This window comes from Lichtheimia ornata, assembly GCF_029851405.1.
Source record: "Lichtheimia ornata isolate CBS 291.66 chromosome Unknown scaffold00007, whole genome shotgun sequence".
NCBI classification, from domain to species: Eukaryota; Fungi; Mucoromycota; class Mucoromycetes; order Mucorales; family Lichtheimiaceae; genus Lichtheimia; species Lichtheimia ornata.
Window position 1 is genome coordinate 245,937 of NW_026695327.1, and position 69,648 is coordinate 315,584.

The window sequence follows — 69,648 nt, forward strand, 5'->3', positions numbered from 1 at the left end:
TTTAAGTAAGCATATGGAATCAATTACAAGAGAAGGGTGTATTGACATGCTTGTTATCTATCAAATAGCTATCACGGAGACGCAAAAGGAGCTCTTTGCACAGATCAAATCATTCATTATGGAACACAGCCCTGCAAATCCTGGTCAGCTCCATTTCAAGCCTTCCCTTAAGGCTCGTGATCGCAAGTTTATCGAGAATGTCGCCGATGATTTTGGTCTTCATTATGCTATCGAATATTCGAACGAGGACAATTCCAAGCACGTGTATATTGAATTTGAGGAGAACGAAGAGGGCGAGGAAGACGTTTCAAGTGTCGAAGAGCTTGATGAAGAGGCGCTTGCTGCACGTGATCGCGTTCTGGCAAAGTATGAGAATGCCACAGTCGTCAAGGATATGATGACGGAGGAAGAGCTGAATAAGCGAGAGAAGGAACGATTTGATGCGGATTTTGCTGAATGGAAACGTGAATACTATAAGGTGAGTGAAGGAATGGGGCTGTATGTTTTGCTTTGACGCATCAAGCTCATACTTGCATTTGATTAGGAAAAAATGAATATCGATTTCGACAATGAAAAGGAAATGGAGGGTATCTGTCGTTCGTACATTGAAGGCATTCAATGGGTGTTGCGCTACTACTACAGCGGTGTTGCGTCCTGGGGATGGTTTTATCCTTATCACTATGCGCCCAAGATGTCGGATTTGGTCAATATTACAAAGTTCCAGGATGCCAAATTTGAGCTTGGCAAACCTTTCCGCCCCTACGAGCAGTTGATGGGCGTGTTGCCAACATTGAGCAAGAAACTTTTGCCGCGTGCATACCAGGTTAGTAATCAGAGTGGATACCAGAGCTCGGCTAATGTTGCTTAATAGGAACTCATGACGAGCACGACTTCGCCTATTCTTGATTTCTACCCAAGTGACTTTGATATGGATTTGAACGGCAAGCGTCAAGATTGGGAAGCGGTTGTCAAAATTCCCTTTATTGATGAAAAGCGATTGCTGGATGCGATGAAGACCTATGAGCATCGACTTTCAAAGGAGGAAAAGAAACGTGCCAAGTTTGGAGACTCTTTCAAGTTTGTTTTCGATGAATCACTTGCCACCAAGGAATCAGTTTACCCAAGCTCTTTGCCTGGCATTTTCCCTGATATCCATCATTGCATGTCACGTGAAGAAGTTTTCCATCTTCCAACATTGGATGGCGGTCTCTCTTTCAGAAACCATTTGCTGGACGGCGTTCAACTTGGCAAGGATGCATTGGCTGGTTTCCCTTCGCTGGACACAGTCCCTCATAAAGGCGAGTTGCGTTTCCACAATGTGAATGTCTTCCAACAAGAGAGCAAGTATGTCATAAGGATATTGATGGGTGTGTGTATTTTGGATGGCAAACACTTATATGCTTAATGGATAGGAATGAAACCATGGTTGTGACTCTTGAAAACCAATATGAAGATGTCAATATTGAGGAGATTGCCAAGAAGCTTTTATACAAGCGTATCTTTGTTCGTAAGTTGGCTTTGCGTATACTTAAGAAAGATTTGTTTGCTTACCACTTGCTATTTGTAGATTATCCCTATCTCCAGGAAGCTGTTGTCATTGGTGTGTCTGATTTGCGTGCCAAGTATTATATCAAGATCAGTGGCCGAAAGAAGCAGATCCGTGAACACGTGTTGGATGATGCTGAAAAGGAGGATTGGCGAAAGCGTATTGGCCGTGTCGAGTATATGTCAAGCAAACGATTTGGAATGGAAATCGGCAAAACTGAGATTGGTGTGCATGTGTGTACCTTGCGTGGCATGAAAAAGACCGAGGATGGTGCTCTTGTTAAGGAGTATATCAATCCAGCTCAGGAAGATCTCGTACCTTTGCAGACGATCGTGACAGATGTGGCACACCCTGATCCCCGATACATGGAGAAGCCTCCTCCTCCAGTGACTCAAGAATACCCACTTCAAAGCAAGGTCTTCTTCTTGGGTAGTGCCATGTATGGTACACTCGCCACTGTGATGGGTCATGGCAAGCGTGATGTAGTGGATGTGCAATTGATTGTACCTGTCGATCATCGTCAGCGTAACGAGCCCAACTTTGGTCGTGCAGTTGCCATGAAACAGCGTGAAACGATCCAATACACGCCCTCTTACGTTGTCAGCAGCACGCTCGGCATTGATGGATTGGTGCTTTCCAAGATTACATCATCATTGACGATTCAGGACAAGGGATTACAGCGCATTAATCTCGGCTTGAATCTCAAATTCGAAGCAAGACAGCTCAAGGTGGTTGGATACACACGCAAGAACAACAATGGTCAATGGGAGTTCTCGAATAAGGCCATCGATTTGATTTGTCAGTACTTGAGAGCCTTCCCCAAATTTATTGAGTTGTTGCATTCAAAGAAGGGTTCCGGTAAGTAAATGTGCCGTGTATATGAGATCATGCTATTTAACCATTGTGCGATTAGGTATGCTGACCGTGGCTGATTTGGTGTGGTCTGAAAGCGGCTCCAAGGAAGTGCAGCGTATGAAACAATGGTTGAAGGAAAAGAATGTGGATGATCTTCCCAGAGCACCATTGGACACCCAAGAATTGGAAGAGGTAAATATAGTGGGGGTTATGGAAGTTGTCAATGCCAACAACAGTGATTGATGTATGTTTTTTATCCAGCCCTTTGTCAAGCTTGTGGAAGAGTTGGCTACACAGTACAATAACGAGTATGAGGATCTCCAATTCAAAAAGGTGGTGATTCGTCACGTGCCACGCAATGTCCTTTTGAAGCCTGCAGATGCAGAGGCCAAATTGCATACACAAACTTTCAAGCTTGGTGATCGTGTGGTTTATGCACTTGATGCTGGTGCTGTTCCCTTGGCAACCCGTGGTACAGTGGTTGGTGTGCAAGAAAAGGTTGTCGACGTTGTCTTTGATACGACATTTATGGGTGGTAAAAACTTGGAAGGCCGTTGCTCTGATTTCCGAGGATTGGCTTTGCCGTATGCCAGTGTGATCAATCTCTCGTATCCAGCTTTTGCTGTTCATCCTGAAAGTGGTGACCACCATCCTCCTCCTCCCAACAAAGGACGCAATTTCAACAAAGACCATCACAACAATCACCGTGATGGTGGTGGTGGCCATCGTCCTCGAGCTCCCAATGGACCCAATAATCATCATCAAGGCAACAATGCAAATGGCCATCATCACAATGGTCCCAAACGCAATCCTAAGCAGCAGCAGCAGCAGCAGCAAAATCGTTAGTACTACTCTCAGCTCCTGGTCATTATTTTGCCACAGTCGTAGACAAAAGTAAAATGTTATGCGATAGCTGGATCATGCATTAAACTCTAGTATGAGCAATTTCATGCTAGTTACAACTTACTTTCCATGACTTGTACGTAAGAGTGACGTTCTTCTCATTTGATTCTTGCATCCTTGGCTGGGGGATCATAGCCACCTGTGGGTGTGTATGCTAAAGTGCGCCATGTCAGGCTTATTTCGCTTGTTCCCTGCCTCTCTCTCTCTTTTTTAGCACGTGTGAAATGTGATCTCCTTATGTCATCCATGCGAGGTGCCACATTGCATATGACATAAAGTTGCTTACACAAACATTTCGTACATCGACCACAAGCCCAGCAGCATTTTAAGGTGTGTTCTTCCGAATAAACATAGCAGCAACCCATATTTTGTCATTGAGTAGATTTCTGTATGTAAACAAAGATCCCTTCATTATCAGCGCATCAAGGTCTTTTGCTTTTATTTGGAAAAAGTAGTAGATTGGGTAATATTGATTGACCACATGGACTCAATGATAGGCAGCAACATCAGCCAACATCACGCGGAGATGACATTCTGACAGCTCGTCATCACTTGGTTTCACATCCTATCAATCGTCTGGTGGATAGCAATTGGTTGTACCAGCAAACCACAAGATCACACCCTCACCCTCATCCATCGATTGGGCGTAAAAAAAAAAGAGAAGCTGCATCCCACAACGGCTAGGTTAACTTGACCATTGGTGAATTCTGATCCGAAACATCCTTTTTACTTTTTTGGGTCTAGTCAACTGCATTCGGTTTCTTGTGCCGGTTTCAGTTTAATTTGTGTTGATCTGTGCTTTTTTTCTCTGTGCGTTCGCCAATGACGATTGCATAGAGCACAACAAATACCCATGCCGTATCCCAAAGGTCAAACGGTGGGAACATTTTCTTTCGTTTCAGTCACAGCAATGGTTTTTCCTTTTGAAAATGAATCATGATTTTATATATATATACGTTTTTCCAATTGGGTGCTCTAGAAAGAGAAAAAGTGGGATATCTTACAAACGACAAACGATGTCTAATGGAAACATGCAGGGATTGGAGAATGCGTGTGAATGTTTGGAGGATCAAAGATGTAAATGACATGATAAAAATGATGATGGCTAATGACGACGTTGAGTGTGAGTGAGTGTGTGTGTGTGTGTGTATGTTGATGCATTCGACTGCGTATAAAAAGTTGGCAAAAAGCATTATGAAACAGTGGAGGAAGGTGAACAAGCCTTATCAGAAACGAGTAATGATGGAGGCATATGGGCTCGAAGGGAGCTGTTGGTATAGCAAGATGGCACTCTTTGCTTAAGTTGTGCTTCAGTGAACTTGCATAGTTGACGTGCATATTCGTTTCTTGCCATAGCAAGTAGGTTTTCCCGGGTCATAGCAGTGCGGTGAGCGCCCATCGATGGGGAAGCTGAAGGTGATTGACGTCGAATATGGTTGTTTGCACTTGCTGCAGTGTTCTTGGCTTGTTGCATGTGTGCCTTTGCGTAGTAGTATGCCATTTCTTGAAAGTGATAAAATAAATGTGTGCGTGTGTGTATGTGTGAATGTGTGTATGTAAAAAAAGTCTGTGTAGGCCAAGCCCTGTCCTTTTATATACGAAATCAAATTTATTTGTGACCCATGATGTCATGGCCAGCAGCGCGGAACGTGGAGTGTGGTTGAGCAAAGCGATGTTATCCCCTCCCCCCCCCTCATTTTCTGCACCCCCAATCTAACCCAAGCTCCTTGACTGCTGCAGTGAAAGCGCTTGCCCTCCGACACAGCTGAAATCCCCTTAAGGCTAAACATGTCGTCATGCCATTTCTTTGACACCACCGCTTTTCTAAGGCAAGCTCATGTTTCGATTTACTTCTACTACATGACATAGGGTAATACATAGCACCACGCTAGATCGTTTCTCAACAAGCTGTTGCAAAAAGGTATTAAGCGGCATGGTGTATTGTGTAACACGATGCTATGTACCACCATTTCGTATATGAAAGAAATAGGCTCGTTTATGAGTGTAGCCTAAATGACTGCCCTTTATGGGTGGGTCCGCGGCACATGACATTAAATGACCAGCATTTCCGATAAGTGATGCACGCTTTTCGCTTCCACACCACCTGCATTAAGCAACCGCATTTACAGAAAGAAGTGGTCCAGACGCCATCATCACAATGAGAGGAGTTTAAGACCAAAGATCGCATTATTCTTGTATAACAACAAACATAGCACGCTCGAATCATTATTACAACATCCGTTCTTTTGTGTGCATAACATCACGCTCCAGCGCTGTCGTTGAAATGGATGGTCTGACAGTTTTTTTTTTTTTGCTCATCATGTGGAGGGTTGCTATAAGGTGAATACTCATACATACATATAATTGGATCACATCGCATACATCCACAACATCATACCATGACAACAAGCACTGCCACTTGGAAGATTATACCTCTTATCACCGCGCCGTGTCGTGCTGCGTAATGGATTTGACGTCTGCTTCTCCTACTTGCCCCTATTTTTTATCATCATCAACATCATCACCTTTCAACAAGGTCCCCTGAATAAAAAGCACCGACAAGATCTTTCATCCGCTTACTGCGCTGCTCCATCTATTATAAGTGAATGCATATAGCAGTAGCAGCAGCAGTGACTTTTTTATCACATGCAACAATGCATGCATCCCTCAGCAGCAGTAGTAGCGGGCGGCAGCAAAAGTGGCATTGCAAAATGGGTGCGGTGATGCATTCAACTTGCCTTTACAGGCAAGGTTGACCAATGTGTGCTTGTTGCTGGTCATTACACTTGCAAACTTTCTCGATGCTACAATATCCATATCATATTAGGTCTTCTGAGATTAGACAAATGAAGAGCATCATACATCACACGCATCCACAAAGGGAGAACGTGGTATGTAGCGGTAACCCCATTCATGTTGTCGTCATCATGGTGGTCGCTTTTTCAGTTGTTGGTTGTTAAGCTCAATCGAGTAAAGTGAATTGCATCGAAATAAAATGGACTTTGCCACTTTTGATTCAATTATCCCAAAAACCAACTTTGTGGAGCATTATGTTAACGTAAACAAGGCGTGGAATGGTGGATCTGATGACCTGTGCATCATTGAACGTGCACAAAGTGATGGTTGTAAGCACGTCGACGTGGCACATTGTTCAGCATCGTCATGCTTGCATCCTTTTTCAAAGATCAAAAAAGAACATGGGCCAATACAACGCATCCTGTACTGCTGCTGCTGCTGCTGCTGCAAGGGGAATGATTCACAGGGCAGCCATTGCATACATACAATGAACATGACAATCCACTTTTTCTCAATAATGATATATAAAGAGCCACGCCAAAAATGGACGCAAACATCCGAGAACAAAGAGACGCGTGTGCACAAACAGCCATCAAAGGAGAAGAGAACACCGATTTGGCATGTTAAGGTGACACCAACGTGTCAACAATAAAACAACCTACCTTGCATCTTGCAACCTGTTGAAATGATTCCTTCCTCCTTCCTTCCTCCACGTCAGCACATGGCACACACGCATTGCTATATATCTATCGTGCACATAAAAACATGCACACCCATAGTAGAATAGAGCAAAGGGATGACTTTTAAAAGTAAATCAATATATGGATCATTACAACGCAAATGCAACATTTGCCATTTCATTGTATAATTTGTTCAAGCGCTTGTGTTCAAACGAGGCAATAGGCAAATGTATCAAACGCGCACCGACATCTTTTTATTATGTATCGCATCAATCAACCGGTCTCCTTGTGCCGTTTTTTCAGCCCCTTTTCTATGCTTAGCCCCTCTTTTGCTCTTTCCACTTTACATGTCACTGCTTTTTTGGTAACCTGGACTATGTAACGTATGTAACACTAATACCCATTCCTTTTCTTTCTTGTTGTCGATCCTTTTATCGTGTTGCTTTTTTTTCTTTCTTTTCGTCTATCGTAGTCGGTATCAGCATCATCCATACTTGTGGTTCGGCAAGATCATATACTATCCATTCCTTGTATGTAAGCAAACCATTCATTTTCGGAACCAAGTCTATGGGCCACATTAGTGTTCCTGGCATGTATGCTTTGGCGTTCATATACGGGGAGTTGATTTATAGAAGAAAAAAAGGAGAATCATCGATAGGGCATCTACGTGTGTGCGTGTGCGTGTGTATGCGTGTGTGTGTGTTTTATGCTTTGCGTGACAAGAGAGTGAGAACGAGAAGAACAGGGGTAAAAGAACATAGGGGTGTTGTATATATGTTGATGGCGTGTAGGAGGAGGAGGTGGTGATTAGGTTGGCGAGCGAGGATAATCGAGAAAGCCAAGCTATGAGAACGCACATCCCATATTAACCAATCTTCTTTTCCCTTTTCTTTCTACCCATACAGTAAAGCAAATCACACATTATCACCACCAACAACATGGGCTGCTGTCAATCCAACGAGGTGTCCGATGGCAAGGCACGTAACGAAGAAATCGAGAACCAGCTCAAACGAGATAAGCTTACCATGCAAAACGAAGTCAAGTTGCTCCTGCTGGGTAATACATTTATTTTGAAAATGATGGTACAATGGGCTCATCATTCAAAAATGCAGGTGCTGGTGAATCTGGCAAATCCACCATTCTCAAACAAATGAAATTGATCCATGATGGTGGATACTCTCACGATGAGCGGGAGGCGTTCAAGGAAATCATCTTTTCCAACACCGTGCAATCAATGAGAGTGATCCTGGATGCCATGGACAACATGGGCTTGGCCCTTGCTCAATCATCGAATCGTCATCATGCCACTATTGTTATGGATCTACCCTCTCAAATCGAGCGTGATTCGCTCCCCATGGAGGTGACCCAAGCTGTAAAGACATTGTGGAAAGATCCCAATGTACAAAGCACGTACGAGAGAAGCCGTGAATACCAGCTCAATGATTCTGCCAAATAGCAAGTATATCCCAACATCCACCCTACTCAACGTGCCATACGCTAACGTTTGGTTGCAGCTATTTTGATTCGATTGATCGCATTGGTGATGTCAACTATGTCCCCACCGACCAAGATGTGCTACGCTCACGTGTCAAAACGACCGGTATTACAGAAACCACATTTAACATTGGTGATTTGACGTATCGCATGTTTGACGTGGGAGGACAACGATCCGAACGAAAGAAATGGATCCATTGCTTTGAAAATGTTACGGCTATTATTTTTCTCGTTGCTATTTCTGAATACGATCAAGTTCTTATTGAGGATGAGACGGTGGTAAGTTGATGATGATGATCATGATCATGATGCAATGAGCCGATGTCTCACGTGCTCCCTCCCACCTATGTTGTAGAATCGTATGCAAGAAGCATTGACGTTGTTTGATTCGATTTGTAATTCACGCTGGTTTGTCAAGACATCCATCATTTTGTTCTTGAATAAGATTGATATCTTCAAGGAAAAGTTACCAAAGCGAGCACTCTCCGAGACATTCCCCGACTTTAATGGTCCCGAGACCTATGAAGCAGCAGGCGATTACATTCTCAACCGCTTCGTGTCGCTCAATCAATCGGATTCCAAGCAAATCTATACTCATTTTACATGTGCCACGGATACACAGCAAATACGTTTTGTCATGGCTGCTGTCAACGATATCATTATCCAAAACAACTTGCGAGAGGGAGGTCTCTTATAAAGTAGTGACAACAACACTAGATGATAACCTCCTATATTTGTTCTTAATGCTGTATTCTTGTTTGTCTGATCACATCCCATATTGCCTCATTTTATCACAAACATAATTTTATAAAGATGCTTTTTTGGATCGCCCTTTTTGTCTTTGTTTACTGTTTCACTCAATGACGACTGCTGGCTTATGCAATGTGGTGGTGGGATCAACACAACCACGCTACCCCGATTCTTTTTCTCTTTCCTCACGCACATGGAAAATAGCCCAGCTCAACAACAACAGCCTCCACCAAAGAAGCAGCAACACTCTCACAATAGCAATGACGACAATGATCATCCTCCACCATCCTATGCTGAAGTTGCTGGTATGAAAACCCCGTTTCCATATACATGCAAACTTTAGCTTACCTTGGTTACATACACGCATAGCGGCAGCAGCATCATCAAGAGGTAGACCGATAGGAGGAGGAGGAGGAGGAGGAGGTGATAATCGATCATCAACGCCGCATTCGCATTATCGTACGATTGTGATTGAACAAGAGGAAGTGGCACCCTTATTATCATCCATGGACATTGAACGTCAATTCCCTGTTGCTGCCTTGTTTTTCATTTTTGGCTGGTATGTGAATAGCCTTCTTGTTCATCATCCACACAAACAATTGTCAGCTGCTACTAAACAATGATCACTCTGTTAGGCTCTGTCCACCTTTGTGGATTGTGGGTGCATGTTGCTGTATCGGTAGTCAACACCGGTATGAGGCCTTTTGGGGTAACGCTTGCCTTGTCATGGCGTTGGTTGCTTCATTAACTTCAATCATATACTCATCGGTCGTCATTGCTAATAAAAATGCCAGCGGATGATGTTGTTGTATTAGCTTTTATTGATCAACTTGTTTTACAGTCTAAGCGTGGTGAACATTATGGTATAGGAGAGGGATGTATAATATAGATCCAAGCTTTCTTCTTCTACCGTGGTGCGTTTTTACAGTAATACAAAAGTGTGTCTAGGAGCTTCTGCTGATTCACAGGCTTGGTCATATACGCATCCATGCCGGCTTTCATACATGTTTGACGTGCGGAATCTTGGATATCAGCCGTTACTGCAATAATTGGAAGACGTGGAATAGGAGGGTCTGCTGTGGATTCCATATCTCGTATAATTTTGGTCGCTTGCACACCATCACACTATAAGCAGTGATTAATAAGTGGGGGGGCCATCATTGTATAATAAGTATCATGTTCTTCTTACCTTGGGCATGTGATGATCAAAGAACGCCAATGTGAAATAAGCCGGTGGGTGCTGTTTCCATGTCTCAATGGCTTCCATACCATTATTGGCACACTCCACATTGAGAGAGAGTCGCGTCAGCTGCTTGTATAATAGCTTTTGAGCTACGGCGTTATCTAATAAAGAAAATGATGATCATGTCAGCTCTCATCATTCATGCAACATAAACCATCGACATAGTACCTTCTGCTATAAGGATATGCTTGGTGCTAAAGATCTCACGTTGCTCCTCAGATATTGTTGGAAGGTTGCCTGATGTTGTTTTTCGAAGGGGGAGAGCTGGACGAGTGCTGTGAGGTTTGTTAGGTTGTTTCACTGGAAAAGATGATGATGATGATGATGCATGTGCTGATGGGGTTTCTTCATAGGTTGCAAGTGAAGCCGCCTCTCTATTGCCGCACTGCTGTAGAGTGTCAACAAGGTTCTGTAATAGCCGTTGTCGACGGAATGGTAAGGAGATGCGTGACACTGTGTTACGACATTGTAGCTCTGGTTGATTGAGGTGATTGGTGACAATGGTTGATGTAGTTGCTGTTGCTTCCATAAGTTCTTTATCCTTGTCGAGTGATTGTTGTAGTTGCCTGGGATTATCGGTAGCAAAAGTGGATGCCATAGAAGGCACCAGCATAGTGGATCGATCAAATGTCGTGTTGCTTCCTAATCGGGTCCAAATTCCGCTTGGATAGTGTACCACCATCACGCATTCAACATGCTTGAAGAATTCATCATGCATATTCATCCATAATTCAAAGTCAGGCACTTGTACAAAGAATACGCCAACAATGATGATCGAATAGTAGGTTGGATCAAGAGCTCGCAACTCCTCCAAATTGTTGACGCAATCGACATTGACATCACGAAGCATAGCCCGAATCATATCGCTCGTAGATTTGTGCCTACTCGTCACTAGCACTCGTTTGTTCCTCAGCTCTTTTGTAAGATTGGAAAGCGTTGCATCGTGCATTCTTGATGTTTCAGGGCTCGTCGACGTGGGGATCGTAAAATGAAAATTGGATCCTTGATCAGGCACACTGTCCAGCTCAATCTTTCCAGACATCAAATCAACAAGCTGAAGACAAATCGATAATCCTAATCCAGTGCCACCGTATTTTCGCCTATTGCAGATGAGGCTGATTGTCAGTGATTGCCTCTTTATCTATCACAATTGTACTCACGTTGTACTTCCATCCACTTGTGAGAATGGCACAAATAACGCTTTTTGTTGTTCGTTGGTGATGCCGATACCCGTGTCAATGACTTCGAAACGCAATAGTAGCTTGCCATCATTGCTGTTGCTGTTAGCGTTCTCCACCGAGCATCGGATCACGACTTCACCCTCGTGCGTAAACTACATGGGGAAGCTCATGGTTATTTCATTGTGCTAAAGTATCAGCTACTACTATGAACTTACTTTGATTGCATTGCCAAGGAGGTTGATAAGGATCCTTCAAGTCACAAGAATAAAGTGCTCGTTAGCAAAAAGTAAAATGCACATATTAATGATACCAAACTCACTGTCGTAGTCGATTAGAATCTGAGATAATCACTGATGGGACGTCATGGGCGATAATATGGGTCAAGTTCAACCTCTTTTGCATAGCCATGCCGGTAAGCATTTCAATCACATCAGCAATAACGTCTTCCACCACCATAGGAGCAAGTTCCAAGGTCACTTTGCCTGCTTGTAGCTTGGAAAAGTTGAGGAGATCATCGATCAAACGTAGCAATGTTTCACATGATTCCTTTGCCACCATCACCATGTCGTATTGCTGTTCATCCAGTCTGAAATTATAAAATAAGCTATGAGCTGATGGCCTTCTCTGTCTGAAGCAACAACCCTTACCTTGTCTCTGAAAGCAATGTAATCATGCCATAAAAACTGGCAAATGGTGTTCGTATTTCATGGCTCATGTTTGCCAAAAACATTTCACGGAGACGAGTTGCCTTGTCAGCTGCTTCCTTGCTACGAATGATTTCCTTCATTGACTGCTTTTGCATTTCAACCATCCTAAGCAACAACAAAGTCAGCTTTTTGTGTTACATTTATGCAAGACATATGTATACATCATACGTACTTTGCATTTGCCGTGGAAAACCTTTGTAATGATTTGAAGAGATTTGCATTGGCAATCGAGATACCCATTTGTTGACACAGGAGGGCAAGAACGGAGATATGGCGTTGAGTGAAAATACCCACGGGACCTTCCATGAACAAACAGCCCATAAGATCCCCCTTATGAACAATGGGCATACAAATAATGGAGCAAGGGCCAACACGATCAAACCAAGGACCAATAGCAAAACGTGGATCTTGGGCCACATCATAGATAAAGATGCTTCCTTTGGTATGCCGAGTGTGATGGATCACACGTGCCGAGATCTGGTCATCCTCTTCCATAATAGGTCGTGGCGATTCATAGGTACTCGTTCCCTTTTCTTGTGAGGCATAAGCGCTGACGCCAAATTCCTTGTCGGCTTCAGTAATGACGGCACAGCATTCGGCACCCGTGCTGTCAAGGAGAATGTTCATCATGGATGTCAACAATCCTTCAAACTTGACTTCAGAGGACATGACATGGGAGCTCTTGAGGATGGAAGTCATATCAATCTAATCCACAATTATGAGTGTTTTTTGTCCCAAATACTTCATGTAATACATACGATATCCAATGTCATCAACGTTTGATCCGACATGACAGGTGGAATGGTTGTCCCGGTATAAGGTTGGTTGGCAACATTGGGTGTATCATGCGATGAAGTGCTCCACGCTTGTTCACCGATAAATGGGATTGCATCTGTTTGAACGCCGGCTTCATGACTGGTGTCCCGCTTGTCTCCATAACGACCCAACAATTTGCGATGCTTCGCTTTGAGGTGCTTAACCTTGCCATGGTATCCTCGTTCTTGATACAAATCAACAGCCTAAATCAAAGATGGGTATGAGACAATGTCAACAATAGAGCAAAAGTGCCTCTTTTTTACCTTATTGATAAAACCAAAAGCCATATTGCGAAGGCCTTTCCGCTCATACGCCGCACCAGCAAATTCATTGATGACGGTGATCTCCAGAAGCCAATCGCCTTCACGTGCCTGTTCCAATGCTTCTTCGTATAATTCGATGGTGCGAGTGAGGTCGTTCTTATCATCCATAGCAGCAAGCTCTGCTTCCACAAATGTCCAATACATTCGGTAGTTGATATGACTATGAATCGCCCAGTCATCAATGAGTTGTTGGTTGATCTCGATCTGCTTTCGGTATGTTGCACGCTGCTCGGGCGATAAATCATCAGGATCGTCACGTAACTTTGCAACCAAGGCCAACGAGAAATAGCAGAGCATGACGCGTAGATGCTTGTGACAAGGATGCGAGTCGATATTCTCAAAGCAAAAGTAGCCGGTTTCAATAGCTGCATCGATATGGCCGTACAATACTAGCGCAATGAGCTTGAACGATGCGTACCAACTGTGGGGCACCTTTGGATGGGTACTCTCTTTGTAGCACTCGCCGACAAAATGCTCATCGTTGAATCCATCGTCGCCATCAAAGACATGAGGGGTATCGGTATAGGTGCGTCCTTGCAATGCCTTCACCACGCGTACCATACCCGATGCCATAAGATTGGTGTTGGATGCCGATGACCAGCTGCGTGCTTCATTGTAACATTCGTCGGCAACAGGAGCAACCTCGTCGGCGTTGTATCCGCACAAGAATTTTGTAACGGCGATATGGAGCTGACTGTAAGCTGCATAAATGCGATCACCGGCTGATACGCATGTCGGATAGGATTTGTTGTACCAGTCAAGCTGTTCACGGCAATGCGTCTTCCATTGAAGAAGAAATAGCGTATATAAAAAGTAGATCCGCCCCTTCTCGTAAATAGTGCTGTATTTATCCGCAACTTCAATGCCCACATAGCCTATCCTCTACACACATTAAATGTTGTCAATGATCATCATCATCATCATCATGAACCATCCCAATCGCTTGTCATCATTACCTCTGCATAGCTATGCCGACGATACACTTCCACGTATCCGAGACCAATAAATGTGAATGCGGCACCCGATACATTGGACATTCCATGCTCCATGGATAATTTGAGGAGTTGACACGCCCAATAATACATTGTAATCTTGTCCCCAATCCAATAAGCCACGGTACATCTATGTATTCGTGTGAGAAAATAAAAATGCCCCTCAAAGATTCCATTCTACTTACACTTCCTCTAATATCCACATGATACCTCTTACAAGTGGATCCTCACATGCTCCCACATTCGATATATTGTCGATGCCAATCTTTTTGACAAGGGCGTCCACTTGATCATAGGCTTCATCCACCTCTTCCCGGGACGCTTTAAACTGAACCTCTTTGCCAGTAAGATCGTACAAACATCTTATCAATGCATCCAGGCCCTTGTCGAATTGCTGTATGCTGAAGAGATACTTGGACTTGATCCGATAGCCTGTCATACGATCCAAAGGATGGCGAGCCTTTAAAAAGATCTCATGTAATAATTCCTCGGTCTTGTCATATTCTCCAACCACCCAACTGAGCGAGACCGCATTGGTGTAAAGGTTCAATGTTGCCGTATAATGCTCATCATCCCAATCGATTTGTGGTTTGCTTAGTCGAATGGCTCCCATAAAGTAGCTGAAGGACATGGTATGTGCTCCCGAAGCACGACCTCTGTTGCCTGCCGTCACCAAGATACTCTTATAGCGCTCGTTGTCGTCCATTGTTTTGAGAATGTCCATGCATTTCAATAAATGGTCAGCGATAAGGAATGGATTGGGTGTCGACTCTGCATAAAAAGAAGAAGATTAGATGTTACTATTGTTGTTTATGATATATACCGCATACCTTTCATCAATCGTTGAGCCACTCGAAAATGAATTTTACTACGTGTGGCAGGATCAGCAAGTTCCATGGCAGCTTGTGATAATCGATCATGGCACCACTTGAACTCATCGCTTTGAATAGGAATGATGTAACCTTCTTGAAGAACAGCATGTAAACCATTGAGAGGGTCTTTTGATGATGATGAACGAGAAGAGCTGGAGGAAGGATATTCGCCTGTCAAGGCACGTAATTTTTGCTTGCTACCAGTGGCGCTGCTGCTGCTGCTGTAGTAGGTCATTGTACCACTTTCGTCATTATCAGTGAGCGAAGGCAATGTACTACTGGTATCCGATCGCATGCCACCACTTTTAGTTGCCGTTGTTGTTGCCGTTGTTGTTGGTTGTTCAGCGGGTTGATAAGTCACCGTAATGCCTTCTTGTCGTGATGATGTATCCGATTCTTCTGAAATAATGCTCAACGATCCTTCACTGCTTCCAGTATCATCTTCCACATCACTGCCCAACATGAGATCTCGCACCGTACTCCATGAGAAGGTGTCACCAACAAAGGATGCATACTTTAGCAGCTGTTGCCCATTACGTGGTAGCTCTTTCAATCGTGCCACCAAAAATGAAACATCCAAGAGCGAATCTGGTTCCATCATACCACCCTGCAATCCAGTGCCTTTTTGAATTTCTTCAAGTTGAAAATCCCACTCGTTCTTGTCATGATCAAAGTAAATCAACTTTTTTCGTTCCAATGCGCGTATCAATTGTGCTGCGTAAAAAGCATTGCCCATGGTCCTCTTATACACGATCTCTGCAAGTGGCTCGATCGCTTGTCGATTCACATCACGTGGTCGATGTAAAGTGTCACACAGGAAATCGATCACCGAGTCCATATCGAGTGCATCCACTTGGATCAGGTGCGTGTCAGCTGCGTCATTGGCAAGGAGCTCGGCGAGTGGTTGTGTTACCTCCTTGTCACGATAGGAGACACACAAAAGTAATGGCACGCGTGCAGCAACCAATGATTGAATCAATTCAATAGACGAAATATCTATATACAAAAGTGAGTTATTAGTTATACTATCCAGCTGATGAGGCGCCGCCCACACAAATTTACCTGCAAGATGCAAGTCATCGAAAAACTATACGTATCGAATCGATCATACAGCCGCGTCAGATGGATGATGTACATTACTTGACATTGATAATCGCACAAAAGAAAACTTACCAGTGTCAGGAGGTGCCAATTGCTAATGGAACGAATGACCTCCACAAACAAGTTTTGGAACCGTACTCGTGTTTCAACGCTATCCGCTTGTCCATCATCATCAACACCTTCTTTAACATTGGATTTCTTGACGTCGTCGGGATACAACAAGGATCGAAGCTCAGGTATAAGGTTGATCAAAAGGTGAATGTTGCAAGATTGGGCACCAAGGGATGATATGAAATATTCTGAGAACAGCTTGGTCTCTTCCTCAGGTTCAGACAATATCTGCTGAAGGATCTGTGACACGGAGCGAATGAACCCCCCATAAGGTGTATTTGTCCTGGAGTCAAACTTGATCGATGACACATAGCTTTTGTTCACAAAAGAAAAGAGAGGAGGAGGTTACATAAAAGTGTCGTCACCAAACGCCGATGATAACAATAATGACATTACCCATATTGCCTTGCAGTAGCCTGAACCGATAAAAAGACCGTGGATTTGCCTAGGAGAGATGAAATCAAGATATGAGAAACGCCATGTGTAACATGAAAACCAGGAGAGAACAATGAGATGAGGAAAAACAATGAATCTTCTTCTTCTTACCTATACCACCAGGGCCATAGATACCAACAATGGTTGTTGCTTGCCTTACATTGCCAGTACCAAAAGCCTTTTCTTTCATTTCAGCTGTTGTTTGCCATGTTGTCGATTTAGCTGCTGCTGCTGTTGTTGTTGCAACGTTATTATTGCCATCATGTCCTCCTCCAGAAAAATCACTCATGGAATCTGTGGTGGTGCCACCTGTCGTTGTCGGAGTGGAATTGGATGCAGGGGCCAGCATAGCTTGAACCGATTTGTGGGTTCCCATGAAACGTTGTACAAAGTAAGTCATTTGGGATAGCACTTTTTGTCGCCCGTAGATGGATTTTGGCAGCGTGAAAACAGATGCAATGTCGCGTTGTCCCAAAGGAAAAGAGGGTATAAGCTACATGAACACATAGTATGAGTGATAGGCATAACAATGATGATGGTAAATGAAACTTGCTTGATCGGATGATGAAGATGCTGTTGTGCTAAGACGTTTGAGGCATTCTGCAAGGTCGGCTCGGACACCATGTGCACTGACGTAACGATCATCAGGTGCCTATATATCGTCAATGGATACAAAAAAGATCACCCAAAAGAGAGAGAGTGTGTGTATGTGTGCATATACATGTGTGAGAATACGTGATGAATGTGGGGGGGATGTGTGCATTATTTGCCTTGTTTGTCATCTTTTCAATGATTCTTGAGAGCACTTCGGGAACATCGGGTCGTAAATCGTGTATCAGAGTGATCTTGCGGCTGACAATGCTGTTGATGATTTCGATGGGCCCGCCATCGAAAGGATTACGACCTGTGAGCAGGACATAGAACAAGATGCCAAGGGAATAAATATCGGAGCGATGGCTGGCGGAATACGTGGTGCGTCCTGTTTGCTCGGGGCTGATGCATACAAGTAAATCTTGTAGAATCTTCATCGTCTCCTTGCTGGTGGCCGCCCTACGCCATCCTTCCATTGTCAAATACGTGTCGAGTGGTTTCGAGGCTGAACCAAAATTCCATAATTTCAACCGTGTTTTGTTGTTGCCATCATCCACCCATTGAAAAGCGGTGGGTCGTATTTCACCATGAATAACACCATGACGATGGATGAATTCAAGGCAATCGGTGCATTGGATAGCAAGTCGAAGAAATTCTCCAATGTCATCAATATAGGATGCAAAAGGACATGGTTGTTTGTTGTCGTCATGGTGAGATGTCGTTGTTGTTGTCGTCGTTGTTGTTGTTGTACACGTGTCATTTTCAGAAACAAGATGTTGACCTAATGCATCACCTTCGTTTGCATAGATGGCTACTCTAAGCCCACTTGGTAAACTGACAAATTGAATCGGGCGTACTAAGAAGATGTGACATTTAATGATCCACCAGCATCATGATGACAGGTGATGCGTCGTAATTCGTACCTAGATATAAAGGTGCTTCATCCTTTTGATACAATTTCTTGATGACATAGAATTCACGTTCCAATTGAAACGCATTGGTGGAAACTTTGGCAACCACAGGTGATTTGTTGGACAATCTGGCGGACATTATGCATGTGATTAGCTTACTTTTGCATATACGGGTGATGATGGGAGCTTACTTGTAGCCATAGAAGTAGTCGACAGTGCCAGCGTGCCCTAGGTTGGAAAGAGTTGCTGATTTGAAGCGATAGCCGTTAATGGTGAGCGCGCCATTGACAATGGGAGGCATTGCAGTGGTGGATTCTGCTTTGGAGCTGGCTGATCCAACAGAGGACATGGCGGCGGAGTGAGATCAAGCAATACTCAAGAGACGTAAAGGAAAGCAAAGAGAGAGAGAGAGAGAGAAAGAGGAGTAAGTTGCTGCAGGGTAAATACGTGATGGATGTGGTGATGGTGTGCGTGTGTTTGTGTGTGTGGAAAAGTGTGGAAAAGAATAAAAGGAGAGGAGGAAGATGCACGATTACCAAAAGGCTTTTTCTATTTGTGGGCAGGAAAGAAAGTGTACACCTAACACAGGTGTCAGAGCGGCGCGTGCATGGTTTATATATCAGAATAAACGGCAATGTATCCCACAGATCTACTATTGCATATGTGCGACCCTATCGTGATATCATTTTGACTCTGATTGGATGTATTATCCCGCTTGCTCTTTCATTTACCATCAACTGTAATACACTTTTTTCTACGTAGAACACATCACCCACCGAAAGACATGTCATAAACTAATACTGTTTCATACTTTGACTCTAATGATCAATGGATGGGAGGAAGCTGCTGCTGTGTCTATCTGATATTATCGGCATTGCCTGTTTTCCTGCATAATAATTCTTGTCCTCCTTTTTTGGGATGATCATCAGGGACACGAGGGAGTGAGATTTTACTTACCGAACATTCGTTACGGCACATCCTTATTCCAAGTATCACTCACAACGACCACCCGTTCAATAACGCATCCTACACAGACGAAAAAGCAACATCACACGGAGACATTGATCCAGAGACATTTGAGTGTGGGACAAATGGTGTTTTAATTTGGTGACGGAGCTGCTGACGTGTGGAGCGCAAAGATCAGCAACTTTGTTTCATTCCCAGGTATTCATATAAATGCATATACATGATGATGTTCTTGCATCATGGGATGATGTTATATAGCCGTTCTCTTAAAGATTCCTCGATGACTTTTATTACTCTTTTGACAGGATATACACTTTGTTTATCAACATGATGATTGTATAAATCAGGACACGCATCACACTCGGTACAACATCCACATTTTAGAATAGGTTACTGCATGTGTCGCACCAGACGCTCCACCTTCCTTAAAAAGCATCGTTTTTGAACCCAGGAAAAGCTTCTTGGTTGTTTGCTACCCACGTGATCCCGCAAGCTATACAAGAAATGTCTTAAAAGCAACATCATCTCCATGGATGGATGATCTTATAACTCGTAGGTCAATCCTCTTATCTGATGGATGAATGTTGTATATCAGGAGAAGCATTTGATCGGAATACATTTGTAGTCTACTAACAAGGGACCCCCAGGGTGCTCGAATTACCATTCGTAATGTTGGGGATCATAGGTTCTTCACTCCTTCAAATCGATCAGCGCAAGCCGATGGATCATCATCCTCTGCTCGAATTGAAGTATGCACGAGGTTGATAAGTGATGAGAGAAATGCCATCTTTATGTCTTCATTGTAAGGATTGGGAACAAGGCAAGTCAAATTAAGGAGAGGCATGTGTGCTGCTGCGTGTGAGATCGAAGGGAAGGGGAGAGGGGAATACACAATGTCGGGTTGAAGCCTAATTCAATTCTCCATAAACCACATCTCTCTCTCTCTCTCAAGAAAATCCACCGACGAGAGCACGTGAACGTGTATGTTTGTTACTTGTCAAATTACTTGCCCACCTTGCCAACACCACTAAAATGTAATAATCGATGAATACATTGCCCCATCCACCATCTTTGTGAAGAATGCTTACCATTTGAAAGGATAAATATCCCAATCCTTCCACACCTTTCCTTCGACATAGGGGTCATTTTCTAGAAGGTGTTGCACTTGCTCCTTTGAATCAGCTTCAATGATCAAGCAGCTGCCAACCATCTTGCCGCTCTGTTGTTTACATACATAGATGATGTTAATTGAGATGAGGCAACTTCCCCCCCCCACCTCCTGTTTCAATTGCCTATGCATCATCCTACCTCATGCGAATCCAAGATACCGCCACCACAAAGAACGCGACCTTCATCCACCTTGGGCTTGATCCGGTTCAAATGTTTCTCACGCACAGCAAGTCGTCGCTCAAGCGCATTCGCATCGTCAAAATCACGAGCAATGACAACAAACTGCTTGGAGACTAGAGAGACGACAATCAACATTAGCACACCCTCGCGTTGATTACACACCCACCCACCCACACATACCACGAGAGGAAGAGAATAAGGTACGTCGTTGCTGGGTGATTGCTCGAAGCATTGGGGAACGTGGGAAAGAGTAACAAGGCGACGAGAAGATAAGGCTGTTGGAGATCCATTGGGGAGTTATGTGTAACATGACCATGCTCATATTGCATTATAGGCTGACAGGCATCAAACAAAGCAGTGGGCGTTTATCTTTCCTGATTTGCTTCCTAGCAATGCGGCTCGTTTCTCTTTTACACTTTTTTTCCTTTTCTTTGCATACATCATGACCAATTCACCACTGCTGACCGCCAAAGAAGAAGAAGACCATCATCATCAGCACCAGCTCTTTTCATACAAGCTCATATCATCCGATGTCCAAGATGCACTTCCTGATGGTTATATCATTCGACCTCTTCAACGAGATGATTACGACAAAGGTAATTATCCAAACGACCCATCCAAGTAGTCATGGACATTGATCATGGATACTATATACATCCATCCATTAGGTTTCGTCAAGGTGCTTGCACAACTATCGACTACAGGCGAGATCTCTAATGAAGCGTTTCAAGGTAATCAATGACATGGTTGGGATTGATACAAACATCTTATCTATGTTTGCTTTTATATAGCGCGATTTGATCTCATGAAACGTGCTGGGACGTATTACATTGTCTGTATTGAAGCCGAAGGTATCATCGTTGCATGCGCTACATTGATCGTTGAGCATAAATTTCTCCATGAATGCGGCCAGGTATGGATACTCGCACACACGGATGTTGCCATGACTACTAATATGATGCTGTTAGTCAGGGCATATTGAGGACGTTGTTGTCGATGGCACACAAAGAGGGAAGCGATTAGGAATACGGTAAGATTTGGGGTGGTGCATGTGTGTGCGATATTTCAATATCCATCAAGGGGGGGATGTTTCTTGCAGCAACATGCATCCTTCGTTTGGTATTAATTCACCATCACCACGTGTGTATGTATATGCATATATAGGCTTATCGATCAACTCAAACACATGGCGCAAGCTGTTGGCTGCTACAAGATTATCCTTGATTGCTTACAACACAACGTGTCATTTTATGAACGATGCGGCTTGGAGGTGTCTCAAGTCCAAATGACCCATTACTTTCATACACAGCATTGATCGTTCTGGATTTACCAATGACTGCACTGGAGCAAGATTCAAGAATAAGGGGGTTGATTGATTATTTCGAAAACAGCAGTGATGGATCGCACATTGTCATTATCAACAACAACGAACAGCATCATCTCCTTATATCCAAAAGTGTGGAGCCGTTATATAGCGGTATTGTAGCTTGCACTAATTATAAACGTAACATTAGAATAAACAAAAGCGCATTGTCCTTTCCAGATTCATTGATAAGCGAGATAACAAAGAAGCTTCCACCCCCTTTTTTTATCGATTTTGATTGTTCTCTTGGAAGAGGATTATTTGATTCATGTAGCTGCTCCATTTACTCCTCAACTGTTTTCGACTCGTCAGCATCCACCAATTAATGGATCCAAGAAGATGAGCACGTGACATGCTCCAACACCTGACCATGCAATTGCACTTTCGGCAACGACCATCAAAATCATTGTTGACCACCTTACATCTGATGTCATTAACGCGATGCAACATTTGCCCGGTATCATATTGCTAACGTTCGCTTTCAGTGAAACTGCAACGTAGAAAAGGTCTTTTTTCGCTTTGCACTACCCTCCATTTATGATCACTGGCACTATCAGGATGGTTTCCTGGTTACAAAAACTACGTTGCTATGCTGTTTATTTAAGTTGGATCCTATCAAAGAAGTGCTTGTGTATATGTATTGTGCTACTACGGTGATGATGAAAGGCTTTGGTTCAAATGCTTAACGAGAATGCCATTTGAGGAAAAGATCAATAGATATCCAATTCCCAACCTGCTGGCGACTTTTTGTGGCAGATGACTAAGCTGTACTGCCAAACAAGATAGCCATTGGTGAATTCTTGGTATAGTACTACTTACGACGATGTCTCCGATCCTGTTTTCTCTCTCGCGCCCGACATCGCAAGGTGCTCCACGGCCCATTTTTTTTCGACGAATCATAGAATTACAACGGCAAGTGTAACATGTTGGAAGGGGGGGCTAAGTATGACGTTTATGACGGCATGCGAATTGCATAAGGAACGCAAGATCAAGGAATGCAAGAAGACCACATGATTTACCTCTCCGGCTATTTGGATGCATGAATCAAGATAACCCTATATATGTCTATTTGACAGAGCTGTCAAAAAGTTAAGGATTGGACTTCCTTAAGTGGGATCAAGCGAAAAAATGACACATCGTTAGCGGTGGAGCTTAAACGTTAAAGGGGGTTGCGCACAGGTATCTTCTTGAACCTTAAAGATGTATGTTGTTTCCCGTGAGACTTTTGGTCAAAATTTTCCATATGAGCCAATCGTATTGGTGCAACCAAAATCTGGCAACATCCGGTATCGCACTTTAGCTTCGTATACATACGTCAATCTTGGGAGTTCCAATTGCTTTTTTCCTTTTGACTTTGTGCTTTACATGCATCATGCATGACGTGATGATTGGTTGCAAGCGTACCAAATAGGTTAAAGATGTATGTGAGTGGTCTGACTCCAATTCGTTTCATGGTTGGAGTGGAGTGAGTGTCGTGCTTTGGGTGGTAGCAGTAAAGTTAGCGGGCTGGGCCATTTTTTTTTCTCTCCGAGAGAGGTAGTGCTACTGAGATTTTGTGTGTGTGTGCATATGCTTGGCCGAATTTCTTATTTCCATGTTTCAAGGAATCGTCTCGAATATCTCCATCTCGATTGGCCATTGTATAGAGACCCTTTCGGAATGCCCGCCGATGAATGAAAAATGGCCGCTCGCTTTGTTCAAGCAGCCATGTCAAAGGGTGATCCTATGGATAGGGTGGTGGGGGCAATAGGTAGGTGCCCAATGCACTATTTCTGTAACGTGCAGCAATGTGTTCCCAGTTCCATGACTCGGCGCCCTCTCGATGCAAAGGATGTCAAATGCCGTGTGTTGTACATGCCGATAAGTCACAACTCAGAAACAGCAATCAAGAAAAAGATAGAAAAGTTATTATACCTTGCACCCCAACTCAGCTCAATCCCCTTCTCCGAGGGTGTATTCTCCTCTACACGTCCATTCAAAAGCATACAATGTTAAAAGGTGTATGATAGCCAACACTGATACATGGAATGCCATTATGCATTATGGTACCACAAACATGCTCCTTCTGTAATATTATAGACCAGACATAGGGGCCAAATTCTTATTGTATTCTCTGCTGCTCTTTGTGTTAGGTTACAATCTGGTTTAACAAAAGAGCAGAAAACTCAGTGGCACAAACGAGATCTTGTTCCCCGCCTTTCAGATTTGACTTGCACGTAAATGCCATTAGCGTCATATGCAAGCCGACGACAAGCTTACTTTACGAATTGCCCAAAGCCATCCCTTGCATTGCGTTCAAAGAGCAATCAATGTTATGGATGGGGGATGATGGTTAAAGAGAAATTTTAAGAAAGGGGGATGGAAATGGGCAAGTTGAAAGAACAACAACATCCTAGTATTCGGTAAAGCGAAACACACCACGACGACGCATCAAGATTAGTATGCCAGACTCGGGATTCATTTTGTATATCGGCTTTCGGGCGTGACATGCTTCACATTCTGGATTTTTTTTTTGGATGTGCAGTCATTACAAAAAAGCAAACCCGGTTCCTTTTTTTCTTGTTTTTTCTCCTCCTCACTCTTCATTCCCAATGATGGCAGGATCTAGTGGTTCAAGGCTTGCTAGATATCTCTGCTTTCTCGCCATTGGTATATCATTACCATTAGGTGTATTGGCGACACCTGCTTGGAATACAGGTAATGGGTCGCTCATTAAAACCTTATCCCTATATGCTACTTCTTGGATATATACAGAAGAGAGAATCGCTAATCGTGTCACCTCACAGTCAATGGCGTTTATCCTAATGGAACCAGCTGCCCACTCCCAACCTATCACGCGTACACTTGCGCACCTCTTTGTGTCCGAGACATCGCTAGCTGCCCTGAATCCATTCGTCCCACCTGCCCTGAAGGTCAAACCTATTGTGTGGATGGCTCTTGCCGATCCTCTTGTCCCTCAGATTTGCAATCCAAATGTTCTTGCCCTGGTGCACCTGTAATCACTGTTCCCATTTATGCTTGTGAAGAAGGCTCTCGTGCTGATATCCATAACTTTGTTGCAAGCAACAAGAGTGCTCAACGTGCTGAGGCATGTGCCATTGAGATTGGTGTACCCACTTCTGTTAGTGCATGGGATGGTGCCAATCCTCCTGATATGATGTGGGGTGAATGCCCTACCCCTGACTATGGTCCATTGAACTTTCACGAACCTGCCTTCATTGCCTTATACGTCTTTTACGGTTCTTGTGTTGCCATGTTTATTCTTTGGACGTTGTATAAGCGTCTTCGTGAAAAGGTACTTCCTTATAGGCTATTCTTGTGTCACACAAAAAGTGCCCTGATTTTAACGTTTTGACTGGCATAGGTCAACATGGTTGCACTTTCAAAGAAAGCTAGGAGAAATGATGGCTTGAATGAGAAAATCGATGACAAAGATTCCGACAGCTCGGTGGTTGCAAACAAAAAATCGGATGGCGTGGTGAGTGCTACTAGTTCGTTTATGGAAAATGATACTCATTTAAGACTTTGATTATAGAAAAACAAAGACACTGCCTCTGATACCTCGGGTGAACATAACGATGGCATGGTCATCAAGGCTTACAAGCGTGACTACATTGGCATGTTTTGCTTCGTGCTTTACATTTTGCAAACCTTGGGCATGGTTGCTTACATGATCATGATTGTGAATGATTACTATGACGACTATATCCTCTTCCGTGGCTTCCAAGTGGTCCAAAGCTCCACCTTCATTGGCATGTGGTACATTTTCTTTTTCTGGTTTGCCTGCCTTGCCATCTTCAAGAACAGGTTGATGAATTTTTTCAGAATCCGATGCTCCTACACCGAAGCCGATTACGTTCAGATCGAAAAGCATCAAGATCGTAAGTAGAATTTTGCTTGAATGGGATGGCCCCGTGACTTAATGTTTGTTTCATTTCATTAGCCATTATCTTTTCGCAAGATCAATCTGATAGGCTTATGGATACGGTGCGATGGGCCGAGAATCTTATCTCGCATGCTATTGGCCTGGATGTTGTGGTAACCACTTCCCAGATGAAATCGACCAACACTGGGGTACGCTACTTTGTGTACCAATGCACCCGCTATGTTTATGATCCCCATTCCGAAACATTCAATCCCCATGATTTTGACTTGGGTGACACCAATGCAAGCTTGGCAGCATTGAATGGTGGCCTCTCTACAGAAGAAGCCTCTCGTCGTGAAGAACTCATTGGTCTCAACTTTATCAATGTTTACGTTCCCAACATTCCTATGGCCGTATTGAGAGAATTCTCTGCCTTCTTTTACATTTACCAATTCTCGGTGCTTTGGATCTTTTATTACTTTGCTTTCTGTAAGTTGACATCATTATGCATGCTATATACATCGCTTCTTGGAATAGGATCATTCATCATCTTCTACAACTCCATTAGGGACCGTCGGTGTTTCCGATACCGCCGTTATTTTGCTTTCCGCCGTCATCAATGTGTTCGTCAAGCTGAGATCTGAACGCCGTATCAAAAAGATGGCCGAGTTCACTGACAATGTCAATATCTTGCGTGATGGCCAATGGAAGGAAATGTCCACTGCTGATTTGGTTCCTGGTGACGTATTCGAAGTTGCTGAAAACAAGACCACTCCTTGCGATGCCGTCATCCTCAGTGGCAACATTGTCGTTGATGAAAGCTCCTTGACGGGTGAGCCTTTACCTATTCGCAAGTTCCCTATTCGAAGCGATGATGATTCGTTCTATAGCCGTGTTGGCTCTGGCAAGATCCATACTATCTTTTGTGGTACTACCATTTCTCAAGCACAACCCACTTTCGATGGTGAAAAGGTTACTGCTCTTGCTACCAACACTGGCACTGGTACCGACAAGGGTCAATTGGTCAAGAAGATTCTTTTCCCTGCACCTGTGTCCTTTATTTTCAATGAACAAATCAAGATCACTATCATCATCTTGCTCTGCTATGGTCTTATTGCTCTTGGTCTTGCCATTTGGTTGTATGCTACCGGCACCAGTAAGTATTGTTGCTATGCAATGTTCATGTTGTAAAGTAACCCAGCAACTGACCTTGGATACGAATCATATAGGTGCATGGATGTATAGTATGCTTGCCATTGCTCAATTGCTCTCTCCTTTGCTCCCAGCAGCTCTTGTTGTGGGTCAATCGGTTGCTTCAGGTCGTCTTCGTGATAAGAAGATTTACTGTGTGGATCTCCCTCGTATCTTGATGGCTGGCAAAGGTATGTAAGCTCGTGTCGCTCTTTTCTCTTTCTTCTTCTTGTCACGTGCACCCACCCACATTCATGCTCACCACCACGGCTGCATTTCAATAACAGTACAACTCTTTTGCTTCGACAAGACCGGTACATTGACCAAGGAAGGCTTGGAATTCTTTGGTGCTCAACCCATCAACGACTTTGACAAGAAGCCTGAGAAGCCGCAATTCGGTGAAAAGTTGGACAACGTTGCCGATGTGCCTCGCTTGCTGCAAATCGGTCTTGCTACTTGCCATGCTGTCACCACCTTGAATGGCCAATTCATTGGTAACCCTGTCGACATTGAAATGTTCCGTTCTTCTGGTTGGACTCTTGAGGACAAGAAGGGTATCGAAGATGCCGTTGATACCTTGACGCCACCATCCACATCCAATATCAAGGAACCCATTCATGTGCTCAAGCGTTTCGAGTTCGTTCACGCCCGCATGTCCATGTCCGTTGCCATTCTTGATACTCTCACCAACAAGGTCCATATCTTCGTGAAGGGTGCTTATGAAAAGATCAAGGATTTGTGTGAGCCTGATTCCATCCCTGCTGATTATGATTCGATGACTTCCAACTTGGCTCGTCAAGGTTGTTATGTAAGTATCCATGGTGATGGTAGTGGTAATATAGGGATGCTCATTGTGTTGTATAGGTATTGTCCCTTGCTCATCGTGAAATCGATTTGGAAGAAATTGGTGGCATGAAGGCTTTCCGCAACTGGACTCGTGATCAAATGGAGGAGCAAATCCGCTTTGCAGGTCTCATCATCTTCAAGAATCAACTCAAGGAGGATACGACTGAAAACATTGCTGAACTCAAGTCTGGTGATACACGTACGATTATGATTACTGGTGACACGGCATTGACTGGTGTCTTTATTGCTCGTCAATGTGGCATGGCTCTTCCCAACTCGCGTATTTTGCTTGGTGATCTTGACAAAAAGACGAACCGTGTCGTTTGGACCGATGTGGATGAACCGGAGACATTCCCCGATGTCAACCCCGATGAGTATTTGCACAACAAGGAACATACCCCTGTCGAATTAGCTGTCACTGGCAAGGCGTTCCAATGGCTCGTTGACAATGATTTGATCCGCAAGTACCTTTTGGATATTCGTGTATTCGCTCGTATGACCCCTACCGGCAAGGTGCTTTGTGTTCAGCTTCATATGGAACGTGGTATCACTGCTATGACGGGTGATGGTGGTAATGATTGTGGTGCTTTGCGTACAGCCCATGTTGGTATTGCCATGTCCGATGCCGAAGCCTCTATTGTATCGCCCTTCAGCACCAGCATTCGTAGCGTCAAGTCTTGCGTTGAATTGATTCGACAAGGTCGTGCTGCTCTTACTACTTCGCTCACTGGTTACAAGTATCTCATTTGTAAGTTGTCGGAAAATGTGCTGTGGGATCGGAAAAACAAGAGGAACAGAAAGCTAATAGGCTGTTGTTTATTGTATAGTGTATGGTCAAGTCATGGTGATGATGAAGATTATTACTTTTTACTTTTCGATTACCATGTCTCAATATGTTTGGATTGCTATTGATGTCTTCATCACTGTATTCTTGAGTTGGGCTGTTTCGCAATCTAAGGCCGCCGACCGGCTGGAACCTTGTCGTCCTACAGCTCGATTACTCGGACCTCAAACTTTGGCGTCTTGTCTCGGTTTGGTTTCGATCAACTGGATCTATATGAGTTGTGCATTCTACATGCTGTACAAGCAAGGTAAGATTGTGTGTCAGTGAAACATGAAACTTTTTTGTATACTAAATATTTTGGCTTCTAGAATGGTTCCGATGCAATGAGTTTGACAGTAATGCCGTGGACATTTCAAAGTGGTGGTTGCTTGCCGACAACTATGAAGCCGAGGTGTTGACGGTGGTGGGCATGTTCATGTTTATCAACAACGCCGCTGTATTCAGCTTTGGCTACAAGTTCAGACGTCCGATTTATCGCAACTACCCATTGATTTTCTTGTGGGCCTTGTATATCGCCATCGTGTCGTACTGGACGCTCGCTGATCCTAATCGATTTGGATGTTTGTTCCGTCTCAACTGTGGTACACCACAAGTCCTTCAAGAACTTGGATACCCAGTACCGCCCACCTATATCGAGGATTACAACCTGCCATTGGGTCACAATATCATGCCTTGGGACTTCCGTTGGCGCTTGTGGGGTCTTTGTGTTGGTAACATGGCAACAGCGTTGCTATACGAGCGTATCATCGTTTTGGGCCCTGTACACACTTACCTTGCAAAGAGGTTCCCACTTGCTCGTCTCCAGATCACGCGATAATTACGCCTATTCGATATCTTGTTCTTTCTCGTTCTTCTCTCAGCCACAACATTCCACTACTACCAACATTACATACATCGCATCACACATACACACACACTCGCAACAAGAACGAGACGCTTTTTTTTCCCCATTCCTCTCTTCACCACCCCCACACTACAACACCCCACATTTTTCGATTTTATGCATGGGCGTCTTCTATCTGGATAGAACGACTGTACAAACGCTGAATCGGCTATATCATTTTGTCTTTCCAAAAGTATCATGTTACATAAGTTTTCCCTTTTAGAATAAAAAGTAGCGTTTATATATTGTACGCCGAGGACTTGTTGAACTGTTGGCAACACTAGCCAGATGATCTTTCCTTCTTATGCATCATTGCCACAAAACAAATGCACTCTTATGCAGTTCTATGTGGGGTTATGGTCATGCGCCATTTTCCCTTTGATTGCAAGGTTTTATTACCCAAAACTCGTAAAATGGCTGCGCCTCAAAAATGGATCCTTTGATAGTCTAGCATGATGATACATTGTACAATCAAGCTCATTGTGATAACATTCATGTTCGCAGGGTGTAGTAAAGGGGATTTCCCATGTACATGTGGCTATGCTTTTGAGGGTCATTTCCCAAGGTGAGAGGATGCACGTTTTTTTTTTTGGGTCGCAGTTTTTTCTGAGCGGGGATGGCACACGATGTCTCAGCACAGAAAACGAGAAATAGGCAACGTCGTACAGATGCAACATACACCTTCCAAATGTGTGTTTAGCATGCCGTCATACATTGCTGGGATTGATTTTTCTGTTAACGGATCCTCATTTACCGCCTTACCGATGATGAACCGAAAGCCAGTAAAAGAAGTCAGGGCAAAGAAAAAGTTGATGAGATCGATTAAGGGTGTGACGAGCGAATTTATGATTTGAATAGAGTTAAAGTGTGTGTCTATATGCAGACGAATCTACAAATCCACTTGTGTTATTCATGCATCTTAGCTAAACGCACAGAGCACAGTGGTTTGATCGAAAGGCAAACGATGGAAAAACAAGGCGATGAGAAACCCAGGCTACGGATGGCCACTCGAGCCTGATGTAACATGATCATTTCCCCATACTTAAAGCCAGATCGCCCAAAAACCTGCGTTTGTTCCTTGTCTTTCGATTTCTTTACTCTTTTTCACCTTTTTCCCCTTCCTCCTCCTCCTCCTCCTCCTACTTCGCTCTTCATCTGGCATGATGGGTGGATCAGGTGGTTTAACTCTTAATCGATTGCTCGGCCTATTGGCTGTTGTTGCTGTGTCATTACCCTACACTGTGTATGCTTCACCTGCCTGGAATACAGGTACGTATATCGTCATTGTACAGTGGCCACATTTTGTCATGAGCTTATTTTCTGCCATGGGCCCTTTGTACATCCCCAACAATGAAATTTCTCTTTATGACTCTTTCTCATCCACATTTCATTTTTATTTAACTTGCAGTCAACGGTCAATTCCCTAACGGCACCGAATGTCCTCTTCCAACATACCACGCTTATGCTTGTTCACCTCTTTGTGTGCGTGACATTGCCACTTGTCCTGAATCTGTACGCCCCACATGTCCACCTGGTCAAACCTACTGTGTCGATGGCGAGTGCCGTGATTCGTGTCCCTCCGATTTACAATCAGCATGTGCTTGCCCTGGTGCTCCCTCGATTACTGTTCCCGTCTATGCTTGTAAAGAAGTTCGTGCCGATATCCCCAACTTTGTTGCCACCAACAAGACGGCTCAAAGTGCTGAAGCCTGTGCTTTGGAGATGGGTCTATCACCTTCGATCGCTCCTTGGGATGGTGCCAACCCACCTGATATGATGTGGGGTGAATGCCCTACACCTGACTATGGCGAATTGAACTTTCATGAACCCGCTTTCATTGCCTTATACGTCTTTTACGGCTCTTGTGCTGCTATGCTTATCCTCTGGACCTTGTACAAACGCATGCGTGAAAAGGTTCGTTCAAACTCTCTTTTTTCTATTGTGTGTCACATGAGCAAATGTCTCATTTTTCTCTTTTGACGCCCAGATCAACATGGTCGCCCTTTCAAAGAGAGCCAGGGACAACGGTGGATTGGATGAGAAAAAACGGGCTTCCAATGACGATAAGAGCTCCTCTCATACTTCGGATGAAAAGAAAGCACCCGGCAATTCGGTGAGTATACCCACCCCCCCCCAAAGACAGAAAAAAAATCTTCTTCATGTGGCTAACAATAACAATCATACGTTGATAGGGTAACGACAATGATAGCGTTTCCGATCAATCCACTGAAGGCGATGATGACATGCTTATCAAGGCCTACAAGCGTGATTTCATTGGCGTGTTTTGCTTTGCACTCTACATTATCCAAACCATTGGCATGGTCGCATACATGATTATGATGGTCAAGGACTACTATCTTGAATACCTCCTTTTCCGTGGCTCTCAGATTGTTCAAAGCTCCACCTTCATTGGCATGTGGTACATTTTCTTTATCTGGTTCTCTTGCCTTGCTATCTTCAAGCCTCGTTTGATGAACTTTTTCCGCATCCGCTGCTCTTATCATGAAGCTGATTATGTCCAAGTCGAAAAGCACCAGCCACGTGAGTGTGATTCTATTGGCCTATCTTTTTCATTTTCATCCATTGACACCGGCAAAACATTTTATAGCTCTCATCTTCTTGCAGGATCAATCCGACAAGCTCACTGATATCGTTCGCTATATGGAAAACCTTGGCCGCAAGTTGATGGGCATGGATGTCGTTGTCACCACTTCTCAAATGAAATCCACCAACTCGGGTGCACGCTACTTTGTCTATCAATGCACTCGCTACGTCTATGACAACGAGACCGAAACCTTCAAGCCTCACTCTTTCGAATTGGGTGACACCAATGCCAGCTTTACTCGCTTGGGCAGTGGTTTATGGTCCGAAGAAGCTGCTCGTCGTGAAGAACTCATTGGCCGCAACTTTATTGATGTCTATGTCCCTAACGTGGCAATGGCTATCTTGCGTGAATTCTCGGTCTTTTTCTACATTTACCAATTCTCCATTCTTTGGCTCTTTTATTACTTTGCATACTGTAAGTGGATCCACACGTCGAAGCATAGCATTGATATCATACTCACATTCGCATTTGCTATTTGTTTACAGGGCAAGTTGGTATTGCAGACACAGCTGTCATTCTGCTTTCCGCTTTTGTCAAGGTGTTTGTTCGTCTTCGATCTGAACGCCGTATCAAAAAGATGGCCGAGTTCACTGACAATGTCAATATCTTGCGTGATGGCCAATGGAAGGAAATGTCCACTGCTGATTTGGTCCCTGGTGATGTATTTGAAGTCGCTGAAAAGAAGACTACCCCTTGTGATGCCGTCATCCTCACTGGCAACATTGTCGTTGATGAAAGCTCCTTGACGGGTGAGCCTTTGCCTATTCGCAAGTTCCCTCTTCGAAGCGATGATGATTCGTTCTATAGCCGTGTTGGCTCTGGCAAGATCCATACCATCTTCTGTGGCACTACCATTTCTCAAGCACAACCCACAAAGGAAGGCGAGAAGGTTACTGCTCTTGCTACTCACACTGGTACTGCTACCGATAAGGGCTTGCTCGTCAAGAAGATTCTTTTCCCTGCACCTGTGTCCTTTATTTTCAATGAGCAAATCAAGATCACTATTCTCATCCTTCTTTGCTTTGGTCTTATTTGTCTTGGTCTTGCTATTTGGTTGTATGCCACTGGCACCAGTGCTTGGTTGTACGCCATGTTTGCCATTGGTCAGCTTCTTTCTCCTTTGCTCCCTGCTGCTCTTGTCGTCGGTCAATCGGTTGCTTCAGGTCGTCTTCGTGATAAGAAGATCTACTGTGTGGATCTTCCTCGTATCTTGATGGCTGGCAAAGGTACGTAAAAAACATCATCTCCATCACGTGTACAAAAGTAAATGCTCACAATGATATTGTTTATTTAGTACAATTATTCTGCTTTGACAAGACTGGTACCTTGACTAAGGAAGGCTTGGAATTCTTTGGTGCTCAACCCATTGCTGATATGAGCAGCCTCTCTGCCAGTGAAAAGGGCACCGAATCGGTTCCTACATTTGGCGAACATGCTGCTAAGGTTGCTGACGTTCCTCGTTTGATGCAAATTGGCCTTGCTACTTGCCACGCTGTCACCACCTTGAATGGCCAATTCATTGGTAACCCTGTTGATATTGAAATGTTCCGTTCTTCTGGTTGGACTCTTGAAGATAAGAAGGGCATGGAAGATGCTGTTGATACTTTGACCCCGCCATCCACTGCTGAAATCAAGGAGCCCATTCACGTGCTCAAGCGCTTCGAATTCGTTCACGCTCGCATGTCCATGTCTGTTGCCATTCTCGATACGTACACCAACAAGGTCCACATCTTTGTCAAGGGTGCTTATGAAAAGATCAAGGACTTGTGTGAGCCTGAATCTGTTCCTGCTGACTATGACTTGACAACTTCCAACTTGGCTCGTCAAGGTTGTTATGTGCTTTCTCTTGCCCATCGTGAAATCGATCTCGAGCAAATTGGTGGTATCAATGCTTTCCGCAACTGGTCTCGTGATCAAATGGAAGAACAAATCCGCTTCGCTGGTCTTATCATCTTCAAGAATCAACTCAAGGAGGATACTACTGAAAACATTGCTGCCCTTAAGGGTGGTGATACACGCACTATTATGATTACCGGTGACACGGCATTGACTGGTGTCTTCATTGCTCGTCAATGTGGTATGGCACTTCCCAACTCACGTATTTTGCTTGGTGATCTTGATAAGAAGAGCAACCGTATTGTATGGACCGATGTGGATGAGCCTGAAACCTTCCCTGATGAGGATCCCGACAAGTATTTGATGAACAAGGAACACACCCCTATTGAATTGGCTGTTACTGGCAAGGCTTTCCAATGGCTTGTTGACAATGACATGATCCGCAAGTACCTTTTGGATATTCGTGTATTCGCTCGTATGACTCCTACCGGCAAAGTTCAATGTGTGCAACTTCATATGGAACGTGGTATCACTGCTATGACGGGTGATGGTGGTAATGATTGTGGTGCTTTGCGTGCTGCTCATGTTGGTATTGCCATGTCCGATGCCGAAGCCTCTATCGTGTCGCCTTTCAGCACTAGCATTCGTAGCGTCAAGTCATGTGTTGAATTGCTCAAGGAAGGTCGTGCTGCTCTTGCTACCTCGCTCACCGGTTACAAATACCTCATCAGTAAGTATTCTTGTTATATCGTAGATGTAGCGCAAGATGATTGATTTATCGTTTTATAGTGTATGGTCAAGTCATGGTCATGCTCAAGATTTATACTTTCTATTTCTCGGTCACTATGCCTCAATACGTGTGGATTGCTATCGATGTCTTCATCACCGTGTTCTTGACATGGGCTGTATCACAATCCAGAGCTGCCGACAAGCTTGAACCTCAACGTCCAACCGCTCGTTTGCTTGGTCCTCAAACCATGGCATCCACTCTTGGCTTGGTTGGTATCAATTGGATCTACTTGTGCTGTGCATTCTACATGTTGTACCAAGAAGGTAAGTTATTTGAGACATATCGCGTATGAATGATTAGGTTGCTGACATTGTAATTGTAGATTGGTTCCGTTGCAATGAATTTGACAGCAATGCCTCTGATCTTTCAAAGTGGTGGTTGTTGGCTGACAATTACGAGGCCGAACTCTTGACCATTGTGGGCATGTTCATGTTCATCAACAATGCCGCCGTATTCAGTTTCGGTTACAAATTCAGACGTGCTATCTACCGCAACTACCCTATGCTTTTCTTGTGGGCCTTGTACATCGCCATTGTTTCGTATTGGACCCTTGCCGATCCCAACCGCTTTGGCTGCTTGTTCCGTATCAACTGTGGTACTCCTCAAGTCCTTGAAGACCTTGGATACCCTGTTCCACCAACCTACATTGAACAATACAACTCACCTCTCGGCCACAACATCATGCCTTGGGACTTCCGTTGGCGCTTGTGGGGTCTTTGTGTTGGTAACATGGCAACGACCTTGATCTACGAACGTTTCGTTGTCTTGGGACCTGTACACACTTACTTGGCCAACAAGTTCCCTGTCAAACGTTTGGTGGTCACTCGATAATTGATCTTTGATTGGTTATCTTCCCTTCAAATTACTCTTACAAGACGAATATATATTTATTATTGTATTCTTATTGCCTCCCTTATACTTTTACCTTTTCCAACATTCTGCAAACGTCGTCATCTGGTAATGGCGGATGCGATATCATCCTTTGTCCTTTAATAACACACATGTACTACTACTTGTTCGTGGCATACTTCATTTGTTCATTAAACAGCATTTTGATATAACTAAAAAGCCCAAAGACTACTAAGGTGATCTCTATATGGTAGATCCAAAGAAACATTAAGCAACAATGCTGATCGTTTCCATGGCCACGGAGATCCAAAAGCTTCATGGTATCCAAGATTTCTGATGATGAAAATGCTTGGCATTAAGGATCCCAATATGGTTGAAGCACCCGAATCCCATTTTACTACTACTGTATCCACACAAAATACGGATCGGAAGATGCTCATCTCATGGGATGTGCGGTTGAATTCAATCTCACTGGTTGCCATGGGGACAATGATATAACCAAAAAGGATTAGCAAAAGCAATCAACGTACACACGATAGCAAAAGATTACATGACCGCGCTCTATTTGTTGCCTATCAACGAATTAGCGACATATTGCATCATACCAACCATATACGGCCTGTGCGGCTGGCCCCCAGCCCAAAATGAATACTCCGCCAAAGCAATGACACCATCATCACCTGAGACCATGGTTGACTTGAAAGGTGATCATTATTGGTATCATCGTTGTTGGCATATAAGCATAATGTTGTATTCTATGATAGTGGCTATATAGGATGATCATGCTTTATCTCTATTCAAAATGTTTGTTTATGCATATAAAGCGTTCTGGAACAACAAGAAGAATGATGATGATTGTACAAAATGGGGAATGATCCATCTTTGAAAAGGTCGTGTGAGCAGCTTTCAACCAAGCGGGGACAATCACCGATACGGCTAAGATCGGGATTTCGCTATCACCACCACCACTACCACCAACCGCTTGCAGCTACTACATGGAACAAGAGATATGAAGTACCCGGCGCAGTTTGCTTCAACATAGCTGTCTTTCAATACTGATTCCTCATTTCAAAGAAGTTTTCTTTTGCGTTGAAGGGGAGAATGAATACTTGGCCGGACTTCATGATGACATTTTCTATACATGTAGTCGATGAATCCATGATCCCTCCACTATCAAAGCATATAGTAAAATGTCAAGAACGTTCTCACGTGATCTTTCTGATTGGTGCCAAACATGAAACCTGAAAGAATAGTATCATGATCAGGCGGCGTGTGAGAAACTTGCATGGCAGTATCGATCATACTCGGGATTCGAATGTACCATTAAACGTTATTTCTCCATTAGTATACGGCCCACATAGCTTGTTCTTCAAAAGAAGTGCTGGTCATACGTCCTCATCTGGGTTTAGCCAATAAAAACGTTGTAAGAAAAGATATCCTGACGAGGATGAACATTTGGGTTTGGATTTTTACGTAACAGCTGTTGTAAACGTGCTTTGGCCCTGATATATAAGGACAACCAGGCTTCAGGGTCAAACAAAGACATGGCTATCATCTCGTGGCTCATGATGACAACGGGTTGATAAATGAGACAACATCACATCCATGCATCATGCATGGAAAACAACATGCGTTTGTCCATTACCACGGCGATGTCCGATATTTTCGGGGATGGGGGGAAGGAGGTTTTGCAACCATCATCACGACCATGGTACATGTAAAGTAAGCAGCATTTGATAATGCATACACATATACGCCACACACACAGACATCCTTCAAATCGCGATTTCACTTTTGACAATGCCGCAAACTTGTGACACCAAGAATAACGTGAATTGTATGGATAAGAAGCATTTGATCAAAGACGTCTAAAAGACGACCCAGGTGTTTGGGTTGATGGTATAGGCTCACTTTACATATGCGGTCATTACATCTCTTTTTTTTGTACATCGTTACAGCTAGTTTACCAGCTCCATTAGAGAATGGTAGAAAAACGGATTCCAAGTGGTACGTTGTGAAACCTACTTTCCATGTATGTCTTGGCCACTGCGTCATAGGCTGCTGGATTTGATTTGATTCTGTAAAGTAAAGAAGTTCCCACCTGATGTACCTGACAAAAAGAAAAAGGAAAGCAAGAGAAGTTATTGATTCGACATACGTAATGGGAAATGTCGATAAGCCTATTTTCAAATGCAAAATGATCCTCATTGACATGATCATGTCGGCTTTCACTGCCAGCTTTTCCGATACACACACTCCATATGGGGCACACCATGCACTGTAACATAGCGTGCACTTTAATTTTTTTTTGGTGTGCAAAGGTTATTTGCAAAAAGTGAGCGGCGGGTGCGCCAAGTAAAGGCAACGATCAAAAAAATAAAACTCAGGCTCTCTCTTAGCGATCCGAGCTCTGTGTAACATGAAGCTTCCCCATACTTAAAAGCAAATCAAAGGCCTCCTGCGATTTTTTGATTGTCTTTTTTTACTCCTTTCTCTTTTTCTATCTATCTTGACAAGATGGCAGGTAACAAACCGCCATTTTCAAAACTTGTTTGGGTCTTGGCCCTTTGTATATCATTACCAGTCTCTGTGCTGGCCACACCCCAATGGCATACAGGTAATAAGAAGCGTATTACACCTTGACGACTTTTGTGTGCTCCTTATTGACATTGATGAAAAAGTGAATGGTGTCCATGTCAACGGCACCCAATGCTCCTTGCCAACCTATAATGCTTATCCTTGTTCGCCACTTTGTGTACGTGATATTGCCAATTGCCCTGAATCGGTGCGTCCTAGTTGCCCTGAAGGCCAAACGTATTGTGTGGATGGTGAATGTCGTGCTTCATGTCCTGCTGGTTTGACATCAGCTTGTGCTTGCCCTGGTGCTCCTGAAATTCAAGTTCCCGTGTACGCTTGTTTGAAGGGGCAACGTGTTGATATCCCAAACTTTGTTGCTACCAACAAGTCTGAACAAAGTGCTGAAGCCTGTGCCATTGATCTCGGTGTGTCGACCTCAACTCCTGCATGGGATGGGGCCAACCCTGCAGATGTCATGTGGGGTGAATGCCCCACACCTGATTATGGCGAGTTGAATTTCCATGAACCCGTCTTCATTGCCTTGTATGCTTTCTATGGCTCTTGTGCTGCTATGCTTATCTTTTGGGTGTTGTATAAGCGTATTCGCGAAAAGGTAAGGAAAGCGGAATTTTTGCGGAGATAGTAGTTTGAAAGCGCACTGGCCGCCCCCACACATACATGATGATGTATATTGACAATGGACCCCACTTAGATCAACATGGTGGCCTTATCCAAAGCGGCTGAACGTCATGCTGCAATGAATGAAAAAGTACCCTCTTCCATTGAAAAGGAGTCCATCCATTCCGGCACCAATGAGAAAAAGGCTAACCAAGCTGGGAGCTCGGTAAGTAAAAAGATGATTGGATAATGAAAATGCTAACCACACCCACCCAAACAGGGTAATGATAAGGACAGCGTATCGGATGCATCCAGCGATGAAGAAGACCGCATGGTGATCAAAGGTTACAAAACAGACCCTGTTGGCTTTTTCTGCTTTGGCCTTTTCATTGTACAAACCATTGGCATGATTGCCTATGAGACCATGATGACCAAGGATTACTATGATGAGTATCTCATGTTCCGTGGCAGCCAGCTTGTTCAAAGCTCGGTCTTCATTGCCATGTGGTACATCCTTTTCTTTTGGTTTGCTTCGATTGCTATCTTTAAGCATCGTCTCATGAACTTTTTCCGTATTCGTTGCTCGTATGCCGCTGCCGACTATGTGCAAATTGAAAGATACCAAGCACGTAAGTATTCACACACATATACACAAGGGATGTCCAATACTAATGATTCTTTTTGCATCAGCCACCATTTTCCTTCAAGACCAAACTGACAGGTTGACTGATATTGTCAATCAAATGCAAGACATTGGCTGCAAGTTGCTTGGTTTGGATGTTGTCGTTTCAACCTCCAAGATGGCCACCGCTAACACGGGTGCACGCTACTTTGTTTATCAATGCACTCGCTATCTCTATGAGCCTGAGACTGAAACATTCAAGCCCCACTCTTTTGATCTTGGTGAAACGAGTGGTGAGCTTGCTCGCTTGAATGGTGGTCTTACGACTGAAGAAGCCGGCCGTCGTGAAGAAATGATTGGTCCCAACTTTATCAGTGTTTACGTACCCAACGTCTTTATGGCCTTTATGCGTGAATTCTCCAACTTTTTCTACATTTATCAATTCACCATGCTCTGGTTGTTTTATTACTTTGCTTATTGTAAGTATCATCATCATCGTTGCCATGGCTACCAATAATGGATCCACTCACACTCTATCTATAGGGCAAGTGGGTATTTCCGATACGGGTGTCATTTTACTCTCTGCCATGGTCAATGTTTTTATTCGTCTCCGATCTGAACGTCGTATCAAAAAGATGGCAGAGTATACCGATAATGTCAATATCTTGCGTGATGGCCAATGGAAGGAGATGTCCACAGCTGACCTTGTGCCTGGCGATGTATTTGAAGTAGCTGAAGGTCAAGTTGCCCCTTGTGATGCTGTTATCCTCACTGGTAATATCGTGGCCGATGAAAGTTCCTTAACGGGTGAGCCTTTGCCCATTCGTAAGTTCCCCCTGCGTACGGATGATAACTCTGTATACAATCGCCTTGGCTCTGGAAAGATCTCCACCCTCTTTTGTGGTACCACCATGTCTCAAGCACAACCCACACAAGAAGGTGAACGTGTTACTGCTCTTGCCACTGAAACTGGTACCGCCACTGATAAGGGTCAACTTGTCAAGAAGATTCTTTTCCCTGCTCCAGTCTCCTTTATTTTCAATCAACAACTCAGAATCACTATTCTCATCTTGCTCATTTGTGGTGCTATTTGCTTGGCTTTTGCTATCTACTTTTATGCTTCAGGCACAAGTAAGTATAAGGGAATCGAATCTTTTAAGTTTGAATGGCATCACTTACATGCATGCATTGTTTGATAGGTGCTTGGTTGTATGCCATGTTTTGTATTTGTCAATTGCTCTCTCCTTTGCTCCCAGCAGCTCTTGTTGTGGGTCAATCGGTTGCTTCAGGACGTCTTCGTGATAGAAAGATTTACTGTGTGGATCTTCCTCGTATCTTGATGGCTGGCAAAGGTATGTAAGCTCGTGTCACGTGTACAAACAAATTCATGCTCACTTCCCCTATTTCAATTCCAGTACAACTCTTTTGCTTTGACAAGACCGGTACATTGACCAAGGAAGGCTTGGAATTCTTTGGTGCTCAACCCATTGCCGATTTCCAAGACTCTACTGCTGGCGACAAGACCAAGAGTGCTACTCCTTCATTTGGCCAGCAATATGACAAGGTCGCCGATGTTCCTCGCTTGATGCAAATTGGCCTTGCTACTTGCCATGCTGTCACCACCTTGAATGGCCAATTCATTGGCAACCCTGTCGACATTGAGATGTTCCGTTCTTCTGGTTGGACTCTTGAGGACAAGAAGGGCATTGCAGATGCCGTTGATACCTTGACGCCACCCTCCACTGCTGATATCAAGGAGCCCATTCACGTGCTCAAGCGCTTTGAATTTGTTCACGCTCGCATGTCCATGTCCGTTGCTATCCTCGATCCCCTCACCAACAAGGTCCATATCTTCGTGAAGGGTGCTTATGAAAAGATCAAGGACTTGTGTCAACCTGAATCCATCCCTGCTGATTATGATTTGACAACTGCCAACTTGGCTCGTCAAGGTTGTTATGTAAGTATCCATGGTGATGGTAGTGGTAATATAGGGATGCTCATTGTGTTGTTGTATAGGTATTGTCTCTTGCTCATCGTGAAATTGACTTGGAGGAAATTGGTGGTATGAGTGCTTTCCGCAACTGGACTCGTGATCAAATGGAGGAGCAAATCCGCTTTGCAGGTCTTATCATCTTCAAGAATCAACTCAAGGAGGATACGACTGAAAACATTGCTGAACTCAAGGCTGGTGATACCCGCACGATTATGATTACTGGTGACACGGCATTGACTGGTGTCTTTATTGCTCGTCAATGCGGCATGGCACTTCCCAACTCTCGTATTTTGCTTGGTGATCTTGATAAGAAGAACAACCGTATTGTATGGACCGATGTGGATGAGCCTGAAACCTTCCCTGATGAGGATCCCGACAAGTACTTGATGAATAAGGAGCACACCCCTATTGAATTGGCTGTTACTGGCAAGGCTTTCCAATGGCTCGTTGACAATGATTTGATCCGCAAGTACCTTTTGGATATTCGTGTATTCGCTCGTATGACTCCTGCCGGCAAAGTTCAATGTGTGCAACTTCATATGGAACGTGGTATCACTGCTATGACGGGTGATGGCGGTAACGATTGTGGTGCTTTGCGTGCTGCCCATGTTGGTATTGCCATGTCCGATGCCGAAGCCTCTATTGTGTCGCCTTTCAGCACTAGCATTCGTAGCGTCAAGTCATGTGTTGAGTTGCTCAAGCAAGGCCGTGCTGCTCTTACTACTTCGCTCACTGGTTACAAATACTTGATTTGTAAGTATGGCAACAATGCGTTGTTTAGAGGCAAATGACTTATGCATTCTTTATAGTGTATGGCCAACAAATGATGATGATCAAGCTGCTCAACTTTTACTTTTCCATCAGTATGTCGCAATACATTTGGATTGGTATTGACGTGTTCATCACGGTGCTCTTGACTTGGGCTGTTTCACAATCCAAGGCTGCTGATCGACTTGCTCCCCAACGTCCCACTGCTCGTTTACTTGGTGGTCAAACCATGGCATCTACGCTTGGCTTGGTTGGTCTTAACTGGTTGTTCTTGTGCTGCGCCTTCAAATTCCTTTACCAGCAGGGTATGTAATGGATGATGGATGATATCTATATAGATGTGCATGGATGCTAATAGTTTACATGGATAGACTGGTTCCGTTGCAATGAATTTGACAGCAATGCCGTTGACTTGTCGAAATGGTGGTTGCTTGCTGATGGCTATGAACCTGAATTATTGACGATCATGGCTCTTTTCATGTTTATCAACAATGCCGCCGTGTTCAGCTTTGGCTACAAGTTCAGACGCCCCATCTACCGCAACTATGCCTTGATCTTTTTGTGGACCGTGTATATGATCATGGCTTCATACTTTTTGCTCGCTGATCCCAACCGATTTGGTTGCTTGTTCCGTTTCAATTGTGGTACGCCGGCCGTGCTTGAGAAAATTGGTTATCAACCACCTCCCACTTACATTGAGCAATACAACACCCCTCTTGGACACAACGTCTTCCCTTGGGAATTCCGCTGGAAACTCTGGGGATTGGCTATGGGCTATGTCGTATCGGCTTTAGTGTACGAACGCTTGATTATTCTTGGTCCTGTCCACGATTGGTTCGCCAAAAAGTATCCTGTGGAACGTCTCGTTGTAACCCGATAATCAACATCATCACCACAACAACACTTTTTATCTTTATACTTTTACGCCTTAATATTCTATCGTATCCTTGCTTTAGGGCTTCTTGTTGCCTCCTACATACCACTTGTAATGATATATAGAACTATTTGTATTCATTGCTCTTTCAAAATATATGGTTTCTCTTTTTTTTTCTGTGATTGAGTGGGGTTTTTGCTGCATGAATTAGGATAAGCGTTTACACGGAATGGGAGACGGTCAATGACGGTCGTGCAGCAGGGAAACGGGCACCTTGTGGCCAATGCGCGCGTTTTTGATTGGTCCCTGCTGGTCAAATTTTTTCTCTCTCATTTGAGACAAAAGCCTCCCATTTGCTTTGGTTTTGATCTTTCCCTCCCTTTTTCTTTTCTTTACACAAAAAACATGTCTTTCCGTCCCGGTCGTGGCTGCTACAAGTGCGGTGAATGCAAGTAGTTTATTTCTTTATTTGTGGAGTGTGCGTGTGCGTGAGAGTGTGTGAGTGAGGAGATGCTCGTCACCGTGCGTGTGTATATATACAGGATTGTGCGCTCGTTAGGATGCCAAGGAAACTCTACACACATTATTTTATATCCACTCTTGCCGGTTGCTGCGACTTGTTCCAGTGTCGTCTTCTCTAGCTATGCCATTAGGAAAGAAAGAGAGAGAGTTGAGATGGATGATGATGATGATGTGGCGTTTCTGATGCTTAACTTGAGCATGGTTCTTTTGCATACGCAATGTGAAAACAAGAAACCAATAAACTGATGATGAGGCGTGTTTGTTTTTTGGAGTCATCAAAATGAATCATGTCATCTTATTTTTGATTGTGTTGTTTCTTTTGTATGTTACAGTTGGTCATCAGGCTAAGGACTGCCCCAAGGCTCAATCCGTTTGGTAAGCAGTGAGACAAAGAAAACAGGAGCAAGGGGGAAGAAACGAATCAAGCTTAGCATCGTTGCTGTGGGAGAGGGGGTGTTGCGATACCAGGGATTGTGTAATGTATACTAAATTGCTACTCTTTCTTTCAGCTACAACTGCAACCAAGAAGGCCACATGAGCAAGGACTGGTAAGCCATCAATCAATGATATCGTTCTAGAGGATGGAAGTATGAACACATCTATCTTTTTATTTGAAGCACTGAGCCCCGTGCTGAGAGACTTTGCTACAAGTGCAACCAACCTGGCCATTTGGTAAGCGTCATACGCGTCTTTTCGTGTATCCCATGTGGCATGTTTTTCTGATATAGAATTATCATAGTCCCGTGATTGCCCCGAAGCTGGTGATGACAATGCCAGTGGTCCTGCCTGCTACAGCGTAAGCATTTTTACATTGGCTATAAGGATGAAGTTTTTCTAACACATGTTTTAGTGTGGCAAGAGTGGTCACATTTCTCGCAACTGCCCCGAAGGTGGTAACGGTGGTTTCGGTGGTGGTCGCTCCTTTGGTGGCAAGACTTGCTACAACTGCGGTGGCTCGGGCCACATTAGCCGCGAGTAAGAATCGATATAAACAAAATGCAGCACTTGCATTTCAAGTTATCTCACGCATATGTGTTCCATTTCATAGGTGCCCCTCTGGTCAATCTGGTCAAAAGTGCTACAACTGCGGTGTAAGTATTGGGTTGGATTAAGGATTTTTACATGGATGTGGTTTATTCATGTTGTATAATAGAGCTTTGGCCATATCTCTCGTGAGTGCGACCAACCCCAACAGGAGAAGCTTTGCTACAACTGCCAACAACCTGGTCACATTGTAAGTGTATCATTCATTCATTGAAGACAAAGAAACATGGCTCTTATAGATGCTCGCTTTTTAGTCCCGCGACTGCCCCCAAGTTTAAACACCAAACTCGACTTTCCCAACATGCATCAATTGCATTATCCAAGGACGAACCTCTCGTTTTCTTGTTTTTGAGCAAACTCCCCCTAAAAGGGAACATTTACTGCTGTAAATAATAAAATGTTTTAGCAAACTGATTGCCTTGCAATATTGTTTTAAATCGCCTTGTGTTTTATTATCATGCATTCACTAATAGCCTCGTGATAAGTCTATCATCCTTGCATCCCATTTTGATATCTTCGGTAGCAATGTTGAGAGAAATGCGCATCATCAAATCGGTCCTCCCATCCTCGATCACCAATGCACGTGCTTGACCCAGCGATTGGCATACTTGCATCAAATCACTCATGGTGGGTGGTTCAATATTGCTCCACGTGCAAGCTCGAATATGATACATGGCCACATCGCTAAATCTCACTTCACCAAGACCCGAATGCCGTATACTATGCATGACGGACACCAAGAATAACTTTTGATGAAGAGCGTATGATTGTACAGATGCCACAAAGGGGGATTGAAGCATTTCTTTGATAGCTTGGTTGATCGTTGGGATAGTAACCCGTGCAACTTGATTGCTGGTAGTAGATGTTGTTGTTGATGGTTTTGTGGTTGCATTGTGTCGTGCTTCAACAATTTCCACAGCGCGTCGACAAATATCCAGTGCACGTCTTGCATCACCACTGACAGCACTCACTTTGCGTGCAGCAAATTCAACAGCCTCCGTTTCGAATGCATCAACACCTTCCAACCGTGAATCCACAATTTGATAGAGTTGCCGATGTGTGTAGGGTTCAAAGTTGATACGCGTCAAACCTGGTATAGAAAGAATCTCTATAAGTCGCCTCCACTAGAACGATGGTTTTCCTCTTTGTTTCTTACCTAATCGACTTGATACCTTATTGGTCAATATGCGCTCCGGTAAATCCATGGTATTGGCGATGGCTACCACCACAAGCTTGGAATTGGGTCGATTCGGCCATTCGAAAAAGTTGTACATGACGGTCTGCTTTTTGGTCACCAATAGATCCAATTCATCCATCAACACCACACTAGCATCAGCTATAATCAGCAAAGTATAAATACGCTCATTGTTGATTTGACTTACGTTGTCATATCATCTGGTTTATCGGTGCTGAATTTGGCTTCCAGTAAATCGAGTGCGTGATGGGATGTGACACGACGATTGTTGTCAGCTTTGTTGAGAGATTGCCACAAGATGCTGTATGCCTGATTCGGATCTGTCACCTTCATGCCGTTGATTTCCACAAAGTTGAATGCTGGCAATTCCTATTATGGAGATGAGTTGCTACATGCATGGATGAATCTATAGACAACCCTACCTTTTGTTCAACTCTGTATTGTAAATGTCGAATGACTTCATGCACAGTGGCGGTTTTACCAGTACCAGGTACGCCGGCGACATCTATAAAAACACCTTGAGCGTTGCATCCCACCAAGTGTGTGTATATAAAACATACAAATACATGTGCCTGTGCCTGATTCAACAGCCCCTTCCACGAATCCCATAATATCGGCAAACTCGTCTTCGCGACATGGAAGTGAATCTGGTACTGCTGATACATGTAATCGTTCACGTGCAATCTCATATGGAGTGGATGCTGCTGATCGATCTTGTGTTCGTCGTTGTAAAGGTGTAATGGCTGTTGTATTAAGCCTATGTCAAAGATAAGCTTCTTTTGCTATTAGATACACCCATTCTACTCTTACCGTTTGATACTACGTGGTGCTATCGTTGGCTTTTTCCTTTTATTCACTGCGGCCTTCCATTGGCTTCTTCGTTGTTGTGCTCGAGCTCGTTGTAGTTCTGCCCATTGATTCGATCGTGTAGGTGTCCTTTTTGTAACTGCTTCGTCCTCTGACATGTCGCTGCCACTACTAGTACTATCGAACTCTGAATCGCTGTGATCGCTTTCACTCTCTGCATAATTGACGCGATTGTGCCGTTTTTGTCGTCGAGTTACTGGTGACATTGTGTATGTGAGTGGAGGAGGTGGAGGAGGAAAGATAAAAAAGCTACTGGGTCGGAACACACAATCACTCACACATACACTTCTTTGTTGCACCTCTCTTTTTTTCGTTCCCGTCACTTCCCGCATCGCTCAACTCTCCTTGCCATTGTTTTTGACAGCCCATGACTTTTGAGCAACGATTGCAAGATTCACTTGAGGCATTGCCTGGTGGTTTCAAAGTTCACGTTCACCAAGTTGCATGTCAACCAAGCAAGCACCAACTTTATGTCAACCGTGAACCAGCGACACACGTTCAACGACTCATACTTGTGAGACTCGAGGACGAGAGATTGGATGCATTTGTATGTGGATTGGAAGTGGATGAATATACGCTGGAAGACAAGGAGACGAAGGAACGTGTGGTGTATATCGCCAAAGTGGATACAACGGGTGCATTTTCAAAGCAACGAGGCAACGTGACACGTCGTTTACTGGAAGCATATCTTGCATCGGTTGCACCATGTTCGGTTTACGTCTTTGCTCGATCACAACCACAATATTTGTTTCATCTATCAGCCAACAATCAAGATAAACGCGTATTGGATGATCGTGGCTTGATTCGATGGTGGCGAGGTGTATTAACAAAATGTCTACAGGTAAGAGAGAGAGATGATGAAAGAGTAGTAGTGATGGGATCATACTAATTTATCATAGAATGCACAATCATCCAATCACGATAACAAGAATGGCATTGCATGGTGGCATGTACCTGGTGTTGACAATGTGAGCATGTTGGAACGGCAAGTCAATTGTTCTCCTGATCCAAATTGGATATACGGCTTTCCTTTCGATCCCAATGCACGTGCAGTCGATGTAATTCCTCGTTTCTCGGATGATGTGAAGGCACGCGTTCTCAAAGATCATGACGACAACGGTGAAATGACCGTGGCTGCTCTTACACAATTGCTCGAATTCACTGAAGAATGCGGAGGGAATCATTTTGCTGGTCTCCTTGGTATCCATCTACCTGCTTTTGGTGATGTCAACGGCAACGATGACTCTGGATCCTCCTCCTCCTCCTCTGAGTTATATCATGATCCTGATATCTTCACGGTGTTTTGGAACCATTTGATGAAGACCTCCTTCAAGCACAGTCAAGCCGTTATAAAAGGTACATCCATGTTATGCGACAAATGGAAAAGTCTTGGCCTCCCTAAGCCGATCACAATCACAACAACTGGACCTGCCATTCAGGCAACATCGTCAACAACAACAACAGCACCACATGTGAACACGTTGTCTTCAAACATGATCAAACGCAGCACCTCTTCTGCAACACCAATCAACACGCTCACTGTTAAACGAAAAGATAATACCACCACCCCTACAACTAGTCAACAACCTATCAACACACTCACTGTGAAGCGAAAGGATACTTCAACCACCAAGGATCAACCTATCAACACACTCACTGTGAAGCGAAAGGATAAAATCACCACCACTGATCCACCCATCAACACACTCACTGTGAAGCGCAACAACACTAATACCATCACCACGAATCAACCTATGAAGCGCACAAGGGATGAGGACAACAACAATAAGGATTTCACAGTGCAACAATTATCGATTGAATCCTCGCAACCAGAACCAAAACGACGACGACATGAATCTCCAACAGCCACATCCTCCTCCTCCACTGCAACTCAACAAGACAATGATCCAGAACCCCCAACTGCACGTTCATTTTTTGGATATTTGAAATCCTTCTTCATGTAAAATAGTGTTGCTTGCTAGTTCCTTTTTTTCCTCCTCCTTGCGGATAATTACATACGTTTTCACAACAGCATAATGCCAATGAACTTTATAACATTATCATCTCATTCGTACATAGTAAATTTTATACAAAGCAATTATGGAGGTATATACGTAAAGGGCAGGATTAAGATGATGGGGAGAGTGGGATGTTTGAAGCATATCGTTCAATGTCAGATAAGATACGCTCGGTGACATTGTTGCCTTTGTTAGACACAATTTGTAGTATATCGGTCTACAAAGAAAATGAACCACCCTCTTTAGTTACATCGTTCTCAAGGGGTTGATGATGATCTTACCATGAGATCCCAATTGCCTAGAATATCCACGTGATCACCAGCTTTCCTTCCACCACGTACGTCGAGGCGACTTTCGCTTTCTTCATTCATGTACTCTCTTAAAACAACAGGGCTGTGTCCAGGATTATACAAGTCGGCATGTTTTCTCCAACCACCGGAAGGTGCACACATATAACCTAATGAAAGGATAGGCACCGTGCCATCACTTTGGAGAACCCTTGTGAGCTATACTACTACCACCATATATATACCATTGTCCTCTTACCCATCAGAAAATCGTACGCCGGTCTCAACCCCATTGTCTGGATCATGTGCTGTAGGATCAATGTACTATAATGATGCATAAGTCTCAATCCCTTTACACTTTTCTTTCTCTCAAAAGACATTACCAATTCGGGTGGTTGTAAGATGTCCATAGCTGTGCTTGATAACGATTCTGCCAGGTCACGTGCCTTATCATAGGCATCATCGCCTACTTCATGACAAGAGGTATCATTTTCCTCGCATACAGCGCCCTGTTCTTGAGATGATCTGGCATAATAGTAGCTTCTTTCGGTCGGAAGGCCAACGCCGTACATGCAATAGATTTTCATGCTGGGTGCTATATGTACATATGTCAACAACAATGAAATCCTCCCATTTCCTTAGATTGGTACTTACCATTGGGAAGCTTTGACTCAATGGAATTGCTCCACTTTGTTGGATCATGATCATTGCGTTTCAATTGTGCCTTGGATGTGGTGATGCCATATGAATAATTGGTGCGTAACATGGTATGGAATTCCTCGGGCGTGTTTTCATGTAGCAAGTCGATGGATGAAGCTGCTGAAAACTTTTCACGGTTGATTTCATTGCTCTCATTGGCATTGTCGGTACCAGCAAATGTCAACAAACTTCCATAAGAGGGACGACCTTGGAGACCATGAATGGGATCATCAGGGGAAGATTCGGCTGTACCCCAAATTAAATCACCTCCTTTGGGTAACATGGATGCACCACCAGCCCATGATCGCATAAGCGACGATCGTTCACGTCGAGAAAAGAACTTTTCCAAAAGATAGGCACCAAAACTACCAAGAGCCATTGTGTCACGTGTTTCACCTGAATGATGATGCAATCCAACAATCAGCCTTCATCGCTTTTTTTCCCTCTCTCTCGTTCCAATCCACTTGCCTGATAACATGGCCGTGATGGCCTTTGGTACACCCATCATGGGTCCAGCGATATTCACAAAGGATTCAATGTGCTCTTCAGTCCACGCACTTCCTGCATTGGCACCCAATGGACTTTCAACCCACTTTAAGAAATAGGGAAACAGAACCGAGCCTGTAGTAATAAAACCATATCAATGACCCCCCATTCTTTTGATGATCCATCCAACTTACCCATTGAATGTGAAATGATCACTGTTTTGCGCCCATGTGTCAATTTGGAGGTCTCAATGGTAGCCTTGAGCTTGGTAAAGTACTTGTCCCGGACCTCCAGATTCGAAAATGAGAGTCTCCAATCATAGCTTGCAAGGTGCATGTTGTTGGTGTCGTATCCGATAGCAGCCAAGTTTTCAATGATCCTTGCCCATACCCAATAGCTGCATGTTTCCCATATAAGTTTCTTTGTGTATGCATTTTTCACTTTCACTTACCCTGTGACAAAGTAATCAGCTGCATCGAGACCTGATCATATCAAGAAAAGAGGGATTAAGTAATGCTATTCATCATGTCCTTTGCCATCCCTACCTTGAGCTGCTCTGATCTTGACACCGGGTGGATCCAATCCGGTTACAGGATCCAATTTGACATGCTGTGTCCAACTTTCCTTATCCAGTAGCACCGATCGAAACATGGCTGTAGTACACAAGGTTTAATACAACAACAAATACCATCCAACAACATGAATTATACTTTACTGGTTGTGCCCCACATGCGTTTTCGAAAGTATTTTTGACTCTTTTCGGATGTGCCCCAGCTTTCAAGACCCGATGAGATGATGCCTGGGATTAGGACGACTGGGAAATGGGGTTCAAGTTGCATCTCCTCTCTATGATATCCATGCATGAGTCTCGTTTTGTGTATTCTTGAATGATGATGATAGGAGGAGGAATAATAATACGTACTTGAGTGATAGAGCGGGCATGAATGGAATATCGCTTGTAGGAGATGGTTTCAGGTACGTTGTCACATTGCCAAAGAGTTCATCCACAATATCCGTTGCACCTCCCAGATCGAGATCAGCCAATTGCAAAGCGAGATACGTTTGTAATTCGTTAAAGTGAGTCTGAGCGGTCGGGGTCGTGGAAGCGGCGCCTAACATGGCCAACGCACCCACAGAGACACCAACAATAAAGTGAAACCGTTTACGCTTCCAAAAAGGTCGTGTATCCATCTTGTATAACTGACTATCCGCCAAGATATCTTCGGGTAACTCGCTGCTGCTCTCATGTCGTCGCAACACTTTGTCCCCTTGTTGTTGACGGAGATCTTGAAGAGCTGAATCAGACGTGCTGCGATCACCATTGTGCAACTCATGAGCCGTCGTTAACTTGGCTGTCTCTTCTTGTCCATGCGATTGTTCAGGTGCAGCGGTCGTTTGCCGTCTCCTCATTGTGCGTATAAAGAGTCGTTTCAAGAAGAAGGAAAGAGAGAGAAAGGATATGAGGGAGAGAGAGAGAGCGAGAGAAAAAGGAAAAGGATAAAAAAAGCGTATCTGCACATCTGTGTCTGGGATTTCACTACTAGCCCCGGGGATCGCTTTACAGCAGCAGCATAACACAACATCTTCGTATCACTTGAATCTTGGCATTACATCTTGTCTTCAAGAAGTCCCCCTTGTTCAAATCATCTTGAGTAACCTTCTCTAATGCAAATCATCACTCGAATTTTGGTCCCGACTATTCTCCATGGACACAAAGAGAAAGAGAGTTTATTCACTTTTCTTCTTGCTAAATACATATTTGAAAGAAGCCCATCCAAATGCTGCAACGACGCCCACCGCATGTCCAAGATACGTCGAAATGACGCATGAAATCGGCCATGCCTAAAAATCACACGTGTTATCTCGTGATGCAACCAACCAACCCCATTGTTCTTTCAAGTTCTTTCCGTACCTGCCAATCCCTTTCCCAATCCAATGGTAATACGATGGCACCAATCCATGCACCCGACAATGTACAAATGGTTTGTGAATAAGCAAAAATCTCGGCACATGTGCTTGGACTACAAGGATAAAGTTAGATGAGATGCTTTCATTTATTCACCTGATAGAGAAAGAAAACTTTACCTGTGTTGTACAAATGTCTTGATCCAGATACTCGTATCAGAAGGTGCCAATGCAGTAAAACTTGGGATGAAAGCAATGATAGCCAAATACGTAGCAAATGCAAGTGTATGATTGAACTTCCTATAATCCTTCGTCAGTCTCTCTTTTATCACTTTGGATACCACACACGCTCTCCCAAAGCTTACTTACTCGATAAGAGAGGCACCGAATAAAACAATCAATCCGTGCAAGACACCTGTACCAATGGCTGTGACAACCAGTGCATATCCAACCGAAGTCTAGTCATATTTACTAAGCTATCCCCAATCCATCGAGAACGTCGTATACATGATAGTTACCATAGTAGCTCGTAACGTGCACTGCTTTACATATAGCAATGTGGCCATCATGATGACTACATGTCCCACCAGTAGCACAGGAATGGCAACGCTTAGTGTCTCTAAAGGATCCCGTAAAAGTCGCGTCGATGGAAGATAGAATGTTGCTGCATAGTTGAGCGTCACGGCAACACCACCAATGAGCAGATCTGAAAGCGATGGCAGGACCATGGTTTATATGTGCATGTATGGAGGAGGAGGGTAAAAAAGGAAGAGAGAGAGACAACAACGACTAATCACACAACACGCACGTGGATGCTTTCAAGCAGACATATATGTAGACACCGCACTGCCATTGCTTACATTGAAAAAAAGAGTCATGGTTTTCTTTTATATGGAAAAAGCGGGGCATACATACAAAGAGATGATGATGGGAATGGGTTTTTGAGATGGCATACAAGTACAATGAAAAGGGAAAGAAAAAATGGCAAGAGAGAAAAAAGTCTTTTTTCAACATTATCTACATCATAGGATTATTAAAAGATGCTACCATGAGCTGCTGGGAAAGTAGAAGAGGAGGACGAGGAGGATGACAGTGGATGATGATGATGATGAGGATGATCGGTATTATTATCAAGGATAGGTGAAGTAGATGGTGGTGAAGGGAGAGATGAGGGTTGTGATGCGGGTGATTGTGGACGCGAAGAAGAAGAAGAAGGAGCAAGCGTAGCACGACATGCAAGCCGAGCATGTCTTTTCAATGAATCACGTCTAGTAAAAGTGCTGCAACAAAGAGGACAATTGTATTGCTTACGTCGTGAATGCACCGAATGCAAATGTCGCATCAAATCGCGTCGCCGTCTAAATCGATGTGTGCATTGAGGACATGGGTGGCTGGCGTTTCCAGTATTACCAGTACCAGTACCAGAGGTTGTACTCGTCGTCGTCGTCATCAATGTCCCACAATCATTCAACGCAAGACTTTTATCATGATGTTTCATCGAATGGGAAGAAGGTGGTGGTATCGGTGGTGGTGGTAATGCAGTAGAAGTAGTAGGATGATCATTATCACGTTGAATCCATATACGCATGCGTGATTGTTCTTGTTGGTGAATGTCGTATTCCCTTGCTCTCCTTTTGGCAAGTGTGATCAATTTTTCATGGCTGTTATCACTACTGCTGCTACTCCTTGATGTTGTCAATATTGATGATGTCGTCGTCGTCGTCGTCGTGGGTGATGAAGATGCCACACTGCATCCACTACTGCTGCTGATACTGCTTCGTGCTATTAAATGATGATGTGGCATCATCATCTTCAACTCATCGCCACTCTCTGCTTTTAGAGGTGACGTGCCATACAATGGGGTGGTGGGTTCATCAGTGAAAGCGCTTTTGATGGTTGGCAACATGTTGGTACGCATAGGGGAAAAAGATGAAGCGGTAGGTGAAGGTGTCGTCATGGCAGGGCTGTATCGATAAAGCTGGGGATCATTAGGGTTGGTAATCGTAGGTGGTGGTGGTGGTGGTGGTGGTAGCAAATGCCGTGATGCCCCCAAAAGAGAAGGATCATTGTTGCTGTATTGATGATGATGGTCATGGTGCTCTTGATGATACGACATCATGTTGAGGCGGCGGCTTTAAAAGAGAAAAAGAAACACAAAGACAAGCTCTACACAGTTTTTATATATCAGTGAAAAAATGATACGACGCAGCAAAATCTATTGACACCTTTTGCATGAGAGAGAAAACAACATACAAAAGAAAATGCAAGCATCCATGATAGCTTTGTTGCTATTATTGCAAGCCTTGTACTTGTTTTTCTTTCATTGCATTGGAGTGTATGTGCGTATGTGTGTGTGTGGGTTGTTTCAATGTACCTCGTCCATGTAATGGATCTCTTTCAAAAGAGGAAGAGAAAGCGGCACCAAGCATCAGTTGCACAATACACAATTAGTATATAAATTTAGGATGAAGGACAGGCTGAGCTCTATAAAGAAAGTTACTGTGTAGGAGGTTGCCGCCGCGCCACATGACGCCGCAGCGATGTTCCACGAAATAACCAATCGGGCGGGTGGCCATCTCTTTTTTCTTTATTTTGCAACCTATATACTCCATCTCTCCCATTTCGCTTCAGGGTACACATGGCCATGTGTACCCATACAAATCTACCCACCCTGTCATTTGGATGCGGCGCAGGAACCGCGGTTGATAGTGGAAATGAGGAAGGCAAGCATGTGTGGATATACGATAAAGATGGAAATCTATCGCTCTTTTGAGCATGTGTGTGTGAGAAGAGTCGACATGGCTTGGAGGAACGACATGTTTGCTTATACATCTTGGATATCAGGGACAACTTTTTACAAGCAACACCGCTGTCCCACGTCAGCCCATATGCTGATCCAACACAATGGTTCGGTATTTATAAGCCATCTTGTAAATGAGCCTCTTTTGTTTGCCGAGGTGTTAAGGAATTAAGGCAATTATGCCAACGTTGTTGCAACGCCCACCACCTTCATCATCATCATGCACAACAACGCCCCCCATCTGATAGCAAACCCCAACAACAACATATCCACATGGTATAAGTATCAACTTTTGTTTATAGTGGGTGGCACTTCCTACGTGACGGATGCATTGAGTAAATAGAGAAGAGGAAAGAGGGAGCTAACAAGAGATTGGTATAGTTTCAGGGTCTTGATGTGTTGTCACAGGTTGTCTTGTGGTCTTTGGATATCTATCATACGCTTCATCCTGTAAACATAACGTTATGCTTGGTCGAGGTGACCCGTTTTGGCGATGATTCCGCGCCGCTTCCTTGGCACATCTCTATTTTTCTACTCCACACTCACACACACACACACATGCTCACACTCACACACAAATACATGTACCCTTTTAAGCATGCAAAAAGAAAAAAAAGTTGAGAAGAAAGAACAATGCTGTAATAAAAGACAAACAGAAATTACCACGCGATCGATTCAAAAGAACGCACACACAAAAAAGAAAGCAAGGAAAGGGTCCCATGGCCGTGCACCAGCAGCCAAAGCCATCATCCAATAGATCCAAGCCAATCCGCATTGCTGATGGGCGCCGCAATCGAGCGCCGCGTGTGCTCGTTTGTGCAACACTATACGTTGTCGTTGGTTACACTTACTTCGCCACGCGTGCATTAAACACACATTTCAATGTATGTTGTCGTCCTCATTGTGATATTGTATTCTTATAAAACGGTAAAGCCTGATCATACTGCTTGATGGGTCACTACTCATACACGCCACCTTGGTACTTTCGATATAACTATCTCTTCGTGAAGGCATCTACAAATGTTGGTTTCGGTACCATGGCCTACGTGGGTTGCTGAAATTGACATGGTGCAAAGAGCAAAGTCCAAAAATGCAGGCTATACAGGTTGGCAGGAACCCACCTTTTTTCAGTTTCCAACGGCGGCAGAAGGGAATCACCTCCAACTTCATGGGCGGTTATTTAACGGCTTCCTATATCGCCTTGTTCTTCCTCCAAAGAAAGCTTCAGCGAACGTGATTGTGATGTGACATTCGACTTGGCTCGACTCAGCAATGTATTTGGCAACATGCAAGATATGATCTCATTCATCGCCAACACAAAGAAAATTTGTCTCATCATGATTCGTTTTTCCGCTCTTAGCACAAGGATAAGCGACATTGAACAATTCATCATGTATGTACACAGCCAAAAATATGCAATGCTAAAATGTTGATACCAGCTTTAATAGCAACCACCCCAGTATCCCAAAGGTCGTCGTTGATCTCTTGCCATTCTCGCATAGAATCAAGACCTTGAATCGATATCAACTCGTATACGACAACGAAACACTAGCATTATTCAACTGCCGGAAAGGAAACATCCAACGATCAAAATGAAGAATGCTAAGGACCACCAGAGGAAAACGATGACATTGATTATACCACGCTTCTACAGAAGCTAGTCATGCTTGCTTCGAACTTGCATATAATGCTTGACTTTAATAACAATAATAAACATATGTATGCATCTTTTACATCGTGTAGCAAGTGAAAGGTTGTAAAGGTTGGGTTGGATGGGAAGGAGGCAGAAGCGAAAGTGGAGTAGTGTGCTAAACAATGATCCATATTGCTGGTTACCATCTCTTTTCCAGTAGATCCATTCTTCCTCTGCTTTCCTTGTCATGCTGTGTGGATCATAATAGAAAACTTGAAGCATGCGTGATATTGGGTGAGTGTAACTGGTGCATGGATAGATGATGATAGCCAATGCATGGTATGGTTCTTGTTCTGTAGTAGATAAAGCTGTATACTATCGCCAGCATGCTGCAATACAACATGAGGAAAGCACCTTGTGGGAACTGGTTTCTCACCGTTACAAAGCTTGACAAGGAACTCGAACACAAATGCAAGCGTTCTTTGGGGTGGGGGGTTGTACAAATAAATCTGGCTGCATAAACCAATCGCACGGGCCTAAAAACAAGCACCCATCTTCACCTTTTCCGTTTCACATTGCAAGGTAAGACCAACTCCATTTACACTCTCCACAACACTAACTGATGTCATTGCCTTCAATGCACAACGCCAATGGGTGTACAGGTGGTCAATGGCGACACATTCAGTTACAAGAAGCACGTGCGCGATCTGCCCATGGCTCAAGCTTCCATCCCAATACAACATGTAAGTTCAATCGCTGCAATTCCTTTTATTGTTCAAGTCGAACATTGTGGTACTAAAGTTCGCGTGTAGGTTGGTGTTCTCTCGTTTGTACAAGGTCCAATGAGGCGTCGCGTGCATTCCTTCCAGAGTTGTCCACAATGAGGGTTCTCAAGACGTCTTTACATTGCCTCTTTTGAGTATGCTGACAACAAAAGCGTGTGGGTTGGTTTTACTTGTTATCTCACATTACGTTTATGGTAGGTTGAACATGTTGGATGATGGTACCTCTGGCAGCAACGGGATATGGATCTCAAAGCAAGAATGCTGTATGGTTGGCTCAATGGTATGCGTGGTATTGGATCTACAACGCGAAACATGTTAATTGACGAGACGTACAGTGAAACAGCAGCAAGACAATATGGATGACATGGAGATACGGTTTTATTTGAGGCAATGATGCTATTGAGGAATGCCACAAGGTAAAGTGTCCATTATGGAATTTGTCCCTTCAAGTGTGCTTACGAAAGAAATATTAGGTCAGGCTCTGGTTGGGCGATTATTTTGATCAATCAGCACGTCAAGGAATGTCATTGTATAGTACTGTGCTCTCCTGGGGAATTTTGGCCCGGAAACAGTGTGACTCAAGATGCGATGGCAAGGCTAATTTGAAAAGGCATCCGCTGTGCACACGGCCTCCATCCAAGTACGGCTATTGATTTCCTTGCCTACAGAGAGAAGGTGGATATCTCTTATGATGCCAATTTCAGGATCCAATGAGAGTATGGTACATATGGTGGCATACCTTGGCGCTGCAGGTTGATTATTGTATTGCCTTCGGATGGTGTATTTGGTTGCAATTCCTTGTGATAACCATGGCTCAGGTATGTATGACTCTCATGCTTTTGGGGACCTTTGCTGAAACGCCTACCATTATTATTTAGAGGGACCGTGCAGAGAGCTACTTGTCTTTTGGCGTGCTTTAGGTTTACAAGATCACAGCTATGATTGCTAAGTATTGTTGGATGAGTTTGGACAATTGTTTATGGTGCATCTTTTATAGGTGAATCATGTCATTCATGGGGAAGCATTTATGTCTTTTGGTGGTGTCAACCTTTATTGCGCCTCGGGTGGTTCGTTACCAAGCAACGGGCGTTCTCTGGAGAATGTCAGCCAATGCAAGTCTCTTGTGAGTGGGTTGTATCAGCAACAAACAACAGCATGCATATCTTTGGTGCTATATCAACCCTCATCCCATTATCTGGTGCTTCCCATTATCTGCAATTTGGTGAACCTCCAGAAACAAAGGTCTCTTATCGATCGATCATCATGTCAGCAGCAGGAACAACTTGTATATCTTTGATATCAGCAACCTTTCTATCTCTTGGTGGTTCTGGTTATTGGCAGTTCTTTGATGGATCTCTACAATTATACGTCTTATGGATGGATCATGTCATCAACAAGCAATGAGAACCCGCGTTGACATCTTTGGTGTTGCCAAGGTCATTCATGCATCTCCTCAAGGCATTCATCGTCAAGCTGCATTCGATTTCCAATGAAAAACGATTGCCATTCACATCGCTCTTTAGCCATATGTACGTCACTCCGCAGCTAGGATCTGGTTTGGGCTTTTCGATGCACAATGCTTTCTCGATTTGCATGTGGTCTTGGGCAGCAAGGATTGTCTCGTTGTCTCTCTTTGTAAGGGCTCTTCGGCATCATGTAAGTATGCTATCTTTGGTGGTATCAATATTACTCAACCTTCTCACTGCATATGCCCATAAAGTATCGTTCCATGGCTTTCAAGCCGAGTACCACCGTAGCGGGCCTTATCAACAAGCGGACGATTGCAAAGAACCGGCTGGATTTGGATATCATCAGGATTGCGTGCATATGACTATCATTGGTAAATGATGATCCGTTCTTTTCTACAATGCCTACCAACATCCTCTTTTACTATAGTGTGCGGACTATTCAGCAAGCTACTTGTCTCGTGGTCATTTGGGGTTTTCACGGATGCAGCTGTCATTGATGTCAACCTGTTTTCGTGCGTATGGCTATCATTGGTAAATATGGGATGATCCGTTCTTTAGTTCCAATCCTAACCAACCTCCGCTTTTATCTTAGCATATGGGCTATTCAGCAAGCTACTTGTCTTCTGGTTCTTTGGGTTTTCATGGATGAAGCTATCATTGAATGTCAACATGTTTTCGTGCGTATGGCTATCATTGGTAAATGATGATCCGTTCTCTTCTTCAACGCCTGCCAACCATCTTCCTCTTTTACTATAGTATACGGGCTATTCAGCTTGCTGCATGTCTTCTGGTGCATTGGGATTTTTATGGATGCAACTGTCACTGGACGTCATCATTATTGAGTAGTACCACAAGGTAAGAGTGCTCATTCTGGGATGTGTCACATGCAAGTACATTTATGATGGAAGATGTGTAGTGGCAGGATCAAGAAGGCTTTTTCCTCGGCTATATCAATTGGCACGTCAAGGATTTTATTGTACTGCTGTGTATTGTCTTGGGGAGACCATGTTGCCCTACCACCTCTTGCGAAATCATGTGCTCATCATGGTGCTATGGCAAGATCAATAATACGCATCCTCTGGTCACTGTTGCAACATGGGATCCACGGCTCAATGTGGCGTCAAAGTCGACGGGTGAAGGGATCATGACAAATGGATACTTTGGTGTTGCACCCTGATGGGCTATTTGGTTCCTAGTAAGTACGTATCATTCCAATGCCTTTCGAAACATTCTGCTGACATGAGAGAATGCTTGCCGACATGCGTCCTTTCTAGATGAATCGTCATCATATTGCATTGAAGGCCTTCAGGGTTGCAGCTATCATTTAGTAAGTTTTGCTTTACAGGGTTGGAAGATTGTTTACGGTGCATATTTTATTGATGGATCATACAGCAGCATCCAGCAACAACGTCTATGTCTTTCGGTGCCATCCAATTTTATCCCATCGTTACTACTTGGTTGTCCGCGTTACCAAGCGTCAGTCATTTCCTTTTATGGCCACCTAACAACGCACACCTCTTTAATACACACCATCCAACGCACGTCGCTTATGAGTATATCATATCAGCAAAAGCAACAACGTCACACCGCTGGTGCCATCAACATTTATTCAATCGTCTGATGCGTTTTGTGATCGGCAATCCCTTTAAAAAACATCTGCCAACGTGGTTTTCTTCTTATGGATGGGTCATATCAGCACTAGGAACAATGTCTACCTTTAGTGTCAGCACGCGTTATCCCTTCATTTGGTGGTTCTCGTTATCAGCAATTCCTTTGATTGGCACTTTGAAACGCATGCTTCTTATGGATGGATCATACCAGCAACAAGCGCCAACGTACATGTTCTCAACATCATCAGCGTGATTCAATCGCATGTATCTGATATTCCCATCATCACAGCGAACGCACAACAGGGTTCATAGCTGGTTTGGATTGAAGATGAGTATGTTTCAAGAGAGATGTTACAGAGGTAAGGCGTTAAGGTAGAATAGGATTTTGTCATTGTTATCGTGTACATAAATAGCCCTTTTGTTACTCGATTGGGTTCAACTGCTGGAATGGAGTGGAGACAAAGTATGGGACGTGGGCTTTGATTGGGTTAGATAGTTGGGCTACGCCCTCGTATTTTATTACTGCAACTAGTCCTACCACCGGATTACAATGTTGATTCTCTTGAAGACGATGTCAAACGAACGATCATCAATGTTTACCGTCTACACGTGTTGAATTGCAATGACCATTTGTGATTGATTGCTCATGTACAGATCTAAGGAATAACAAGTGATCGAAATAAAATAGCCAAGTTGAATATTCTTGCAATGAGAAGCTGCGTGGGTGTTATACAACCATCATGCATGATATACTTTAGATGATCGAGTGGGGTTGTTCGTTGATACTTGCTGAGATGCATAAAACGCTTGTTGATCACCCCTCGAAACCACATACCGTATTACAAGCTCACATTCTGGTAGCTAGCCCGGATCCATATCTTGGTACTGGATCGATACACAGGACTAAAACGACATCAGATCATGCTTGGTAGTATACAAGTACCAGCGATCTGTATAGTGCAGCATCAGCCACGTTTGCCGTTTCACCAGCACCATCCCTCATGTCGTAAGTCCGCTTTCGCTTTTCCTCAAGTGAAATTCTCATGTAAAACGAGGACACATGATAATATGGTCTGCAAATGATACCAGTAGTTTACCACAAGGTGAGGTTTGATATCATTGGTGAAAGAGTTTTCATTGACGTTGAGCAAACATAAACCATATAATATGGACAACAAAAGCGATGATTTGTGCTTCTTTTTTAAAACAAATGATAGTTAATCGAACAAATGCATTGTGATAGGGTTAATGAAACCATCGAAAGGCACGTCTTTTTGTGTACATTACGGAGTTTGAGTCGTGGGCGTTGATTTGTTGCAAGAATCGAAAGGTGTCAGTGTTTCTATAGAATCCATGTGCCTGTTTTTTACAACGTCCGTCGTTGAGATAAGGGTCAATCAGATTGTCGCCGCCTCCACATCCATGTATGAGCCTGGAATGTTCCAATCATATAGAGCATTGGAAAGGAGGATACTTGGTGATGGGATGGCCATTACCTGGGAGCATCATGATGATAGAAAACAGAGACAAGCGTGATTGTGTATCGCTACACAAGAATGCTATACGTTAAGATCATCCCAACCAATCCTTTGTATGGCAAAATTTTATTCATCTGTGTTGCTTTATGGTGTATACAGTAAAACGGGATGCTATGGTGAAAGGATATTCAGCGGACCCTAAGGCTAGTTGCAAGGGGCGTGCGCTTTAACAAAGGCCGATTTTGTGTTCCCAATGAAAAACAATGACAAAATCAGCGCATTTGTTGTATTTTTCTTTGGCGGTGGATATATCGTGTTTGCGGACAAGGCACCTATTGTTTTCCTTATCCGGCTTAGTCATAGCTACCGAATGGCCGGAAAACTTCGCCTAGGCCATCAAGAATATCATCAATAGCTAGAGTTATAGAACATGTCTTGTCACTTTTTTCTTCACATCTCACAGTATACGTGTGCTATGCTAGTCTAAAGTAAAGAATTACACGACGATGGTAGTACAGCAGCAGATCTCGATCACATCAGCCACCAAAGAAGGATGCCGCGGGTTGTTTACTTGTGGGATGGCGGCAAGTATAACGAATGGCATCAGGATCGGCAAAAAAGAGCACCTTCGCATTTGCCAATATGAAAAGGTATATAGTGGTGCATTATCATGAGAGAGAAAAAGATCCACACATCGTTCAGCTAATGGGGGAATAAGTTAATGATCGCGTCAATGTGCTTCCCAGCAGGAAGCCTCCTTTGTGTCACCATAGCGTGGAAGGGTGTATTATCAGATTGGAGATATCCGCGATTTTGCAACGGAGTTAGATCAGATAAAAACATAAAAACTGGTCATTGTTCATTGTAACCTTGGTTTTCCCTCGCCTTTTTTCCCTTTGCGTGCATCCTCGCTTTCCTTTAAAACACTTGCCTTGTGCTGTCATTAGCAAGGTAGGCAAATAAATCCATCTTTGAGACTATCCAGATCACTTATCAATGCAACAACAGATGTCACATTCTCAAGAGCACGAGGTCCCTGAAAGGGTCCATGCCGATACAGAGAGCAAACATGAAGAGGAATTGCGTTATTATACCACTGTCACTGAAACCGGCACACAAGAATACAATAAGCAGGAGGATGCTGCTGCTGCTGCCGATGACCAATCATCTGCCGACATTCATGACAAGGAATTATCAGATGGTGTTGCTCGAGTCGAGGTAATTAAAAAGTTTCTTTGTGTATGTGGTTGATTGTTGCTTACTGATAATTTTCATTTTTAGGCTGCTCAAAAAGTATGGGGCAAGCGTGGTTACATTTTCTTGCTCTGTGGTCTCTTTTTGGCTTCGTATATCTATTCGCTTGACGGTGTTACCACCTACCAATATTTGGCCACAGCCACATCGGCATTGAGCGAACATTCCATGTCCGGTACTGTTAGCACAGCTGGTGCTATCATTATTGCTGTCGGCAAGCCTTTCATGGCCAAGCTTGCTGATTACATTGGTCGTGGCGAAACCTAGTAAGTGGGAAAAAGATCCAAAAGCGGTAAATCTAAAGAACAATCATCATCTGACCTTTGTTGTTTTTATCTCACAGCATTGTTGTCGTTGTCTTGTATTGCGTTGGATACATCCTTTATGCATCCGCTCAACACATTGACCAATTTGCCGGTGCTCAAATCATCTATTCTTTCGGCTACACTGGTCTTCAAATGCTGACCCAGGTGGTGCTTGCTGATGTCACAACATTGAGATATCGTGCATTCTGGATTGGTGTTATGACTATGCCTTTTGTCATTAATACATGGATCGCTGGTGAAATCACTAATGGCGTGCTATCGGGTGGTGGATGGCGTTGGGGCTATGGTATGTTCGCCATCATGGTACCTGCTTGCCTAGCACCGGTCATTGGTTCGTTGCTATGGGGTCAATGGAAAGCACGCAAGTTGAACTTGTTACAAGAAAAGTACAACCCCGATAAGAACTTTTTCAAGCATCCCATTCGTGCATCCAAGGTTGCTTTCCGTGATATGGACGTAAGTCAACTCGCATCTATTATTTATGCATTTGGTTGACACGTTACATGTATATAGATCCCAGGCCTTATCTTGGTTGGCGCTGCACTTGCATTGATTCTTCTTCCATTAACGCTTGCACCAAGTGCAAGCCAAGGATGGAACACACCATCCATGATTGTTATGATTGTGATCGGTTGTGTCCTATTGCCCGTATGGGCTGTTTGGGAAGTGGTGTTTGCCGAACGTTGGGGTTTCCAGCCTATTGCACCCATGCGCTTCTTCAAGAACTACAACATTTCAGCCGCATGCTTTATCGGCTTTTTCGATTTCGTATCATTTTACTTGCAGTACACGTACCAGTATTCATTTGTCGCCGTCGTCAAGGCCGATTGGTCGCTACGCGACTTGTCTTACTTTAGCTCGACACAAACAGTGGCATTGACGGTGTTCGGTATGGCTGCTGGTATCATCCTTATTTGGTGGAGACGTCCCAAATGGTTGTTGTTCAGTGGTTTGCTCATCCGTTTGCTTGGTGTTGGCTTGATGATTCACTCACGTGGCGCCAATGGCACTGATGCCGAATTGGTATGGTGTCAAATCTTGCAAGGCATTGGTGGTGGTTTTGCAGCTGTCATCATGCAGCTTGTCGCTCAAGCTCTTGTGGCACACACAGACGTTGCTATTGTCACTGCATTGGTGCTTCTCATCACTGAAATCGGCAATTCGGTTGGATCGGCTATTGCCACTGCTGTTTGGACCAGCCAAATGCCTAATGAGCTTGCCGCACACGTTCCTACCGATAACCAGACTTTGCTCAACGAGTTGTATTCTTCCATCACTGTCATCCAAAGCTATCCTTCCGATGACCCAATTCGTCAAGGCGCTATTGCTGCTTATGACCAAGTCATGTTCCATCTCGTCCTTGGTGCCACCATTGTTGCTATCTTCCCACCTATTGTTGCTTTCTTCTTCGTTGACGACATTACCCTTGACGACAAGCAAAACAAACTCGACAACCGTGACCTCACCGGTAAAAAGAACACTACCGTTGACAAGGCCGAAGAAAACGTTTAATCATTCCCATTACCACATTTATATACAATCCTATCCTCGCATCCTTCCCCTCTCACACACTTTGAGCCTTCCATCAATTGTCGCATAGAAAAGCCTGCTTCGAATGGTTTGACATCATTCTTAATATTCATCCTCATACATTTTTACATTCTCCTTGTAATATACTCTATATATCTATCAGACGTTTTACATCATGCACTGGTGTTTGAATGAGACGGCCCGCTCCGATCGTAAACTTTTGATTTCTCGTTGAATGGCTCAACACTTACACCCTCCCATTCAAATTTTTATAATGAAGTATATAATACAAAGCTGATCAGCATGTCTAAGAGCATCTTGCATGAAAGTTTCAAGTTCGAAATGAGAAATCTGTCATAACATAGATTAGTTTTAGTGTGCATTGGATTTGTAGGGCAGTGTCTGACAGGTCAACCTACTTAAATTTCCAACTCTCCTACTCCCAGCTCCTTGTCTCTTTCTCGCATTCTCGACTGTTGCCCCATTCAAGTACAGCTACCACCTGCGAACGATTGTCCTGCTTCAAGCCATCATGTCATTACTACGATTGCCTTGATCCGATTGTCTTTGACTGAATGGCAAGTCCATGACGCTTTACGCCGCCTTCTTGTCACTCTTCTACAACACACGAGTCTCTTGACACAATACACGCTCTTGCATACTCCTCTGCCACAACCAATCGTACAGCAGTTGCCATTAGCAATATCTTTATTCCATGCTCCAGTGGCTCGATTCACTTGCAGCAGCATACCTTGCAGCCTTTTTTTATATGAACAGCAGATAGCCATTGTATAGAAGCAGCTTTATGTACGCGTATCAACTTGCTTCAATACAAACGGCTCCTTACGGATGATGCCATATCAACCATCACCTACTACTGTCAATACAAGTGCTCTTCATCTGGTTGAGATGCGATAGAAAATACCGAGCAAGTGATTGACCAACAGCCGGATGGAAAGGAAGTGTGTCAGCAAGCGACCACAAGAGTTCTTTGTATTAACATGTTGGGGTTGCATTGGCTATGGATGATGGATGGATGGATTCAGTCAAGCACAGTGATAGGTGATCTTGAAATGCTGTTTTGGTTACTTGGCAATGTCACCAGCAGGAAGGATGGATCATGTTACGTGGATGCGGCTGAGGATGATGATGGATTGCGTGGCATGGATGTGAGGGCTTACATCTTTGACGAAAGGAGGTTTGTCATCATGGATGTTATTGGATATTGGAGGAAGGCACGCACAGCAACTAGTTTGCAATAATGGATGAGGATGTTTATGGCTGCAGCACCAAGGATACAATGACACAATGACACCCACTGATTCTATGTCGTCCACTTGATTGGTTTCCGGAATGAAAGGGAGGATACAAATTTGAAGGTTGGAAAGTGAGATTGGATCACCTACGCCATTGCATCGAGACACCTTTGTTGCTTTCATCACATCACATTCTTTAGGCTTCCTTGTTCACATGCTGATAGACGATAGGGAGTGGCCATTCTCAGGATTGTACACAGGTTTAAATAGACGACGCGTGTATTTTCAAAGATAATAAACCCATAGTAATGTATCCAAAACAGTGCTTGTTACATACATGAAAGCTTGTCATTATGCTTAAAGAAGAGTGGGCTCTGATATAATGTGACACGAGTGCATGCACATGCATACTTACGGCAACTTTCGTATCTTGAATGTATAACCTTATATGAGTACCAGCCCTGGAGACAAACGATGTCATTACCCCTCTCATCCCTTCACACAAAATACTCTCAGATGCACTGATTATTTTTGGCGTGTTAACCATACCATGTTTCCATACGGGCTATCAAAGGCGGGTCTTACTTATAGGGACAGGAACCGTTATGCACTCTCCACCAATAAGATTGACCTTCCCAAGTCCCGCTCTCTCGGCTTAATTGCACAAAAAAGTCCTTTCTGCATCTTTAGCTCTGATATAAGTGAGCCGATTGACAATGAACAAAGACCACTCTTCATATAGCATCACGCTTACAAACATAAAGGTGCCTGCATCTCCAAACTTTACAATCAAACGTGGGGTTTTGAATAGAGCAATGGACTCGGCTTGGCCAACAGCACCTTGTGTGAAAGTTTCGCGTTCAATGTCGCAAACAGCCCAAAAAATATTTTTTGGTCGTCGTCGAAGAGGTCGACCCCCAGATCCAGTTTGGCTGGTAGCGACATTGCGAAATCTGGGATTGGCAAGCTTGATTGTGAAACTTGCACACAAGGTGCAGTTGGCCAAGTCGAGCACATTGCTCTAATAAAAACCCCACGTTTCATTGTAAAGTTTGGAGATACAAGAACCTTTATGTTTGTAAGCGTGATGCTATATGAGAAGTGGTCTTTGTTCATTGTCAACTAGGTGGACCCTGGCAGAGCCAAAGATGCAGAAGGACCTCTTTGGGTAACTCAGATAAAAAGTCAGGACTTCAGGGACAATGCATGAAAGGTACGCAACTCTCACTTTTATGTCATACATTGGCAGCTAATAGCCACTTTTGTGCATTCCCAACTTTTGTGCATTCTATTGTAGGTGGACGATGCTCCTGCTCTAGACATTCATTTCCATAATTAAAGTAGGTTGATCCGAGCTGATTTGGTTGAGTTACGCTCACACAAGATTGCATCGGTTGAGCTACATCGAGCGTGCTCTATGTCCAGAGTGGTGTAATCTCTCTTTGACCGCAGCTCAGTCAAATCAGCTCGGATCAACCTACTTTAATCATGGAAATGAATGTCTGGAGCAGGGGCATCGTTCCCATGCAGTGGATCTCGCAACAATGATGATTGGATAAAAGTGACCGTTAGCTAGCAATACATGCCTGTTCCTAGATGATCCATAAAGTAATTATACATCGACCCTTCATTCATGCAAACGTAGCTGTGTTACACAACACGAACCTCTGCATCTTTTGCTCTGTCAGGGTCTAGCTACTCCGCAATGAACAAAGACCACTTCTCATATAGCATCACGCTTACAAACATAAAGGTGCCTGTATCTCCAAACTTTACAATCAAACGTGGGGTTTTGAATAGAGCAATGTGCTCGGCTTGGCCAACAGCACCTTGTGTAAAAGTTTCACGTTCAATGTCGCAACTAGCCCAAAAAATAGTTTTTGGGTCGTCGTCGTCGAAGAGGTCGACCCCCAGATCCAGTTTGGCTGGTGGCGACATTGCGAAATCTGGGATTGGCAAGCTTGATCGTGAAACTGGCACCCAAGGTGCAGTTGGCCAAGCCGAGCACATTGCTCTAATAATAACCCCACGTTTCATTGTAAAGTTTGGAGATACAGGCACCTTTATGTTTGCAAGCGTGATGCTATATGAGAAGTGGTCTTTGTTTAATGTAAAGTAGTATGACTATAATAGAGCAAAAGGTGCAGAGGACGTGTGTGTGTAACTTGAGTCATTCAGCACAGGCGATGCATGATTCTTGTACACTATTTAGGAATAGTTCAAAATGCCAGCTAATAACCTAGTCCTCCCGTTCTCCATTGTTGCCCAATCCAATGCATACGAACGATTGTCATGCTCCAGCCCATCATTCCCATCCTTCAACTTTCTTGATCCGATGAGATTTGATTGAAAAACGCTCAAACACAGAAACGTCATCCAATATCAGAAGAATCAAATTGGTAAGTTATTTGTAAACTGCCACTTGATAGCCCATTCCTCCCAATCACCTTTGTTGTCTAATCTAATGCATGTGAACGATTCTCCTGCTCCAGCGTAGCACGTCCATCGTTCAACTTCTTTGATCCGAGGGGATTTGACTGAACAACGCTCAAACACAAAAGTATCATCCAATATCAGAAAAAATTATCTGGTAAGTTATTTGTAAACTGCCACTTGATAGCCCATTCCTCCCAATCACTTTTATTGCCCAATCCAATGCATGTGAATGATTGTTCTGCTCCAGCCCAGCATGTTCATCCTTCAACTTCCTTGATTCGAGGGGATTGAACAACGCTCATACAAAGAATTATCATTCTACATCAACTCAACCCATTTTGATTTCCCACTTCTTCCACTCCAAGCTTCTTCTCTCTTCCTCCCATTCTCCACTGTTGGTGCATTCAAGTATACAACTACCACCTGCGAACGATTGTGCTGTTTCAACCCATCATGTCATTACTACGATTGTCTTGATCCGATTGTCGTTGACCGAATGGCAAGTTCATGGCGTGTACGCCCCACTACAACGCACGCGTTTCTTGACACTACACTTTCTCTTGCACGCTTCTCTACCACGACCAATGGTTACAGCATTCATTCCAGCAGTTGCAATTAGCAATGTCTTTACTCCATTGTCTCGATTTACTTGCAGCAACTTGTCTTGCAGCCTTTGCTACGTGAACAGCAGATAGTCGTCATATAGAAGCAGCTTTATTTACGCATATCAACTTGCTTCGATACATACACCTTCTTATGGATATGGATATGGATATTGGTTTGGTACATGAGGTGGAAGGAATTGGGTATATATAACGCGTGGAAAAGGAGGGGGCCCATTGTCAACATGGTCTTGGTGCTATCATCCTGCACGATTTGCTTCCAATTGCCGTACTTTACA

At 43.8% G+C, this 69,648-nt stretch overlaps 17 protein-coding genes across 17 annotated transcripts in view; 10 read left to right on the forward strand and 7 right to left on the reverse strand.

The window, feature by feature from the left end:
- Window positions 1-3,247, forward strand: part of O0I10_002483 (uncharacterized protein) — a gene marked incomplete at both ends in the record, with an annotated part of 4,666 nt that extends 1,419 nt beyond the window's left edge. The window contains 8 exons of the mRNA XM_058482565.1: window positions 1-5; window positions 69-478; window positions 545-823; window positions 872-1,344; window positions 1,413-1,507; window positions 1,568-2,404; window positions 2,460-2,593; window positions 2,663-3,247. The exon at window positions 1-5 is cut by the window's left edge and continues 438 nt beyond it. Of these exons, the coding sequence (XP_058346589.1) occupies window positions 1-5; window positions 69-478; window positions 545-823; window positions 872-1,344; window positions 1,413-1,507; window positions 1,568-2,404; window positions 2,460-2,593; window positions 2,663-3,247 (2,818 nt within the window). The remainder of the gene's footprint in view (window positions 6-68; window positions 479-544; window positions 824-871; window positions 1,345-1,412; window positions 1,508-1,567; window positions 2,405-2,459; window positions 2,594-2,662) is intronic.
- Window positions 3,248-4,496: 1,249 nt separating this feature from the next.
- Window positions 4,497-4,805, reverse strand: O0I10_002484 (uncharacterized protein; the record flags this gene model as incomplete). The annotated part of the gene is made up of 1 exon (XM_058482566.1): window positions 4,497-4,805. The coding sequence occupies one exon, from the start codon at window positions 4,803-4,805 to the stop codon at window positions 4,497-4,499; it is 309 nt and encodes a 102-aa protein (XP_058346590.1).
- A 2,913-nt stretch (window positions 4,806-7,718) lies between these two features.
- On the forward strand, window positions 7,719-8,971 carry O0I10_002485 (guanine nucleotide-binding protein subunit alpha; the record flags this gene model as incomplete). Its single annotated transcript, XM_058482567.1, has 4 exons — window positions 7,719-7,836; window positions 7,893-8,235; window positions 8,295-8,553; window positions 8,630-8,971. 4 exons carry the CDS (start codon window positions 7,719-7,721, stop codon window positions 8,969-8,971), a joined length of 1,062 nt encoding a protein of 353 aa, XP_058346591.1.
- Window positions 8,972-9,217: 246 nt separating this feature from the next.
- O0I10_002486 (uncharacterized protein) lies at window positions 9,218-9,647 on the forward strand (the record flags this gene model as incomplete). The annotated part of the gene is made up of 2 exons (XM_058482568.1): window positions 9,218-9,329; window positions 9,394-9,647. 2 exons carry the CDS (start codon window positions 9,218-9,220, stop codon window positions 9,645-9,647), a joined length of 366 nt encoding a protein of 121 aa, XP_058346592.1.
- Window positions 9,648-9,930: 283 nt separating this feature from the next.
- O0I10_002487 (uncharacterized protein) lies at window positions 9,931-18,656 on the reverse strand (the record flags this gene model as incomplete). Its single annotated transcript, XM_058482569.1, has 21 exons — window positions 9,931-10,149; window positions 10,214-10,368; window positions 10,436-11,367; window positions 11,428-11,600; window positions 11,664-11,697; window positions 11,768-12,034; window positions 12,096-12,260; window positions 12,328-12,860; window positions 12,914-13,174; window positions 13,235-14,176; window positions 14,251-14,416; window positions 14,472-15,057; window positions 15,117-16,154; window positions 16,221-16,245; window positions 16,332-16,683; window positions 16,767-16,815; window positions 16,917-17,298; window positions 17,359-17,457; window positions 17,576-18,252; window positions 18,320-18,435; window positions 18,499-18,656. 21 exons carry the CDS (start codon window positions 18,654-18,656, stop codon window positions 9,931-9,933), a joined length of 7,329 nt encoding a protein of 2,442 aa, XP_058346593.1.
- A 1,619-nt stretch (window positions 18,657-20,275) lies between these two features.
- Window positions 20,276-20,855, reverse strand: O0I10_002488 (uncharacterized protein; the record flags this gene model as incomplete). The annotated part of the gene is made up of 4 exons (XM_058482570.1): window positions 20,276-20,300; window positions 20,362-20,492; window positions 20,582-20,736; window positions 20,804-20,855. 4 exons carry the CDS (start codon window positions 20,853-20,855, stop codon window positions 20,276-20,278), a joined length of 363 nt encoding a protein of 120 aa, XP_058346594.1.
- Window positions 20,856-21,065: 210 nt separating this feature from the next.
- Window positions 21,066-21,938, forward strand: O0I10_002489 (uncharacterized protein; the record flags this gene model as incomplete). The annotated part of the gene is made up of 5 exons (XM_058482571.1): window positions 21,066-21,219; window positions 21,292-21,354; window positions 21,415-21,536; window positions 21,592-21,653; window positions 21,788-21,938. 5 exons carry the CDS (start codon window positions 21,066-21,068, stop codon window positions 21,936-21,938), a joined length of 552 nt encoding a protein of 183 aa, XP_058346595.1.
- A 2,642-nt stretch (window positions 21,939-24,580) lies between these two features.
- O0I10_002490 (uncharacterized protein) lies at window positions 24,581-29,549 on the forward strand (the record flags this gene model as incomplete). Its single annotated transcript, XM_058482572.1, has 11 exons — window positions 24,581-24,683; window positions 24,773-25,281; window positions 25,351-25,464; window positions 25,522-25,867; window positions 25,930-26,340; window positions 26,420-27,007; window positions 27,081-27,233; window positions 27,330-27,850; window positions 27,907-28,636; window positions 28,716-28,979; window positions 29,041-29,549. 11 exons carry the CDS (start codon window positions 24,581-24,583, stop codon window positions 29,547-29,549), a joined length of 4,248 nt encoding a protein of 1,415 aa, XP_058346596.1.
- Window positions 29,550-30,778: 1,229 nt separating this feature from the next.
- On the forward strand, window positions 30,779-35,677 carry O0I10_002491 (uncharacterized protein; the record flags this gene model as incomplete). The annotated part of the gene is made up of 9 exons (XM_058482573.1): window positions 30,779-30,884; window positions 31,024-31,529; window positions 31,603-31,728; window positions 31,808-32,156; window positions 32,224-32,634; window positions 32,706-33,446; window positions 33,515-34,786; window positions 34,846-35,109; window positions 35,169-35,677. The coding sequence occupies 9 exons, from the start codon at window positions 30,779-30,781 to the stop codon at window positions 35,675-35,677; spliced, it is 4,284 nt and encodes a 1,427-aa protein (XP_058346597.1).
- Window positions 35,678-38,212: 2,535 nt separating this feature from the next.
- Window positions 38,213-43,153, forward strand: O0I10_002492 (uncharacterized protein; the record flags this gene model as incomplete). The annotated part of the gene is made up of 11 exons (XM_058482574.1): window positions 38,213-38,312; window positions 38,377-38,885; window positions 38,985-39,116; window positions 39,171-39,519; window positions 39,581-39,991; window positions 40,056-40,643; window positions 40,712-40,864; window positions 40,928-41,469; window positions 41,529-42,258; window positions 42,315-42,578; window positions 42,645-43,153. 11 exons carry the CDS (start codon window positions 38,213-38,215, stop codon window positions 43,151-43,153), a joined length of 4,287 nt encoding a protein of 1,428 aa, XP_058346598.1.
- A 796-nt stretch (window positions 43,154-43,949) lies between these two features.
- On the forward strand, window positions 43,950-44,991 carry O0I10_002493 (uncharacterized protein; the record flags this gene model as incomplete). Its single annotated transcript, XM_058482575.1, has 8 exons — window positions 43,950-44,044; window positions 44,179-44,217; window positions 44,287-44,341; window positions 44,409-44,465; window positions 44,520-44,644; window positions 44,718-44,760; window positions 44,823-44,903; window positions 44,968-44,991. The coding sequence occupies 8 exons, from the start codon at window positions 43,950-43,952 to the stop codon at window positions 44,989-44,991; spliced, it is 519 nt and encodes a 172-aa protein (XP_058346599.1).
- Window positions 44,992-45,168: 177 nt separating this feature from the next.
- Window positions 45,169-46,981, reverse strand: O0I10_002494 (uncharacterized protein; the record flags this gene model as incomplete). Its single annotated transcript, XM_058482576.1, has 6 exons — window positions 45,169-45,803; window positions 45,870-46,039; window positions 46,096-46,277; window positions 46,331-46,413; window positions 46,469-46,665; window positions 46,719-46,981. 6 exons carry the CDS (start codon window positions 46,979-46,981, stop codon window positions 45,169-45,171), a joined length of 1,530 nt encoding a protein of 509 aa, XP_058346600.1.
- A 161-nt stretch (window positions 46,982-47,142) lies between these two features.
- On the forward strand, window positions 47,143-48,739 carry O0I10_002495 (uncharacterized protein; the record flags this gene model as incomplete). Its single annotated transcript, XM_058482577.1, has 2 exons — window positions 47,143-47,616; window positions 47,675-48,739. 2 exons carry the CDS (start codon window positions 47,143-47,145, stop codon window positions 48,737-48,739), a joined length of 1,539 nt encoding a protein of 512 aa, XP_058346601.1.
- Window positions 48,740-48,902: 163 nt separating this feature from the next.
- Window positions 48,903-51,675, reverse strand: O0I10_002496 (uncharacterized protein; the record flags this gene model as incomplete). Its single annotated transcript, XM_058482578.1, has 11 exons — window positions 48,903-49,010; window positions 49,075-49,279; window positions 49,340-49,404; window positions 49,464-49,675; window positions 49,735-50,175; window positions 50,248-50,400; window positions 50,460-50,662; window positions 50,717-50,747; window positions 50,811-50,918; window positions 50,981-51,111; window positions 51,188-51,675. The coding sequence occupies 11 exons, from the start codon at window positions 51,673-51,675 to the stop codon at window positions 48,903-48,905; spliced, it is 2,145 nt and encodes a 714-aa protein (XP_058346602.1).
- A 318-nt stretch (window positions 51,676-51,993) lies between these two features.
- On the reverse strand, window positions 51,994-52,898 carry O0I10_002497 (uncharacterized protein; the record flags this gene model as incomplete). The annotated part of the gene is made up of 5 exons (XM_058482579.1): window positions 51,994-52,107; window positions 52,178-52,286; window positions 52,351-52,470; window positions 52,540-52,628; window positions 52,689-52,898. The coding sequence occupies 5 exons, from the start codon at window positions 52,896-52,898 to the stop codon at window positions 51,994-51,996; spliced, it is 642 nt and encodes a 213-aa protein (XP_058346603.1).
- A 305-nt stretch (window positions 52,899-53,203) lies between these two features.
- Window positions 53,204-54,289, reverse strand: O0I10_002498 (uncharacterized protein; the record flags this gene model as incomplete). Its single annotated transcript, XM_058482580.1, has 1 exon — window positions 53,204-54,289. The coding sequence occupies one exon, from the start codon at window positions 54,287-54,289 to the stop codon at window positions 53,204-53,206; it is 1,086 nt and encodes a 361-aa protein (XP_058346604.1).
- Window positions 54,290-62,953: 8,664 nt separating this feature from the next.
- Window positions 62,954-65,037, forward strand: O0I10_002499 (uncharacterized protein; the record flags this gene model as incomplete). Its single annotated transcript, XM_058482581.1, has 4 exons — window positions 62,954-63,163; window positions 63,227-63,465; window positions 63,543-63,981; window positions 64,039-65,037. 4 exons carry the CDS (start codon window positions 62,954-62,956, stop codon window positions 65,035-65,037), a joined length of 1,887 nt encoding a protein of 628 aa, XP_058346605.1.
- Window positions 65,038-69,648: the final 4,611 nt, after the last annotated feature.